This window comes from Bufo bufo, chromosome 2 (assembly GCF_905171765.1).
Source record: "Bufo bufo chromosome 2, aBufBuf1.1, whole genome shotgun sequence".
Lineage (NCBI taxonomy): Eukaryota > Metazoa > Chordata > Amphibia > Anura > Bufonidae > Bufo > Bufo bufo.
In genome coordinates this window covers 590,678,881-590,750,969 of record NC_053390.1, presented here as the reverse complement: position 1 = coordinate 590,750,969, position 72,089 = coordinate 590,678,881, and the positions used below count along the sequence as shown (strand labels likewise).

General features: G+C 45.4%; 1 protein-coding gene across 2 annotated transcripts; it reads left to right on the top strand.

Annotated features, from left to right (window-relative positions):
- The first annotated feature begins 18,763 nt into the window (after window positions 1-18,763).
- Window positions 18,764-49,076, top strand: METTL14 (methyltransferase like 14). 2 transcript variants are annotated; one of them, XM_040418277.1, is made up of 11 exons: window positions 18,764-18,914; window positions 20,249-20,337; window positions 22,545-22,632; window positions 26,105-26,185; window positions 36,695-36,782; window positions 37,176-37,266; window positions 38,968-39,109; window positions 43,186-43,278; window positions 46,282-46,398; window positions 46,892-47,102; window positions 48,612-49,076. In XM_040418277.1, the coding sequence occupies exons 1-11, from the start codon at window positions 18,849-18,851 to the stop codon at window positions 48,914-48,916; spliced, it is 1,371 nt and encodes a 456-aa protein (XP_040274211.1). In that variant the 5' UTR covers window positions 18,764-18,848; the 3' UTR covers window positions 48,917-49,076. The 2 variants fall into 2 exon arrangements, with proteins under 2 accessions (XP_040274211.1, XP_040274212.1); XM_040418278.1 differs by having other exon boundaries at window positions 18,825-18,927.
- The last annotated feature ends 23,013 nt before the right edge of the window (window positions 49,077-72,089 follow it).

Below are 72,089 nucleotides of genomic sequence, written 5' to 3'. Positions count from 1 at the left end.
ACAGCAGGAGGAGGGGGGAGGGAGGAGAGCGAGAGGAGGCACAGAGTATTAGGAGGCAGCGCAGAAGTCCGGAAAGGCAGCGCTGGGCACGAACGGCGATGGGTGCGGCGGGCATCTTGCACCCATTAACATCCCCTTGGGCACCTTATTTGTTTGACTGACAGGTTAGTAATAGCAGTTTTTTTTAGCTAAATAAGCCCACAGATGACATTTATAAGCCACATTAGGAATCGTGAAGACGCCCTGAACATCAGCATATGTTTAGGCTGACAGGGGTCAAACCTGGTGACAGAATCCCTTTAAGGGGGTGAGGTGTTGTGAAAAATCACTGTTAACCACCTCAGCCCCCCAGTGCTTAAACACCCTGAAAGACCAGGCCACTTTTTACACTTCTGACCTACACTACTTTCCACCATTTATTGCTCGGCTCATGGCAACTTACCACCCAAATGAATTTTACCTCCTTTTCTTCTCACCTAATAGAGCTTTCATTTGGGTGGTATTTCATTGCTGCTGACATTTTTACTTTTTTTGTTTATTAATCGAAATTTAACGATTTTTTTTGCAAAAAAATGAAATTTTCACTTTCAGTTGTAAAATTTTGCAAAAAAATGACATCCTTATATTAAATTTTGCTCTAAATTTTATTGTTCTACATGTCTTTGATAAAAAAAAAATGTTTGGGTAAAAAAAAAATGGTTTGGGTAAAAGTTATAGCGTTTACAAACTATGGTACAAATAATGTGAATTTTCTGCTTTTTGAAGCAGCTCTGACTTTCTGAGCACCTGTCATGTTTCCTGAGGTTCTACAATGCCCAGGACAGTACAAACACCACCACAAATGACCCCATTTCGGAAAGTACACACCCTAAGGTATTCGCTGATGGGCCATAGTGAGTTCATAGAACTTTTTATTTTTTGTCACAAGTTAGCGGAAAATGATGATTTTTTTTTTTTTTTTTTTTCTTACAAAGTCTCATATTCCACTAACTTGTGACAAAAAATAAAAACTTCCATGAACTCACTATGCCCATCACGAAATACCTTGGGGTCTCTTCTTTCCAAAATGGGGTCACTTGTGGGGTAGTTATACTGCCCTGGCATTCTAGGGGCCCAAATGTGTGGTATGGAGTTTTGAAATCAAATTCTGTAAAAACTGACCTGTGAAATCCGAAGGTGCTCTTTGGAATGTGGGCCCCTTTGCCCACCTAGGCTGCAAAAAAGTGTCACACATCTGGTATCTCCGTATTCAGTAGAAGTTGGGGAATGTGTTTTGGGGTGTCATTTTACATATACCCATGCTGGGTGAGATAAATATCTTGGTCAAATGCCAAAGTTGTCTTTTGCCAAGATATTTCTCTCACCCAGCATGGGTATATGTAAAAAGACACCCCAAAACACATTCCCCAACTTCTCCTGAATACGGAGATACCAGATGTGTGACACTTTTTTGCAGCCTAGGTGGGCAAAGGGGCCCATATTCCAAAGAGCACCTTTCGGATTTCACTCGTCATTTTTTACAGAATTTGATTTCAAACTCCTTACCACACATTTGGGCCCCTAGAATGCCAGGCAGTATAACTACCCCACAAGTGACCCCATTTTGGAAAGAAGAGACCCCAAGGTAATCGCTGATGGGCATAGTGAGTTCATGGAAGTTTTTATTTTTTGTCACAAGTTAGTGGAATATGAGACTTTGTATGAAAAAAAAAAAATATAAAAAAAATCATCATTTTCCACTAACTTGTGACAAAAAATAAAAAATTCTAGGAACTCGCCATGCCCCTCACGGAATACCTTGGGGTGTCTTCTTTCCAAAATGGGGTCACTTGTGGGGGTAGTTATACTGCCCTGGCATTTTCCAGGGGCCCTAATGTGTGTAAGTAGGTAAATGACCAGTGAAATCCAAAAGGTGCTCTTTGGAATATGGGCCCCTTTGCCCACCTAGGCTGCAAAAAAGTGCCACACATGTGGTATCTCCGTACTCAGGAGAAGTTGGGAAATGTGTTTTGGGGTGTCTTTTTACATATACCCATGCTGGGTGAGAGAAATATCTTGGCAAAAGACAACTTTTCCCATTTTTTTATACAAAGTTGGCATTTGACCAAGATATTTATCTCACCCAGCATGGGTATATGTAAAATGACACCCCAAAACACATTCCCCACCTTCTCCTGAGTACGGAGATACCAGATGTGTGACACTTTTTTGCAGCCTAGGTGGGCAAAGGGGCCCATATTCCAAAGAGCACCTTTCGGATTTCACTCGTCATTTTTTACAGAATTTGATTTCAAACTCCTTACCACACATTTGGGCCCCCTAAAATACCAGGGCATTATACCTACCCCACAAGTGACCCCATTTTGGAAAGAATAGACCCCAAGGTATTCGCTGATGGGCATAGTGAGTTCATGGAAGTTTTTATTTTTTGTCACAAGTTAGTGGAATATGAGACTTTGTATGAAAAAAAAAAAAAAAAAATCATCATTTTCCACTAACTTGTGACAAAAAATAAAAAATTCTAGGAACTCGCCATGCCCCTCACGGAATACCTTGGGGTGTCTTCTTTCCAAAATGGGGTCACTTGTGGGGTAGTTTACTGCCCTGGCATTTTCCAGGGGCCCCTAATGTGTGGTAAGTAGGTAAATGACCAGTGAAATCCGAAAGGTGCTCTATGGAATATGGGCCCCTTTGCCCACCTAGGCTGCAAAAAAGTGTCACACATCTGGTATCTCCGTATTCAGGAGAAGTTGGGGAATGTGTTTTTGGGGTGTCTTTTTACATATACCCATGCTGGGTGAGAGAAATATCTTGGCAAAAGACAACTTTTCCCATTTTTTTATACAAAGTTGGCATTTGACCAAGATATTTATCTCACCCAGCATGGTATATGTAAAATGACACCCCAAAACACATTCCCCAACTTCTCCTGAGTACGGCGATACCAGATGTGTGACACTTTTTTGCAGCCTAGATGCGCAAAGGGGCCCAAATTCCTTTTAGGAGGGCATTTTTAGACATTTGGATACCAGACTTCTTCTCACGCTTTGGGGCCCCCTAGAATGCCAGGGCAGTATAAATACCCCACATGTGACCCCATTTTGGAAAGAAGACACCCCAAGGTATTCAATGAGGGGCATGGCGAGTTCATAGAAATTTTTTTTTTTTGGCACAAGTTAGCGGAAATTGATATTTTTTATTTTTTTCTCACAAAGTCTCCCGTTCCGCTAACTTGGAAAAAAATTTCAATCTTTCATGGACTCAATATGCCCCTCACGGAATACCTGGGGGTGTCTTCTTTCCGAAATGGGGTCACATGTGGGGTATTTATACTGCCCTGGCATTCTAGGGGCCCTAAAGCGTGAGAAGAAGTCTGGAATATAAATGTCTAAAAAATTTTACGCATTTGGATTCCGTGAGGGGTATGGTGAGTTCATGTAGATTTAATTTTTTGTCACAAGTTAGTGAATATGAGACTTTGTAAGAAAAAAAAATAATAATTCCGCTAACTTGGGCCAAAAAAATGTCTGAATGGAGCCTTACAGAGGGGGTGATCAATGACAGGGGGGTGATCAATGACAGGGGGGTGATCAATGACAGGGGGGTTGATCAATGACAGGGGGTTGATCAATGACAGGGGGGTGATCAATGACAGGGGGGTGATCAATGACTGGGGGGTGATCAATGACAGGGGGGTGATCAATGACAGGGGGGGGTGATCAATGACAGGGGGGGTGATCAATGACAGGGGTGGTGATCAATGACAGGGTGGTGATCAATGACAGGGGGGTGATCAGGGAGTCTATATGGGGTGATAACCACAGTCATTTATCACGCCCGTGTAAGGCTTCATTCAGACGTCCGGATGCGTTTTGCGGATCCGATCCATCTATCAGTGGATCCGTAAAAATCATGCGGAAGTCTGAATGGAGCTTTACAGGGGGGTAATCAATGACAGGGGGGTGATCAGGGAGTCTATATGGGGTGATAACCACAGTCATTGATCATGCCCCTGTAAGGCTTCATTCAGACGTCCGGATGCGTTTTGCGGATCCGATCCATCTATCAGTGGATCCGTAAAAAATCATGCGGACGTCTGAATGGAGCTTTACAGGGGGTGATCAATGACAGGGGGGTAATCAATGACAGGGGGGGGTGATCAGGGAGTCTATATGGGGTGATCACCACAGTCATTGATCATGCCCCTGTAAGGCTTCATTCAGACGTCCGGATGCGTTTTGCGGATCCGATCCATCTATCAGTGGATCCGTAAAAATCATGCGGACGTCTGAATGGAGCTTTACAGGGGGGTAATCAATGACAGGGGGGTGATCAATGACAGGGGGGTGATCAGGGAGTCTATATGGGGTGATAACCACAGTCATTGATCATGCCCTGTAAGGCTTCATTCAGACGTCCGGATGCGTTTTGCGGATCCGATCCATCTATCAGTGGATCCGTAAAAATCATGCGGACATCTGAATGGAGCTTTACAGGGGGGTGATCAGGGAGTCTATATGGGGTGATCACCACAGTCATTGATCATGCCCCTGTAAGGCTTCATTCAGACGTCCGGATGCGTTTTGCGGATCCGATCCATCTATCAGTGGATCCGTAAAAATCATGCGGACGTCTGAATGGAGCTTTACAGGGGGGGTAATCAATGACAGGGGGGTGATCAATGACAGGGGGGTGATCAGGGAGTCTATATGGGGTGATAACCACAGTCATTGATCATGCCCCTGTAAGGCTTCATTCAGACGTCCGGATGCGTTTTGGCGGATCCGATCCATCTATCAGTGGATCCGTAAAAATCATGCGGACATCTGAATGGAGCTTACAGGGGGTTGATCAATGACAGGGGGGTAATCAATGACAGGGGGGTGATCAGGAGTCTATATGGGGTGATCAGGGGTGATTAGGGGTGATCAGGGGCTAATAAGGGGTTAATAAGTGACGGGGGGGGGTGTAGTGTAGTGTAGTGGTGCTTGGTGGGACTTTACTGAGCTACCTGTGTCCTCTGGTGGTCGATCCAAACAAATGGGACCACCAGAGGACCAGGGTAGCAGGTATATTAGACGCTGTTATCAAAACAGCGTCTAATATACCTGTTAGGGGTTAAAAAAAAACACATCTCCAGCCTGCCAGCGAACGATCGCCGCTGCAGGCTGGAGATCAACTCTCTTACCTTCCGTTCCTGTGAGCGCGCGCTGCCTGTGTGCGCGCGTTCACAGGAAATCTCGCGTCTCGCGAGAGGGGACGCGCCGGCGCGTCCAGGAGGAATGAATCCAACCACCTCCTGACGCGTCTGTGCGTACAGCGGTCCGGAGGTGGTTAAAGGGCTTCTGTCACCCACTAAAGTCATATTTTTTTTTGGGCTAGTTAAATTACTTATACTGCGATATATGAAAATATAATGGTCTTACTTACTTTCCTTCAGCAGTTTCTTATAAAAACGAACTTTTATAATATATAAATTAGGTCTCTACCAGCAAGTAGGGCGTCTACTTGCTGGTAGCCGCTGCAAAAAACCGCCCCCTCGTCGTGTTGATTGACAGGGCCAGCCGCGATCTCCTCCTCCGGCCGGCCCTGTCAGCATTTCAAAAATCGCGCGCCTGTGTTTATTCGGCGCATGCGCTCTGAGATGAGGAGGCTCGTCTCCTCAGAACTCCCTCAGTGCGCCTGCGCCGATGACATCACCGAAAGAGAAGACGTCATCTGCGCAGGCGCACTGAGGGAGTGCTGAGGAGGCAAGCCTCCTCATCTCAGAGCGCCTGCGCCGAATGAACACAGGCGCGCGATTTTTGAAATGCTGACAGGGCCGGCCGGAGGAGGAGATCGCGGCTGGCCCTGTCAATCAACACGACGAGGGGGCGGTTTTTTGCGGCGGCTACCAGCAAGTAGACGCCCTACTTAGAAACATAGAAACATAGAATGTGTCGGCAGATAAGAACCATTTGGCCCATCTTGCTGGTAGAGACCGAATTTACATATTATAAAAGTTCGTTTTTATAAGAAACTGCTGAAGGAAAGTAAGTAAGACCATTATATTTTCATATATCGCAGTATAAGGAATTTAACTAGCCCAAAAAAAATAAAATGACTTTAGTGGGGTGACAGAAGCCCTTTAAGGAGATAGGGTATTGTAAAGGTCACTAATAAAGGGGTGGCCACTGTGGAGGTCACTGTTAAGGGGGCGAGATGCTGTGGAGGTCTCTGTTAAGGGGGCAGGGAACGGTGGAGGTCACAGTTAAGGGGACGGTCCGCTATGGAGGTCAGTGTTAAGGCGCGGGGTGCTGTAGAGGTCACTATTAAGGGGGCGGGTGTTGTGGACAGTGGCGTCGCAATTGCTCCCCCAGGTCATTCCTTGCTTTCCCGGGTGCCCACCCCGCTGATTCGCTAATCGCTGCTGCCTGCGCCCGGCCGGCCGCCCGCACTACTGACTCAGTGATTCAAGTTAAAGTACAATACTACACACACTACAGAACACAGATACATACACAGTCTCAGACATGAGAGTCACATGACAGATGGGGGTGGGGGCGGCGTTCGGACCCAGCGGAGGCAGAGCGTGCAGGGCGGGTGCAGGCTGAGAGTGTGGCAGCCGCAGAGACGAGTTGACGTCACGGTTGTCACCACGTGAAGCTACAAGCCTGCCCGCCCGCGCGAACGTTTGCTGCCTTCATCTTCTGCTCCTGCGTCACTCTGCTGCTAGTCTAGTGAGAGCCTGTCTCTGTCTGTGCCCACTGCCTAGGGCTAGGCCCCAGCTTCGGACTGTCAGGAGAGGAGGACAGGACTACTGACTGTGACTGCTGCTGTGGCAACTTCCCAACTCTGCCTGGCCGGCCCCGGCCCTGGCCCTAGAGAAAAGAAAACAAAGTAAGAATAAAAAGTTTTTAAAAAAGTATGTACCCCTACCCCCACTACCTCGCCTCATGGCCTGCCCTGCCTGCTTGGCTTGCGCCCAGCACATCCTCAACCCTGATACCCCTATAACTTAGGGGTATCAGGGTACATTATACAGGGGTAATATAACTAATGACCCCTGTATAATGTCCCCTGATAGCACTGAGTCCTCCTCAGTTATATTACCCTTGTATAATGTACCCTGATACCCCTTAGTTATAATATTACCCCTAATGTCCCCTGACTGATACCCCTCAGTTATATAACTGAGAGTAATCAGGGTACATTATACAGGGGGTAATATAACCAGGGGGTATCAGGGTACATTATACAGGGGTAATATAACTTATATTACCACCGTATAAAGCCTGATAGGCCTCCTGAGTTATATTACCCTTGTATAATTATGTACCCGGATACCCCTTAGTTATATGATCCCGGCAGGGTCATATAACTAAGGGGTATCAGGGTGCATTATTATACAGGGGTAATATAACTCAGGAGGCCCATCAGGCATTATACGGTGGTAATATAGCTTACATTACCCCTGTATAATGTCCCATGATAGCCCTCCTCAGTTATATTACCCTTGTATAATGTACCCTGATACCCCTTAGTTATAATATTACCCCTGTGTAATGTACTCTGATATCCCTTAGTTATATAATATAACTAAGGGGTATCAGGATGCATTATACAGGGGTAACATAACTGAGGAGTGCTATCCTATCAGGGACGTAATACAGGGGTAATGTAAGCTATATTACCCCTTTATAATGTTTGATAGCCCTCCTCAGTTATATTACACCCAATGTACCACTTAATTATATTACCCCGGCGCCAGGGGCGTAGCTGCAGGGGAAGCAGCTGCTTTAGTATTTTTCAGTAGTATGATTAGCTGGTGAAAATTATTAGTGCCCCCCCCCCCATTTTTGACTGTGTATCTTCTGTGCCCCCCCTATATATTGATCCTAGAGTCGCCACTGGTTGTGGAGGTCAAATTTTAAGGGAACAAAGCTCTGTGGAAATCACTGTTAAAGGGGAGGGAGCTGTGGATGTTACTGTTAAGGGGGCAGACCACTGTGGAGTTCACTGTTAAAGGGACGGACACTGTGGAGGTCACTGTTAAGGAAGGAGTATACTGTGGAGGCCACTATTAAAGGGGCAGCGGGGTACTGTGAGGTCACTGTTAAGGCAGTGGGGTACTGTGAGGTCACTGTTAAGGCAGTGGGGTACTGTGAGGTCACTGTTAAGGCAGTGGGGTACTGTGAGGTCACTGTTAAGGCAGTGGGGTACTGTGAGGTCACTGTTAAGGCAGTGGGGTACAGTGAAGGTCACTGTTAAGGGAGTGGGGTACTGTGGCAGTCACTGTTAAAGGGACAGTCGCTGTGGAGGTCACTGTTAAGGGGGCCGGGAATGGTGGAGGTCAGTTAAGGGGACTGTAACCTATGGTCAGTGAAAAGGGTGGGTGCTGTAGAGGTCACTGTTAAGGGGGTGGGCCCCTGTGAAGGTCACTGTCAAGGGGGTGGGGTGCTGTGGAACTCACTGGTAAAGGAGCAGGCTGCTGTGAAGGTCAAAGTTAAGGGGGTGGGCTGCTGTGGAGGCCCCATTTTAAGGAGACGGGGCAGTATGGGGGGGTCACTGTTAAGGGGTAGGGGGCTTTGGAGGTCAATGTTAAGGGGGCAGAGTCTGTAGAGGTCACTGTAAGGGTCCATTCACACGTCCGCAAATGGGTCCGCATCCGTTCTGCTATTTTGCGGAACGGGTGCGGACCCATTCATTTTCTATGGGGACGGAATGGATGCGGACAGCACACAGTGTGCTGTCAGCATCCGCATTTGCGTAGCGCGGCCCCGATCTTCAGGTCCGCAGCTCCACAAAAGATAGAACATGTCCTATTCTTGTCCGCAATTGCGGACAAGATTAGGCATTTTCTATTAGGCTCCATTCACACGTCCGCAAATGGGTCTGCATCCGTTCCGCAATTTTGCGGAACGGGTGCGGACCCATTCATTTTTTATGGGGACGGAATGGATACGGACAGCACACAGTGTGCTGTCAGCATCCGCATTTGCGGAGCGCGGCCCCGATCTTCAGGTCCGTAGCTCCGCAAAAGATAGAACATGTCCTATTCTTGTACGCAGCTTGCGGACAAGAATAGGCATTTCTATACGGGTGCCGGGCGGGTGTGTTGCGGATCCGCAACACACCACGGACGTGTGAATGGAGCCTCATAGTGCTGGCGATGTGCGGTCTGCAAAATGCAGAATGCACATTGCCGGTGCTCGTGTTTTGCGGACGTGTGAATGGACCCTTATAGTGGATACTGTCGATATCTTTAAACGACACACACAAACATTAAATAAAATAGATGAAATATACCTGTGTGAAGCCGGGTCCTTCTGCTAGTAACATACATATAATTAACATATAATTTCTTGCCATCATTATCCTTTTTATTATATATTAGTCTGTACATTCTACTTTAACATTAATTTGTAGTATATGCATATAATATTTTGTGATATTTCAAGGGGTTGGCCAGGATTTTTTGTTTTTCTCAAGGAATCAAAAAAATGAAAATACCTAAATATTACTTTATCATAAATATATTCCCAAATGCCTTTCATCAATTATAATGGCTCGTTTTGTCTGGGGAAGAATCATCAGGAGAAATAAAATGGCCGCCGTCCTGTTAATACACACAAAACCTGTCCTAATCACACAGGACAAGTTACTTTAGAACTCTGAGCAAAAGAGCTGCCTCAGAGATTGTCAGGGATTATAATGCTGAATGCAGCTAATAAAATCTTCTGCTGAATCGCTGAGGGAATGGAGGTCATGAGGAGACATGAAGTACAGAAAGCAGGTGGGGACATGGCTAATGAGCAGCAGCTCTTGTATGCAGTCTCCATTACCACAGTCCCACATTACCAGTCTGTCCTGTCCATACTCCCTGAACTTCATGTCTCCTCATGAACTAAATTCCTACAGAGATTTAGCTGAAGATCTTATCAGCTGTATTCAGGACCATAATCCCTGACAAGTAGAGCAGAGAGGAGGATGAGGCAGCTTTTAGTTCAGTGTTCTGAAGTAACTTGTCCTGCTGTGTGATTAGGACAGGTTTTGCGTGCACGAGATCTCTAAGCCAAAGGAGGAGGATGAATTAGGAGAGGAGGGCAGGCCAGAGGACTGCAAGGGGAGCCGGCACTTCAGAGAGGGGCCTAGGCACTTGCGGCCATGATGCCTCCCCTAGGCACTTGTGGGACCTAATATGTATATCTTTATAAAGTGTTTTTTTTCAGCTTCTGGACGTGGGACAGACACAATAAAGGTATTATTTCTATGTTGGGTAACTGTGCTATAACGTGATATGGGTGGTCTAAAACGCTCAAAGTAGGTGACAGACTCCCTTTAAAATTGTAGGTTGTCAAGTTCAGTACTGACAGAAAGTAGTACAGACAGCAGATACAGCTGCTTCTAGGGACTAACTGTAGTGCCTGTGTAAAGAAGGGAACACAGTAGATGAAACTGATGGTCTATCCTAGGAACTGACCATAAATGTTCAACAGCTAAACCCAATGCCATCCTCAGTATCACTCATGAATCTGTGTTCAAGAATATATATGTAATGCTAAGTAGAAAATAAAATACCGCCATAAACAAAACATACGGATGTGTTATGTGCCCCACTGACTAACACCATGCTCTGCGTTATGAAATAGAGCAATTAGTGCAGCAAATATGGGCGATTGCATGAGGCCTTCAAGGGGTTGTCTGAGATCAATAAAACTGGGACAAACCCCCAAATGGTCTAAAATAAAGAAGCATGCATTATTTACTCTTTTCCACTTTTACCACTGTTCTCTGTGCCACTGATCTTTAACCAAACTGTAGGGGGGATGTGCTTGTAAGCAGCATGTGACCCCTGCAGCCAATCAGTGTCCTTGGAGATCTACCCCTGAGAACAGTGATTGGCTGCGCTGTTCATGTGCCATAAATCTGCAAATCCAGAGACAGGAGGACCAGACCAGCAGCACAAAGAAAGACTGTGGTGAAAGAGGTATGTATAGCAGGGGATTGTCTGAGGAATCTGTAGCAAGTGTACATAGTAGGTATACACAGTTCCTCTGTTACTCTAGTACTGACCTAGAGCAGTGATGCCCAACCTACGGCCCGCGGGCCAAATTCGGGCCCGCAAAGCCGTGTCATGCGGCCCGCGCAGTGACCGGACTTTATCAGGGCAGGGCGCGCTGCGAACGGCACAGGCAGCAAAGCGATGCTGCCTGTGCCTGCACTCTCCCCGCCTCCTAGCTAATTTATTCACTGCACTTGCCTCTGTGAAATTGAAGAGAAGCGCCGTAATCTCTCACAGGCGCACTGGCAGAGGCATCGAAGTGCGCATGCTCCGTCTTCCTGGCCTCTGCCAGTGCGCCTGTGCCAGGGCTGGGACAAGGCCATTTGGTGCCCAGGGCGAAGATGGCAAACTGCGCCCCCCCCCCCCCCCCCTTTTTAAGAAAAAAATTAGTTTGTTATTTGTATTACATTATTTTCTTACTTTTTACAGTCTGTGTGTGAGTAGCAGCTAGTGAAGGCAGGCTCCTCGTGGCTTGTTCTTCACGCGCCGACACAGCTCCCTGTAGGCTGCGCGAGTCCTCCCTCTCTCACCTCACACCTCGCCTCCGGCGTGAGCCGCCTGACGTCACACGGCGCACGCCGGTGGTATCAACCAAATGAATCCTCCATGGGGGGGGGGGGGGGGGAGGAAACGCAGAGGAGGAAAGGGAGCCCGAGCCAGGAGCGCAGTCGGCACAAAATTCATAGGGGGAGAGAAGGAGCAGCGCTGACATGGCTGGTGTGGACGGTGTAGGCGGGTGCAGGAGCGCACTCAGCACAGCAAGCACAGCAAGTGGCGCTTGGCTAATGTGGTACAGTGAAGCTGTACACTGCTGGCACTTCACCTGCGCCCCCCTCCTGTCCGCAAATGGTAGCGCCCAGGGCACCCGCTCCTTCGGCCCCTGCCTTGTACCGGCCCTGGCCTGTGCGATATTACGGCGCTTCTCTTCAATTTCACAGAGGCAAGTGCAGTGAATAAATTAGCTAGGAAGCGGCTCTGGGTGGGGGGATATCTGTGGAGGACACTGAAGGGGGGGGGGGGGGATCTGTGGAGGACACTGAAGGGGGGGGGATCTGTGGAGGACACTGAAGGGGGGGGATCCGTGGAGGACACTGAAGGGGGGGGGGGGGATCTGTGGAGGTGTAACATCCCAGAGTATGTCACTAAAACTCTGTCACCCTGCCATATGATGTTAAAGTGTAAATGTGTTAACATCCTGCGTAATCTGACACTGCATTTGTATTATATGGATTTCTATGCCTGTATTCTATATATTTGCTGTAATTCTCTATGTACACCAGCAGGTGGCAGCAATATGTAGGCAGACCATAGCTAGTTAATAGACCTAGACTGGAATAGTTCATTCCAGGCTAGCTCCCCCCTTTCTGAGGAGGAGTGGAATGTTCCCACATCCTACTTCAGGGGGAGGAAAGAAAGTTCTAGGCACTGTAACCAGCCCCCCTGCTGGGGTAGGCTGTGTTAGTATGAGCTCCCAGAAACAGGGATCCCAACCAAGGATTCAAGCCTCTGCTGAGGCCCAAGATCAATCTTCCCAGCCTGAGTCCCTTACCTCAGCTGGTGGACAGAGAAAGCAGCCATCTACAGAACTATCAGATCTCCAGGAAGCCACCACCATACCCTGTAAGTAAAGATCCCAAGACAAGGAGAAGATAAGTACCTCCACAGCTAGTCAGACCCACATAAGCAGACCTCAGACAGAGCAGAAGATAGATACCTGCCAGATCAATAGGTGTATGTACCAGATGCAGAATACATATAAATTCCTGCCACATATTGCCAAAACCTGCTGGGACTCTAGACTATTGCTGTACATTGTATGGATCAAAAGCTGCATATCATACCACCAAGTAAAGACAAGTTGGACCCTATTATCTGTGTGGAATTCCATCCTTCCTTCATTACTCCTATTAACAGCACTCATTTTGTTGCATGTGAGCCAGGATACAGGAGTCCAGCCGTACCAAGGTAGGAGACACCGTTGACACTACCAAATCTGCTATACAGCGACATTATCCCCCTCTGGCATTCCTTACCTAGTACGTGAGCTCATAACATCTTAAAGGGCCCTGCTACAGTACCTGCGCAAGCTGCAACTGGCGTCACGAACTTATACACATATATACTGACCCACTGCATGGCATGCCCACTGAACCAGGAGGACACTGAAGGGGGGATCTGTGGAGGACACGAAAGGGGGGGATCTGTGGAGGACACAAGGGGGGATCTGTGGAGGACACTGAAGGGGGGATCTGTGGAGGACACTGAAGGGGGGATCTGTGGAGGACACTGAAGGGGGGGATCTGTGGAGGACACTGAAGGGGGGATCTGTGGAGGACACTGAAGGGGGGATCTGTGGAGGACACTGAAGGGGGGATCTGTGGAGGACACAGAAGGGGGGGATCTGTGGAGGACACTGAAGAGGGGGATCTGTGGAGGACACTGAAGGGGGGGATCTGTGGAGGACACTGAAGGGGGGATCTGTGGAGGACACGGAAGGGGGGGTCTGTGGAGGACACTGAAGGGGGGGATCTGTGGAGGACACTGAAGGGGGGATCTATGGAGGACACTGAAGGGGGGATCTGTGGAGGACACTGAAGGTGGGGATCTGCGGAGGACACTGAAGGGGGGGATCTGTGGAGGACACTGAAGGGGGGATCTGTGGACGACACTGAAGGGGGGGATCTGTGGACGACACTTAGGGGGATGTTGGGGTGGGAGGTCCTGGAGGGGTGTTTGGGTGGGAGCTCTGGAAGGGGTGGGAGGTCCGATAGGTATGTGGGGGTGGGAGATCCGGGAGGAAGGGGCCCATAATTTTTTTTGCTATGGGGCCCAGTCATTTCTAGCTACGCCCCTGATTGTTAAGATTGGGCGGGCACTGGAGCGATAGAGTGCCCTGCTGTAGGAGAAGCCGGCGGGAGATGAAAGGAGGAGGGGCCAGCTCCTGGTGGTGTCGGGCACACGGTGCAAATATGGCGGTGGAGGATCTGACTGAAGCCTAAAGACCAGACATCAAGGTAGACCTGCAGAAGAAGGTGACAGCGCAGTATGTGATGTATACATGTGTGTAATGTATGTAGTGCAGTGTGTGATCATCACATACTGCAACTACATACATTACACACATGTATACATCACATGCCCCCTCACAGTAATAATGCCAAGATATGTGCCCTCTTCACAGACTTAATGCTCACACATGCCCCTCCACAGTAGTTATGCCCAGATATGTGCCCCCTCACAGTAATAATGCCAAGATATGTGCCCTTTTCACAGATGTAATGCTCAAACATGCCCCCTCACAGTAGTTATGCCCAGATATGTGCCCCCTTACAGTAGTTATGCCCAGATATGTGCCCTCCTCACAGTAGTTATGCCCTGATATGTGCCCTCCTCACAGTAGTTATGCCCTGATATGTGCCCTCCTCACAGTAGTTATGCCCTGATATGTGCCCTCCTCACAGTAGTTATGCCCAGATATGTGCCCCCTCACAGTAGTTATGCCAGATATGTGCCCTCTTCACAGTAGTAATGCTCACTCGTGCCCCCTCACAGTAGTTATGCCCTGATATGTACCCTCCTCACAGCTCACAGTAGTTATACCCTGATATGTGCCCTCCTCACAGTAGTTATACCCTGATATGTGCCCTACTCACAGTAGTTATGCCCAGATATGTGCCCCCTCACAGTAGTTATGCCAGATATGTGCCCTCTTCACAGTAGTAATGCTCACACGTGCCCCCTCACAGCGTTTGCATTTCTTTCTGGCAAAGCTACCTGGTTCCAGCCCGCGAAATTTATACCAAGTCTAGAGCGGCCCTCAGACGAAAAATGGTTGGGCACCACTGACCTAGAGCATTATTACTTTAAAGGGAGACTATCAGCAGTTTGGACCATGCTACGGAAGTACGAACATACATTTGGTGAAGGTTTTCTAATCAGGAGTAGTGTGAATATTGAACTTTTACTGTGTCAAAGTACAGCGCTCAGCTATCTCCGGAACTCCCATAGAAATGAATGGATGGGCATGTGCAACTGGCCGCTTCGGTCATTTGAGGGGAGCAGCAAAGGTCCTGAAGGGAGTACGGGGGCACAGTTCTCGTGATCGTTGGGGTCCCAGCGGTAGAATCCTCACAGATCTGATAGTTATCCCGTATCCTGTGGATAGGGGATAACTTGTACCTACCGGAATACCCCTTTAATGCAGAGAGCACTTCATAGTGAAGCTCTGCCCCATGCAAACTTAAAGCAGAATAAAAGTTCATATTCACACTGCATCACAAAAGTATGTTTGTGGCACACAGACAGCACACATACTGCATTCTGAGAACCTAGGGCAGGAATCAGCAACCTTCGGCACTACAACTGTTCTTGTAACTCCCACAGAAGTGAAAGAAGGATTCTGGGTGTTGTAGTTCAGAACATCAGTAATGTCGGAGGTTGTTGTTCCTTGACCTAGGGGCTCCGGCAAGGGTAAAACTACAATAAAACCACAAAAAGGAGGGCTGTAACAAAAGCATTTTGAATGTGATTTTACAATGTAACATCTAGGGGGAGAAACAAGCTGTATATATCTGATGTATGTACCTAATCTATGTGGCAGTTTCATGTTTATACTCTGGAATCAACACTGAGGTGGGAGGAGAGTCTCCAACTTTTTATACTGCAGCTTTCCTGTCGTGGATCCAATTACCTGTAAGAGTAATTATAATTATTTATTTTTTTTATGTATTTTTTAAAATTTAATTTTAAAGGGGTTTAACCCCTTAAGGACCCCTGGTGGGCGTGACTTAAAGGGCTTCTGTCACCCCACTAAACTCTTTTTTTTGGGGGGGTACTTATAATCCCTATACTGCGATATACACTCACCTAAAGAATTATTAGGAACACCTGTTCTATTTCTCATTAATGCAATTATCTAGTCAACCAATCACATGGCAGTTGCTTCAATGCATTTACGGGGGTGGTCCTGGTCAAGACAATCTCCTGAACTCCAAACTGAATGTCAGAATGGGAAAGAAAGGTGATTTAAGCAATTTTGAGCGTGGCATGGTTGTTAGTGCCAGACGGGCCGGTCTGAGTATTTCACAATCTGCTCAGTTACTGGGATTTTCACGCACAACCATTTCTAGGGTTTACAAAGATTGGTGTGAAAAGGGAAAAACATCCAGTATGCGGCAGTCCTGTGGGCAAAAATGCCTTGTGGATGCTAGAGGTCAGAGGAGAATGGCCGACTGATTCAAGCTGATAGAAGAGCAACGTTGACTAAAATAACCACTCGTTACAACCAAGGTATGCAGCAAAGCATTTGTGAAGCCACAACACGCACAACCTTGAGGCGGATGGGCTACAACAGCAGAAGACCCCACCAGGTACCACTCACCTCCACTACAAATAGGAAAAAGAAGCTACAATTTGCACGAGCTCACCATAATTGGACTGTTGAAGACTGGAAAAATGTTGCCTGGTCTGATGAGTCTCGATTTCTGTTGAGACATTCAAATGGTAGAGTCCGAATTTGGCGTAAACAGAATGAGAACATGTATCCATCCTCTGATGGCTACTTCCAGCAGGATAATGCACCATGTCACAAAGCTCGAATCATTTCAAATTGGTTTCTTGAACATGACAATGAGTTCACTGTACTAAAATGGCCCCCACAGTCACCAGATCTCAACCCAATAGAGCATCTTTGGGATGTGGTGGAACGGGAGCTTCGTGCCCTGGATGTGCATCCCTCAAATCTCCATCAACTGCAAGATGCTATCCTATCAATATGGGCCAACATTTCTAAAGAATGCTATCAGCACCTTGTGAAATCAATGCCACGTAGAATTAAGGCAGTTCTGAAGGCAAAAAGGGGTCCAACACCGTATTAGTATGGTGTTCCTAATAATTCTTTAGGTAAGTGTATATATACATTATGTTATTAATCATTTTCGTTCTGTAGATAAGGCAAAAAACGTACTTTTATAATATGCAAATTACCTGTCTACCAGCAAGTAGGGCGTCTACTTGCTGGTAGCAGCCGCAAAAAACCGCCCCCTCCTCCTGTGGATTGACAGGGCCAGCAGCGATCTCCTCCTCCGGTGGCCCTGTCTGCACTTCAAAAATCACGCGCCTGTCTTGATTCGGCGCAGGCGCTCTGAGAGATGGAGGCTCGCCTCCTCAGCACTCCCTCAGTGCGCCTGCGCCGATGACATCACCGAAAGAGAAGACGTCATTGGCGCAGGCGCACTGAGGGAGTTCTGAGGAGGCAAGCCTCCATCTCTCAGAGCGCCTGTGCCGAATCAACACAGGCGCGTGATTTTTGAAATGCTGATAGGGCTGGCCGGAGGAGGAGATCCCGGCTGGCCCTGTCAATCAACAAGAGGAGGGGGCGGTTTTCTGCGGCTGCTACCAGCAAGTAGACGCCCTACTTGCTGGTAGACAGGTAATTTGCATATTATAAAAGTAAGTTTTTTGCCTTATCTACTAAACGAAAATGATTAATAACATAATGTATAGATATATCGCAGGATAGGGATTATAAGTACCCCAAAAAAAAAAAAAAAAGAGTTTAGTGGGGTGACAGAAGCCCTTTAAAGACCAGCTGCATATGCCGGCATCGGTCAAGACACTGATGCCGGCATATTAACCCTTTGTATGCCGCAGTCAAAGCAGAGGGTTTGCGGAGGGTACGCGTGCCCTCCGCATCTCCATTGGGTCCCTGCGCTGCAGTGGCGGGGACCCGATAGCAGAGAAGGCAGTCCGATGCCTTCCATAGGCATCGGAGCTTGCCTTCTACGGAAGCCTGTGAGATCCAGCCCTTAGGCAGGGTCTCACAGGCAGGCTGTCAGCATAAAAGCTGACATCCAATGCATTACAATACAGGTTATATTGCAATGCACTGCAGAGGGGATCAGACCCCAGAAGTTGAAGTCCCAGAGTAGGACAAAAATAAAAAGTAAAAAACAAAGTTAAAAAAAAAGTGTTTCAAGTAAAAAAAAAAATAAAAAAAAATCCCCTTTCCCAAAATAAGCTACTACTTGGAACCGAACTTGAGTTCGGGAAATGTTTTTTTACAGTACAAATTAATTTACATCGTTATTGCGCAAAGTCTCGCGAGACTTCACGAAGCAATAACTTCGGCTCATCGTAGCCAATACATTCTAATACTGCATAGAGCTCCTTCTCCGTACAGTATTAGAACAAAGTTTTATGCGAATCGACTTCGGATGTTTCATCCAAAGTCGATTTCGCTCATCCCTAAAAGTGACAAATGTCAGATTTGCGAAAAACGGCCTGGTCCTTAAGGTGAAAAATAGCAGGGTCCTGGAGGGGTTAATTTAAAGGGGTTTCATCCAGGAAGAGTGCCACTCTTGTTGATTGGCTGTCCCTGGTATGACAACCAAGTGAATAACAGCAGATTTTACAGAGGAGGGAGGGGAGCTGATGTTTTTTTCCTAATGCAGGATCAGAGACAACCATGTGCTGTTATAATTGTATCATACTGTGCTGTCTTTTCCGGCCATGTTCTCTAAGAGCAGCACTGTCCCTGGGCACCAGCCTCATCCAGCCCTATAATTGCCACTCAGTTATTGCCAGTAAACGTCAGTGACGCAATAAAATTCCCTTATGTCGCGACTCGCTTTCATGACAAAAGATATAAACAGGAAGGGAAACCTAGGCGGCCAACTACAAAACAAGTAACCGTGCCCGAATCCAACATGGCGGCTCTGCGCCACGCCTGTTCGGGAGATGACGTCATCACACTGCGACCCGAGTAGCAGCTTATTGTAGCGGGCGATCCTGAAAGCGAGAGGCGATGAACAGCCGCCTGCAGGAGATCCGAGCCCGGCAGAAGCTGCGCAGGAAGCTGCTGGCCCAGCAAGTAATGGTTATAGGTGGGGACTGGGGCTGCTCATTCCCGGTGTGTGCAGCCTCAGGCACGCTGGGGGTTGTAGTTCTACCCATCTGCTGACATACACACTGGCAGAGGATGAGCGCACTGACCTGGAATATATAAGCATTTTCAGGATCTCACCCTCCATGTACCACAGACAGCACCAGAGTGCCCAATACCATAGAGGAGAGATCCTGTAGCTCCCCGACCACCACTGATCAGCCCCTGTGTCATGGCAGACTGGTATTCCCTCCTGGCACTATACATACCTACTTTCCACCGCTGCCTCACTCAGGCTCCCCACTGTAAACATCTGCTTTGACACCGCTGCAGCGGGGACCTGACCCCCTTGCGTCATTTATATCGGGCACGTGATGTAAGGGGGCAGATCACCACTGCAGCCAGTCATAGGCTGCAGCAGCGTCAAAGAGGATGGTTACAGTGAGGCCAGCGAGCGAAGGAGCCAGGATCTAGTGGCAGAAAGAAGTTAAAGGGGTTATCCCATCTTAGACAATGGGGGCATATCGCTAGGATATGCCCCCATTGTCTGATAGGTGCGGGTCCCAGAGGTGGGACCCGCACCTACAAGGAGAGCGGAGCCGGAGGACCCCGGGGTCCGTCCACCACCAGGCGCAGCTCCCCGCCTCTCCCATTGAAGTGAATGGGAGCGCACCGCGCATGCACGACCACCGCTCCCATTCTTTTCTATGGGGCCGACGGAAATAGCTGAGCCAGCACTCTGCTATTTTCGGCGGCTCCATAGAAATATATTGAGGGCTGCTGCGCATGCTCAGTGCGCCCTCCTCGAATTTCTCCGCTCTGTTCTCCTTGTAGGTGTAGGTCCCAGCGGTGGGACCCGCACCTATCAGACAATGGGGGGCATATCCTAGCAATATGCCCCCATTGTCTATCATGGGAATACCCCTTTAAAGGGGTTGCTTCACTAAGTTCAGCAAATGGCATTTATTATGTAGAGAAAGATAATACAAGGCCACTTACTAATACATTGTGATTGTCCATATTGCTTCCTTTGCTGACTGGATTAATTTTTCCTTCACGTTATACACTTCTCGTATCCATTGCAAACTGCAGAGAATATCATCAAAGGCTATATTAGTAAGTGTCATATAGTCGTCTTACATACACATTGGTCACAAGTAGCCAGAAAGTGGCCAACCCCTTTAAGGGACTTCCCACTCGTACAAGTAAGGGCATTTTGGTTGACGGGTGGGGATCTGACTGGCACGGCCCCAGTGAAGGGGCTGCAGCGGCGGTTTTGTGATGAGGCATCAGTAGATAACAGCGCGCGCTCTTCTCTACAGCTGGGAGCGGAAAGTGCTGACAATATCGGCGCCGTACTAAACAGCAAAGATGAGCAAAGGGAGATCGCCGAAGCCAGAGAAATGTGTCGGTAAGTAAATGAGCCTTTTACCGTCCTCTAGAGCAGTGTTTCCCAACCAGTGTGCCTCCAGCTGTTGCAAAACTACAACTCCCAGCATGCCCGCACAGCCAAAGGCTGTCCGGGCATGCTGGGAGTTGTAGTTTTGCAACAGCTGGAGGCACACTGGTTGGGAAACACTGCTCTAGGTTATAGACAGAGGCCGTGCTGTGGTACCGGACAGGCAGCAAGAGGAAATGTTCTTTCTGGAAAGATTTCCAAATTTGGCAGGACTTGGACAGGACCGCTTCTTTCTTGCTTCTGAAAAATCAATGTCCAGATGTGACCCTTTTATTTTACCAGTGGAGTGTGTTCTAGCAGTATGTAAAACATATGGCAGAAATGTGGTATGACCCTTTCTTCCATCCTGTCATATGGTCTAGGGGTTTTCCGAGATGTCATCAGTATCTGATCAGTGGGGGTCCGACACCCAGGACCCACACAGCTGTTTGAGAAGGCAGTAGCACTGCGACCTTCTCTCTGATTTTCCTAGGCCAGTGACCACACGTTCATCGAATACACAGTGAATGGGGCTGAGCACGATGCCAAGCACAGGCGCTATACAATGTACGGCGCTGTGCTTGGTGAGCACAGAAGCATCGGTGCCTCCGCAGACAGCTGATCGGCGGGGGTCCCGGGTGTCAGACCCCCACCGATCAGATACTGATGACCCTTCTGAGGATAGTCCATCAGTTGTAAAATCTCGGAAAGCCCTCTTAATTTTGTGGACTATGAAGGCTGTATGTGGCTATGAGTCCACTGTAGAGATGAGCAAATCAATTGTAAACTAATCGGATTCAACCCTAATTTTGTAAAATTTGAGATAAAACTGAATTCTTGGTGATTTGGATTCAGGCGAATTTTGGAGAGAGAGAGAGAGGTAGAGCGTTAGAAGAAGAAAAAAAAAAAAAAAAAAAAAGTGAGAGCAATATTAGTCCTAGAAGACCTTAAGGGTGAATGCACATGATCAGGATTGCGTGCGGAAAATCCGCACCGTAGGTCAGCATGTCAATTTATTTTGTTTTTCCTATCTGGATTTTCTCCAATCACGTCAATGGGGACAGTAAAATCCACATGCGGAAATCTGCACCAATTGATACGGATTGACCGCACAAATTTCCCTGCGAACACCTGCGGATTTCAGTGCAGATTGTCCACACATAAATCCTGAACGTGTGCATTTACCCTCACAGTGTCCTACACAAATTTTAAGGCCCGATTTTTGATCTGAAATATCAAAGCTAGCGTGAAAGTCTAAAAATACCCATCTACGTGATATAATAAAGGTAAGGCTACAGGTGTGCCCAGATTAAAAACGTATTGCTGTATAGCTAGAACAAAAAACTCCCACAAAAAGAAAAAAAAGGGGGGGGGGAGATAAATATTATATATAAACAAATAATATATACATATGTAATAGGGCAGTCAGGGGGATGGAATATGGTGAGCTGTCCCTGTGTCACCCTAAATACTCCTTAGCCCAGGGTTGCCCCCTGATGGTGGAGGTTCCCTGTCCCCGTTCCTAAAACTGATACATCCCTATTACAACCCTACAAGGATAAGTTCAAAAAGAGTAGAAAGATAATAACCCATAAATGTGATGGAGCGGTATAGGCTCCTGGATATATAGATAAAGCTACTAAGTCAACAAAATTATGGTATAATAACCCCCATAATTTTGTTGACTTAGTAGCTTTATCTATATATCCAGGAGCCTATACCGCTCCATCACATTTATGGGTTATTATCTTTCTACTCTTTTGAACTTATCCTTGTAGGGTTGTAATAGGGATGTATCAGTTTTAGGAACGGGGACAGGGAACCTCCACCATCAGGGCGCCAAATGTTGTCTTAGGTCACGCCCCTTCCCTGCTGAGCGACACAGCCTTTCAGCTAAACCACGCCCCCTTGGTGAACTAGGCGCAGTGGATTGTTCTAAAACTAGCTTCATATTTCCGACAAGGTCTAGGTGCACACATGTTATCTCCTGTTTATCTATGTCTTGTGTATAGGTAGACATGAAACCAGCTAGTCTCCACCTACCAGGTCAGAAGAAAATTTGAATTAGGAAAAACATCTAAAACTGGTGTTACTGCTCAAGCAAACCATTCTTTTTTGCATAGATTTTTTTTTTTTTATCATGTAAAGTAAAATTTAGCAAGTATTGTTTTTCTTTAAAGAGCTTCATATGATACATCATCACCTACTCTGAAGCGGAAACCTCCAGAGGAAGGGGAGGCCAGCGAAGAAGTGATTGAAGAATGCAAGGTAATGCCAGTGTACTTAAAGGGAGTCTGTCATCATATACGTGTGACCAGTTGTTACCAGTTTCTCTTGCCATTTGTTGCTTACTTGCTTCTCAATATGTGCTCCCAATTTAGAGAAATAAGTGTCTTAATGTTATGTAAATTAGTCTCTTGGTGCAATCAAGGCCAGGTCCGGAAGTCTCATGGCAGCACGTTTGGCGCACGCACAGTACATGGCTGGAGATCACTAGGCAGATGGCTAAAGACATGTGGAGGGACAAAACAGACTCGGCTCACTGAGAGATCATGCTATATGCTGCCCATAGAATTCAATGGGGAGGGGAAGAGTGACCTGCTTGAGTGAAACAAACACAAAGACACTTCTGGTTCCATTTCGTGGTTAAGGGCAGCCAACAGATTTCTCCTCCGACTCGCCCCGTCGCCACCATACACATGCACATTCAGCTTTGCAGAAAGTTTGTATATTCAGTGGGGAAAGCGGAGAAAGCTGCTGCCAGACTCTAGTGGTTGCAGGGGTTTCTGGGAGAACATAAGAATCGGGTGAAAATATTCTGTTTGTCCAATCCTCCTCTCCCACGACTTCATCTATCGGGGGAGAGTAGGGATCTCCCCAAACACATTAGACTGTTGGCTGAACCCGCGGTTCTTGGCAGGTTTGGCCGACAATACAGTAATGTGAATGGGGAGCTTTAGCATCTCGCCCCAGTGCTGGTTTAACAGCTACACTGCCCAGTTATGCTGTATAATATCCTCCATGCTGCTGCTTCTGGGGCTGTGCTACAGAGAAATCAAGATACGAATCATATATAGTGTATGAGGAATCTTATTCTGAGAAGTAACCTGCAACGACAGGTACACTTTAAAGTGGTTGTGCAAGTTTGAGGGGTTTTGGTGGTAACCCCCCCCCCCCCTCTTTCTCCTGGGCAGACCCTGCGAGGAGAAGCATATTTACCTGCTTCCTGATGCTGCCTCCCGACTCCTGTGCTCTTCAGCCTCGCCTGTTCCTCATGGGTCCCTGGATGTAAACTTCCACTTTGAGGCTGCTGCAGTCAATCGCTGTCCACAGCACTGAGCTGCTCCATTGTGTTATGACAAATGGTCATGTGATGCAAGGGTAGCAGGTTGCCGCTGCAGCCTGCGATTGGCTGCAGTGGCATCAAACCAGACGTTTGATCCAGAAACCGGAGCAGAGGCCGGAGAGTGCAGTAGCTGGATGCCAGCGACTGAATGCAGGGTAAGTATACTTCTCTTTGGACGTCCGCCCAGGAGGAAGGGGGTGGTGGCTTGTAATGCAGTGATAAAACTCCTATATAGATAGGTAATCTATTGTTTGTTTACTGCTGCTATAAGAGAAAGATGTTATCTGCAAGGTAATTCTCATCATAATAGTAGGTGTAGAAATAGGATAACAGTCTGACAGCTCTATTCTCTTGATTCACCTAGATAAAGATTGAGAACAGCACTGCACTTATCGGTGTAATGTCTGTGTGATACTGTAATTGAGCCACTCGTCCCCTTCCATCTTTGGTTGCAGTGATGACCGGATACTGAGTTACTAGAGACTGTTTGCCATGCTAAATGTTCAAACAAAGAAGGACATTACAGAGCCAGGACAGGAAGTAGAATAAATGGAGTGACTTAAAAAAAATTATAACCAGAAAACCATCCACCCATTTTTTGTAATGAATAAAATAAAAAATTACATAAAACATTCACATATAGGCTGTTAATATGTTCTAAAAAGTGTCTTTTTAAATGTGTAGCCTCAGGACCAAGATGGGCAGCTAATAGTGGGTATAGAGGCTGATCTCCACTCTGCCTGTTAGAGGATAGCCCATCTATAACATCCATATGACCTATTAGGGCAGGAGATGTGGCACAAAAATAAAATCTGGCTTTTTTTTTTTTTTTTTTTTTTGCTAAACTTAAAAATACCTAGAATGAATCCTTTTCCATAGGGAAATGACATGCAAAGCTATTAAGTAATCTAATCGTGTTTATTGGGCTTGTCCCATAGCTTCTATGTGTGATCACTGCACTTGTAAAATATATTAGAGACACAATAGACAAGATGTAGCAGAGCAGAGTTTGCTATTTAGTAGAGTCCATTGTTATTCACACTGTTATTAGTAATTGCAGCTCTCTTATGTCCAAACAAGTTCCATGTGTTTTCAGTATCCAGGTTCTCACAATAACTGTGGTGGACATGCTGCAACTACGGAGATCCTAGCCCCTCGAGGGGAAAAAATCTGACTAGATCAAACAGTGTAATAACTGCACAGTGACCTCACATCCTGACCAGAACCTGCTAGTGGGGCCCAAAATTATAAACTGGACGGCTTCCCCTTAAAGCCTACAGGATCCAGTTTGTGCATGTCCCATTTCTTCATTCTCTCCTTCTCACCCCAGTACATGGGTGCTGTGTGGGGAAGTAGCCTGGTGGGTGTGCAGTGGGAGGTACGCTAGGGAAGCCTATGCTGGACAGTCCAAAGATTAGATGAGTGTAGAGAACCTTCTAAACTTGATGCTCTCCCTATACGGTGAGGTCAGCAGCTCTCCACAGTGTCACTCTCACTTCTTTAGGTGACCTTGGTATCCAATAGCTTCTGCCTGTAGCACCCTCATGGATGATGAGAGCTGCTGCTAGGGGGGCATGGGCTAAAATCAGTTTTACAGTTTTGACCAAAATCAGATTCCTGGTTTGAGGGAAAGGAATATTGACGACCTAACCTAGGTCATCAGTATGAGATTGGTGGGATTCCGACTCCTGTTACTTTCAACAGTCAACTGTTGGAGGTGGCCATGGCACTTGGGCGAGTTCTGCAGCTTTCTCCTTGGCCTGTGATGTCACCTGCATTGGTCACATAGTCCTTATGCACAGTCAGGTGAAGAGGGTTGAGTTGTAATACCAAGTACTACCACTATACAATGTACGGCACTGTGCGCGCAGGTGAGCATTGTGGCCTCTTCAACCAGCTGATCGAAGGGGTGCCAGGACTCGGACTTCCACCGATCAGATGTGGTTGACTTATCTTGAAGAGTCCCGGAAAACCCCTTTTAATCAATTTAGTTCAATTAATTGACCTGTTATGATAGGAATATCTTTGTAATTCAGTTTACAAAATGAAAACTGAACTACGGTGGGTGTGACATGGATTAAACATGGAAATAACGTAATCTCCACCTTCTTATTAGTGACAGCTGATGTGTTGAACTGTACGTGAGAGAGAAGACATAGGTTTTATCTTTAGAGAATATGGTGGAGCGAATTCAAGCTTCATTTGAGATGGTATTAAACACATGTAGACCAGAAGCCTAGTCATATGCAGGTAGTCCTGGATGGGCGAGGTTCCTCCGGTGGCGGTAAATCAACCCAGGATTCTGGGTTTTTTCGAACTTTAGTTTTTTTTTATAGTGCATGTACGATGTTCCTAAATCTAATCATTAAGCACACTGATGTGTTATTTTTCCAGGATACAGTTGAACCACAGAAGGAAGAAGAGAACTTGCCCTATAAAGAAGAAGTTTACAAAGATTCTAGCACTTTCTTAAAGGTATTTGCAAAGTGCCATTGGCTTCCTGTAGATTTATTTCCCTGTGACTTATTATTTTTGTAGTTTTGCATTCCTTATTGTATGGGTACCATTGGTCTAATGATGAATTGTCCTCATGGACCATACCCTGTCCTTTTCTCCAGCATCCTTTACATCTGCACATGTACTGACACAGTAATACGTATCAACAGTTTGTTGTGTTTGCTCGTACATCAGCGTCAGCGATCATAATTACTGCTGTCGATGAGGATGTAGGTGCTGTATTGTGGATCATGATTTGGATCCACACAATGTCCCTATGAAGGTCTCGCCATGGGGACATTCGACTAGAGGAGCACTTCAAGCCTTCAGTTTTCCATATTGATCTCTACACTTTGGAGTAAGGTAGTAGGAACTAATTTTGATGTTTTTTTTTTTTTTTGTAGGACTTTATGTGTAAACTATCTATGCAGTATTTTTTGCATATTTCATATGGGCTGCACAATAGGGTCCAGTCCGCACTGTAAACCACGGATATGAAATCCCTTTTATATGGGCTGGCTGACAAGCAATTATTGGGAATGAACCCTGATAGGTGAGCAGAGATGGTGGCTGTGATCATCCATGCCCACACATATTCATTGTTTGCCGGGAGCAGATCTTTTTTTTATATAGGAATGCGTGAAAGATGCGCTCACCCAATGAATCAGCGTTTACTGGTTTTTCAGGTGATTGCCGGTACAGTTGCTTGAGGCAATCATTACGAACAAGCAGATTCCCAATAATTGCCTCGATCATCAGCCGATATAAAAGGGATTTTTCGTCCTTTTACATGGGTAGAGGATCTGGGAAATGATCTTACATAAGCTCATCCATGATTATTGCCACGATCACCCGACAAACAAGTGAAACATTTGTCTGTGATCACGTCTTTTAGGTTTCAAATAAAATCATCATGTTTCACCCGCACATGAACAGGCATCTGCTGCCGGCAAACAATGAATGTCTGGAGGTGGATGATTGCAGTAGTGATTGTTCGTCCCCATACATAGGGAATGATCGCTGCGTGTAAATACATCTCTCCGCTTTGCTCAATGATCAGGATTGAAGAGTTTGTTCCCGATTGCGGTAAATGGGTCTTTACATGTCACTCGAGTACTTTCTTTTTGTAATGGTTCTGTGTCCCATCTATTGTCTCCGCCACTTTCCTAGGCATAAGAGCAGCTTCCTCAGTAGGTCTCCCCTGCCCAGAGCAGATGAAATTACTAGAAATTCTGTCTGTTCAATCCTCTGCTTTTCCTTTTTATAGCGCATCTCTGGTCTGGTAAGAAGCGGAGTAAAGGGGCTAGCCTAATATCCAATCGCTTTCTCAAGCTCCCAGGTTCATAACCTATTGTGAGAGCACAGTATCCGTGCCGCTCCCCACATCCTCTGCCTCCTGGGGTCCCGAATTGCACCCCTTGGCTCTATGCAGAGTGCGATCTGCTGCCCTGAAACGATGATTGAGGTGTCCGCACCAACAATCATTTCACCCACTGAGCGTTTCTTTTGTACATTGGCTGCTCTGCGGCACCTTCGCATTGGGTCGTGTAAACCGACCTTTATTATTACTTGGGCGAGATGTCTGAATGGGTTGTCCTGCAGCTGGAGTCACGTGGTGTGTCTTTTCGGGCACACTCTGCTCTCTCATATGTATCCTGTGCAGCGAGAATACACATGCACATTCTCCCTGTGCGGGGAAGATCTGGGCACGCTAGTCCGCTGTGCCAGAGAGCTATTGTATGACGTTCTATGGGCAACCAAACAGATGAGAATGGTATATTTGTGGGGGTGAGAACTTGTTACTCCTACAGTTTTGAAAAATTGATGCATTTGCAAATAGTCTAGATTTCTCATACTTGGAGCAATGGAGCGTGAATCGAACATTGGGACAGCTCCTTTTAATAATGTCAGACTGTGCTAATTAAGGGGGTTCTATATTTCTGGCCTATCCTCAGGATAGGTCCTCAATATCTGATCAGTGGAGGTGTGACATCCGGCACCCCTGACGATGCGCTGTTTGAAGAGGCCGCGGCACTTTCTTAGTTCAGTGACGTCCCGTTTATCAGTCACATGGCCTATTTGCAGCTCCGAGTAAAAGGTCCTGAGCTGCAATATCAAGCACTGCCACTATACAATGGCCGGGCTGTGCCTGGTATGCTGTGAGGAGGCCTCACTGCTCATGGGAGCGCCACAGCATCTTCGAACAGCTGATCGGCAGGGGTGCCAGGTGTCAGACCACCACCGATCACATACTTATGACCTGTCCTAAGGATAGGTCATCATTATCGAAAACCCCCTTTTAGACTCTGGGTTATTCACTAGGATGGCTGCTCTGCCCAAGATTCGGCTTCCCTGAAAGAGATCTTATATAGGTTTATAATCAAAGCCACATGAAAGGAATGCACAACGCACTGCGCAAGATTTACTTGGGAAAATGTGCTGGCCAGAGATTTCTCAGGGCGCCCGGGGAAATGGCTGTCACATGAAATGACAAAGGGGCAGTCGAGTGAACGGCATAAAATCAAAGGTTGGTGCTAATGTAGAGAGGTTACTAATATATTCCGTTGAATGGTTTCACGTTTCACAAATGGAAAAGTCAATTAGCCTACTGACTTGTCTCGAGCCATTACTTTACTTTGGACATGTAATCAGCAACAAAACCAACGCAAGATATTTCCTAAGACCGAGTCTTCCAATTCTTCCTGGTAATTCATCTTGTGACGCTTGGTTTTGCTACAGCGTTTTAAAGCATTCCACATCTGTTCTACTTTCTTTTTTTATTATTACCATCATTTTATCCTGAGTAAAGAAACTGTGACCCCTTCTTCAGAAGTCCTGAAATGCAGTACGAAGACTGGCAGTTTAACCCTTTAATAACCAGGACTGAAGAGGCTCTAATGACCAGACGCTTTTTTATTTATCGCACGTGGTGGTTTTAACAGTTGGCTGTTTTTAACCAAAATAATTTTTTATTTTATTATTCTTATTTTATTTATTTTTTTCAAACTATAGCGCAGACACTAGGGATCGACCGATATTGATTTTTTAGGGCCGATAACGATACCGATAATTTGTGAACTTTCAGGCCGATAGCCGATAATTTATACCGATATTCTGGGTATTTTTATTTTTGAGAAAAAAAATATTTTCCTACACAAATCTGCTGAAAATTAATATGTTTATTGTTAACGTGTATTTTTTATTTTTTTTTGTAAATCTTTTTCATTTATACTTAATATTTTTGTTGTTTTTTTTGTTGTTTTTTTTACTATCTTTTAGCCCCCTTAGGGACTAGAACCCTTGTCCTATTCACCCTGATAGATCTCTATCATGGTGAATAGGAGCTCACACTGTCCCTGCTGCTCTGTGCTTTGTGCACACAGCAGCATGGAGCTGAACATGGCAGCCAGGGCTTCAGTAGCGTCCTGGCTGCCATGGTAACCGATCGGAGCCCCAGGATTACACTGCTGGGGCTCCGATCGGAGGAGCAGGGGAGAGGGGATCCTGTGGCCACTGCCACCAATGATTAATACTGGGTGGGGGGGGCGCACTGCGCCACCAATGTTTTTACTATTGGGATTGGGCTGGGGGTGGGGGGCGCACTGTGCCACCAATGATTAATACTGGGTGGCTTGGGGGGGGGGGGGGCGCACTGCGCCACCAATGTTTTTACTATTGGGATGGGGGTGAGGGGCGCACTGCGCCACCAATCTTTAATACTGGGGGGCTTGGGGGGGGTGGCGCACTGCGCCACCAATGAAGATAAGTCTCTCAATCAGTCATATACAGGAGGCGGGAGCTGGCTGCAGAATCACATAGCCGGCTCCCGACCTCTTTGAGCGGTAGCTGCGATCTGCGGCACCTAAGGGGTTAACTACCGCGGACCGCAGCTATTGCTCATAGAGGTCGGGAGCCGGCTATGTGATTCTGCAGCCAGCTCCCGCCTCCTGTATATGAATTAATGAAAGACTTATCTTCATTGGTGGAGCGGTGGCCACAGCCCCGCCCCTCCTCTTGTCTTCTCTCCTCTAATTGGCGGCAGCAATAGCAGCATCACAGGGGGAGGGAGACACTGCTTCCTTCTCCCCTGTGCTGCGGAGGGAACACAGAGAGCGCTGAGAGCAGCGCGTTCTGTGTTCCCAATACGTTATCGGTATATCGGCAAAATAGATGCCGATAACGGTCAAAATCCTCAATATCGGCCGATAATATTGGTAAAACCGATAATCGGTCGATCCCTAGCAGACACCAAAACAAATTATTAAAATGGCTTACCTCTCTTGTGTGGATTTTAAATTTCTTTTTTTAGCGATGATTTTGGTTGGAATAGGCCTTTTTTATTTTTTCTTGTATTTTATTACATTTTTAACTTTTTTCCATTTATGTTTGACACATAGTGGGAGGAATTTATCATCCCACCCACAGCAGATTTCTTTCGAAAAAGTTTTAAACCTCCTGTTTGCGACTTTTTAAACGTCATTGCGCCTAAAAGTAGGCGCAAGTGGAGTTTTATGCTGCCCTCTCCACTTTCCCAAAAAGGGGGCATAAGCGGTGCTAGTGGGCCCGGCAAATTCATCTTTCTGGCATAAAAGAAAGCAGAAATGTAAAATCTACTGTAGCTCGGAGCTGCTATAGCTTTCATTTTTTTTTGTTAGTTTTTTTTTTGTACTATTTCCACTGTACTAGATCATTCAAAGGAGCCACAGTTACCAGGGAATACAGCTCCCTGTGGAGGCATTGGCTTGTATGGCTTGTAATGGGGTTAGCCTCTTAAAAACTGGGACAATTTTAGTGTTTTTGCCTTCATGTTTTTCTCCTCGACTTCTTCTAAGAGCCATACCATTTTTTTTTTTCATTGTCCTTTCAGATAGCTATATAAGGGATTGTATTTTTTTTTAATGGCACCTTGTAATTTACCATATATCATGTACTGAAAACAGGGAAAAATTCTTTGTTGGGTGAATTGAAAAAAACTAAAACTAAATTCCACCATGTTTTTCACATCACAGCATTCACTGTGCACAATAAATATTTTTCTATTTTATTAGTAAGGCAGTGTGTACATACAGTATTTATGGCAACTATATAACTTGTGTCTGGCATTTTTTGGAAGTTTTCCCCTGTGCATGCTGAATGTCTAGTTTGCATTTCTCCCAGATCTGGTGGGTAGAGGCTAGCTGCCATCCACTGCACATAGAAAGTAGAGGAAAATCTGCTTCCTAACCGTCTCTTACTCAGAAGCAGTCACAGGATCGTGGAAGACATTATAAGGAAGTACTGACCCGCATGGTTGTAAATAAAGCACAGTCTTGTCTTACTCAGCTCCTGCTCACTTCTCCCTCTTCCCCCCTCCATGAACTTGTATTGGCATGTGTAACTTGTATATACATGTGGAGCTGTTCCTTCCTTGATGGATTCACAGCATATTTCAAAGAGAAAAGCAAATAGCGTGGGATGGGTGCACAGCTGATAACATGAGAACCAGACATTTGTCACTGATAAGAAATATTACAAACTTTCTTATGGTTGTTTGTACTATTGATTTATGCAAAGTTGCGTGAAAAGTTATTCCGGCGATGGAACTGCTTGCCGGATCACTCTGCCTCAAGTGTGAAAGTAGCCGATCTTCCATTACACATGCATTGCTACACTCCTGCCGGATCCGGCAAAACGTATGTCTGATAGAATGCCTGATCAGTCAGAAAAATGCATTTAAATGCGGATCCGGCATTCCAGTATTTTGAATACGGCACTAATACATTCCTATGGAAAAAAATGCCGGCTCCGGCATTCAGGCAAGTCTTCAGTTTTTTTGTCTGGAGATATCTTTTTTGCCTGATCAGTCAAAATGACTAAGGGCTCTTTCACACCTGCGTTATTGTCTTCCGGCATAGAGTTCCGTCGTCGGGGCTCTATGCCGGAAGAATCCTGATCAGGATTATCCTAATGCATTCTGAATGGAGAGTAATCCGTTCAGGATGCATCAGGATGTCTTCAGTTCCGGTACGGAACGTTTGTTGGCCGGAGAAAATACCGCAGCATGCTGCGCTTTTTGCTCCGGCCAAAAATCCGGAACACTTGCCGCAAGGCCGGATCCGGAATTAATGCCCATTGGAAGGCATTGATCCGGATCCGGCCTTAAGCTAAACGTCGTTTCGGCGCATTGCCGGAGCCGACATTTAGCTTTTTCAGAGTGGTTACCATGGCTGCCGGGACGCTAAAGTCCTGACAGCCATGGTAAAGTGTAGTGGGGAGCAGGGGAGCAGTATACTTACCGTCCGTGCGGCTCCCCGGGCGCTCCAGAGTGACGTCAGGGCGCCCCAAGCGCATGGATCACGTGATCGCATGGATCACGTCATCCATGCGCATGGGGCGCTCTGACGTCATTCTGGAGCGCCCCGGGAGCCGCACGGACTGTAAGTATACCGCTCCCCCGCTCCCCGCTCCTACTATGGCAACCAGGACTTTAATAGCGTCCTGGGTGCCATAGTAACACTGAAAGCATTTGGAAGACGGTTCCGTCTTCAAATGCTTTCAGTACACTTGCGTTTTTCCGGATCCGGAGTGTAATTCCGGCAAGTGGAGTACACGCCGGATCCGGACAACGCAAGTGTGAAAGAGGCCTAAGGCTACTTTCACACTTGCGGCAGAGAGATCCGGCAGGCAGTTCCGTCGCCGGAACTGCCTGCCGGATCAGGCAAAATGTATGCTAACTGATGGCATTAGTAAGACTGATCAGGATCCTGATCAGTCTTAAAAATGCCTGATCAGTCGAAAAAATGCATTGAAATGCCGGATCCGTCTTTCCGGTGTCATCCGGCAAAAACGGATCCGGCATTTATTTTTTCACCTTTTATTCAGTCTGCGCATGCGCATACCGGAACGACGGATCCGGCATTCCGGTATTCTGAATGCCGGATCCGGCATTAATACATTCCTATGGGAAAAAATGCCTGATCCGGCGTTCAGGCAAGTCTTCAGTTTTTTTAGCCGGAGATAAAACCGTAGCATGCTACGGTTTTCTCTTTTGCCTGATCAGTCAAAACGACTGAACTGAAGACATCCTGATGCAAACTGAACGGATTAGGGCTCTTTCACACCTGCGTTATTGTCTTCCGGCATAGAGTTCCGTCGTCGGGGCTCTATGCCGGAAGAATCCTGATCAGGATTATCCTAATGCATTCTGAATGGAGAGTAATCCGTTCAGGATGCATCAGGATGTCTTCAGTTCCGGTACGGAACGTTTGTTGGCCGGAGAAAATACCGCAGCATGCTGCGCTTTTTGCTCCGGCCAAAAATCCGGAACACTTGCCGCAAGGCCGGATCCGGAATTAATGCCCATTGGAAGGCATTGATCCGGATCCGGCCTTAAGCTAAACGTCGTTTCGGCGCATTGCCGGAGCCGACATTTAGCTTTTTCAGAGTGGTTACCATGGCTGCCGGGACGCTAAAGTCCTGACAGCCATGGTAAGTGTAGCGGGGAGCGGGGGAGCAGTGTACTTACCGTCCGTGCGGCTCCCCGGGCGCTCCAGAGTGACGTCAGGGCGCCCCAAGCGCATGGATCACGTGATCGCATGGATCACGTCATCCATGCGCATGGGGCGCTCTGACGTCATTCTGGAGCGCCCGGGGAGCCGCACGGACTGTAAGTATACCGCTCCCCCGCTCCCCACTACTACTATGGCAACCAGGACTTTAATAGCGTCCTGGGTGCCATAGTAACACTGAAAGCATTTGGAAGACGGTTCCGTCTTCAAATGCTTTCAGTACACTTGCGTTTTTCCGGATCCGGAGTGTAATTCCGGCAAGTGGAGTACACGCCGGATCCGGACAACGCAAGTGTGAAAGAGGCCTTACTCTCCATTCAGAATGCATGGGGACATACCTGATCAGTTCTTTTCCGGTATAGAGCCCCTGTGACGGAACTCTATGCCGGAAAAGAACAACGCAAGTGTGAAAGTAGCCTAAACTGAAGACATCCTGATGCATCCTGAACGGATTGCTCTCCATTCAGAATGCTTTGGGATATACCTGATCAGTTCTTTTCCGGCATTGAGCCCTTTTGATGGAACTCAGTGCCAGAAAAAAAAATCGCTAGTGTTAAAGTACCCTAAGGCTTCATTCAGACGTCCATAGTGCATTGCGGATCTGCAATACACCCGGCCGGCACCCCCATAGAAATGCCTTTTCTTGTCCGCAATTGCGGACAAGAATAGGACATGCTCTATTTTCTTGCAGAGCTGCGGACCGGAAGATCTCGGCCGCGCTCTGCAAGTGTGAATGCGGAGAGCAAATAGTGTGCTCTCCGCATCTCTTCCGGCCCCATAGAGAACGGATAATTGCGGAACGGATGCGGACCCATTCTACGGATGTCTGAATGGAGCCTTAGAGAATTCTATCCAGCACTCAGAATCCATTATTTAAAGAGTTGTGTCATCATTAAACATTAGGTTAATTTAATTCAGCATGAAAATCTAGTTCTTTTCAGAAATTTACTTTGTTACAAAAATACTTCAGTTGTGAGATGTTCCCATGACTCCATTAAAATGGCATCCCAGGACGGACAGAAAAACGTTGCAGGCAGTATTTTGATATCCGCCTCCAGAGCGGAATGGAGACTGATCGGAGGCAAACTGATGCATTCTGAGCGGATCCTTTTCCATTCAAAATGCATTAGGGCCAAACTGATCCGTTTTGGACCGCTTGTGAGAGCACATGACGGATCTCAGAAACGGAAAGCCAAAACGCTAGTGTGACAGTAGCCTTAGCTACACCTATGTCAGCCTTGTGCCCCAAAAGCGTAGTCCTGCTGAACTCCCACAATGCACTGGTAACAGGAAACGCTTTCTTTAGCTTTCGATGTGGTTAGAGAAGAAAACCTAATGTAAGCAGCCAAGCGGTATATTTACTCACGTTCTCAGTATTGCATGTGCATGTTAGGGTGTGTTCACATCTGTGAAGCCTTTGTCATAGATTTTGCTTAAAATAGCACAGTCTGCTGCACCCTATCTTGTCTGGTAAAATGGCAGCCACCCAAGGGACCCCATTTTAGTAAGTGACTTCCATCAGGCATTGTTGCTGTCCGTCACCAGACAGATCTGGCACTTCTGTCAATTTTAGCGTCCTAATTAGCGTTGTAAATGAGCCCTTCAAATGGTTTTCCAGTTTGAGTTGGAAACCGGACAACCCTCAGTTCCATCTGAAATAAAGAACAGGTAAGTAATTGCCTCCCAGATCCCCCGTCGCCATTTCCTTTCTCACGGCTGGGCTCTATTTATGTGGCTGCAGTGGTGATGTCAAGTCGACAACATGTGACCGCTGCAGCCAATCACTAGCCACAACGGTGCACACCCGACGAGACCAATGATTGGCTGCAGTGGTCATGTGGTGTTGAAATGACATCACCACTGCAGCTGGGTAAATAGAGCCTGGCGGGAAGAACTAGGGATCTGTAACTACTTAGTCTACTTTCACACTGGCGTTTTGGCTTTCCGTTTGTGAGATCCGTGAGGGCTCTCACAAGCAGTCCAAAACGGATTAGTTTGCATTCTATTGCATTCTGAATGGAAAAGGGTCCGCTCAGAATCCATCAGTTTGCCTCCGTTCCGTCTCCATTCCGCTTTGGAGACTAACACCAAAACGCTGCTTGCAGCGTCCGTCTGATGAAACTGAGACAATATGACACAATAGAAAACGGATCCGCCCCCCATTGACTTTCAATGGTGTTCAAGACGAATCAGTTTTGTCTATGTTAAAGATAATACAAACGGATCCGTTCTGAACGGATGCAGACGGTTGTATTATCTGAACGGATCCGTCCATGATGGATCTGCACAAAACGCGAGTGTGAAAGTAGATCTGTCCTTTATTTCAGGTGGATCCCAGGGGTTGTCTTGTTTCCTCCTGAAACTGGACAACTACTTTAACTGTGAAATATAAACTTTTTTTCCCCAAAGATTTAATATCGAAATTTCAATATACATCAACGTACACAAACCAATTGCTGTTTTTCTAGTCTGTGTAGACATAGAGGGGGTCATTTACAATGGCTCTTACGCCAAAAACGGGCGTGAAAAACGGCACAGGCTACAACTTTTTAAATGCAGTTGTGACTAAATTTAGTCCCAATTGGTGTTTCTGCTCCATTCTCCCCACTGTCTTATAAGGGGCTGGGGGCCATCGCCTCCACCAATTTATCATCATTTATACATGAGGTGTGTACCTCATCATAAATTAAGCTCATCCTCCGGCGGCGCAGGGGTTAGCAAACACCTTTCACTTGTATGGGAGCAGCGATTGGTGGTGGACCGCGCCTGGGAAATCCGGGTCCTCCAGCCATAGCTCTCCCCGCTCTGTTCTCGTTGTAGTTGCGGGTCTCGGAGGTGGGACCCGCACCTATCAGACAATGGGGGCATATCCTAGCGATATGCCCCCATTGTATGTGATGGGAATACCCCTAAGTTCCCTTTAACCATTTCTTTTTTGCAGGGCACCCAGAGCTTGAATCCTCACAACGACTATTGCCAGCATTTTGTTGACACGGGCCACAGACCTCAGAACTTTATCAGAGACGTTGGTATGATGTTTTCTGATGTATTAGCATGCCATCAATTTTTTATGTATTACTTTTATGTGTCTGTTTTTAGCTGCAGGCAAAAGCTTTATATCCCCAGGCGTTAAAACAGGCAATGTCATTCATGTATTTCTCTGCATGATTTTCTAAGGTTTACAGTATTCATATACTTTTATCCCAGGTCTATAACCTGACCCTGGAAAATACATAATGTGTATGTATCGGTGAGGAGTTAAGGGATTAGGCCTTTAATAATTTCCTGTCTAGAGGCAGCCAGACACACAAGGGACTGCTTCATGTTCTCGTACTATCGGAGATGGAAGGCATGATTGTCCGCACATGTATTCCAAGGTTTCTTTTCAGGACCTGTTAACACCGTTTCCATTTCCTGTTTAGGATTAGCGGACCGATTTGAGGAATATCCAAAACTCAGAGAGCTGATCAGACTGAAGGATGACTTAATATCAAAATCCAATACTCCTCCAATGTAAGTGACTATGTACGTTTGGAAAAGGCCCATTTCCAATCCAGCATGACTGTGCTCCAGCCCAAAAAGCCATGGTCAGAAAGGCATGGTTGGGTGAGTTTGGTCTGGAAGAACTTGACTGACTTCAACCCTAATCAACAATTTTGGGATGAACCAGAACAGAGACCGTGAGTCACTCGGTTCCCCTCATCTAACATCAATGTCTGACCTCACAAATACTTTTCTGGATGAATGGATAAACATTTCCACAGATACACTCCAAAATCTTGTAGAAAGCCTTCACAGAAGAGTGGAAGATGTTTTAGTTACCAAAGGGGGACCAACTCCATATTAATGCCTATGGATTTAAAATGGTGTGTCTTAAAAACTCCTGTAGGTGTAATGGTTTAGGTGTCCCAGTTCTTTTTCCCATATACTGTACATTTATTTTATAGATGTTTGTGACTGCTCCCTCTGAAGATCTACCTTCACCCTGGCAGTCACTATGGTGGGGCACAGGAACCCTCATTTTAATAGGATGGTTTTATATACTGCTTCATCTACATTCATTCTGTCCTAAGCCGTTAGGCAGCTCCTGATCCCTACCTAGTGGCGGTACAATGTTGTTGCAGCAGAGTGAAATCATCGAGGACCATACAAGATCCTGTCCACTGATGGTTCTGATTTGTAGACTTTGTCTCTGTTGCAGTCTACACTTCTATATGTTTCAGGGGCAATAAAACCCAGAAAGAGAAGACACAACTGTCCCACAACTTGTTACAGATTGTAATCACTGCAATCAGTCCTTGTCCTTACTAGGTTCACATTTAATCTCTGGACACCCACACAAAGATTGGTAGATGGTCACCTCGTCAAACTGTAATTCAGGACCCTGACACCACTGTGCTGCCCACACAATGTTACTAGGCAGAAGGAAAGATCAAACGATAGATTTTCACCTAAAAAACATAAACTGTTTTGTATTTTATACAAAACCAGGGAATTTATATTTCTAGAGAGAATTTCCAACTAAATGTGAAAGCAATCACTAATAATTCCGTGCCTTAGTTGTCCTTCTCTATCCAGTCAGTAAAGATGCCACCTGGACATTTCTTTATCAGTTTCTTTTCCCGAAAATGATAAACTATAATGGGAACGTCACGTCTTCTAAAGGCAGTGACCAGGGGTGAAACAAATGTAATATGACCGACGATGTCCATGTGTGTACAGCATTGATCTCACTGCCCTTGCCAAGACCAGAATCCTGGAGCACTCTGCAATTATTCTGTGTTCTTAAAAAGACCCACACCCCTTTTAATTCGCATTTGTCAATCCTGGCTAGACAAACAGTATTTTTTTAATTATTTTTTTATTTGCAAAGTCCTTTATGTTAATTTTAGAGATAAACATACATGACTTTTTAAGTACTTGAAATCAGATCAACTGCAAATCCTATACAGTGGAATTGCAGTGAGCCAGTTGTCAGGTCCCTTATGTCTCCGGGAGCTGAAGGCAGATTCTGGATTACTGTAGAAATGTCCATAAAACTCTTTTTGTTTTGTCTTTTAATCGGAGGCATTTTCCTTTTTTGTTTCTTTTGTCTGCTCCGTCTTCTGGCCTTGTGAAATTCCACATTATATGGAAGATCTCCATTGATATAACTGCCAGATTATCAAGTACCAGACGAAAGGAGTTTCACCATATGGCTTTTTTCTGACGCAGGTACTTACAAGCGGACCTTGAGACATTTGATCTGAGAGAGCTGAAGAGTGAGTTTGATGTAATCCTCCTTGAACCGCCACTGGAAGAATATTTCAGGGAAACTGGCATTGCCGCCCATGAAAAGTGGTGGACCTGGGAAGATGTGAGTATCCCCAAGTGAAATCTGTTAGAGCAGGCATGCTCAACCTGCGGCCCTCCAGCTGTAGCATAGACTACAACTCCCATCATTCCCTGACAGCCTACAGCTATCATCCTACGGAAGGCCATGGTGGGAGTTGTAGTTTTACAACAGCTGGAGGGCCGCAGGTTGAGCATGCCTGTGTTAGAGGTATAACTATATGTGTGATCAGCCAGAGAAGACTAATTTCAGACGAGCCTGTCCCATGCGGAAGTCACACTCTGTTTGTGAGTGTTATTTCCCGTTATGGGCAATTCTCGTTTGCATATCTGTTTAGTAGATGATTACTCACATGACTTGCTCCCCAGATACATAATATTCCATGTATCCAGATGTTTTGGGCCATGTAGGCAACAATCCGATCTGGATGAGTGAACTGTACAGACTACAGTGTCCATGGCCTCCGGCAGTCACCTTTTCTTGTTTGCTCAATGAGCCACAAGCAGGACAACCACGACACAAGAACAGATTGTCTATTTTCCCCTGAGATTTCAGCTTTGACCAAAGGTTAATCCTGTCACCAACCTGTCAGAGGAAGGAGATTGATCTCAAGCTGTACTGTGTGTGAGCAGTACTAAAGAAATCCATTTCATGGAAAGAATTGAATTCTGCCACAGCGTGCCATGTTTTAATTAGCCGCTCGTTTCCTCCAGTTGATGTGTGTCACAGCTTTAACAATTTATAAAATCTAGGGTTTTCTGTCATCCATTCTGCAGCTTAATATTTCGGCTGCTTACCTTGCCTTAGCATAGCTGCACGGTGCCATACTTATACTGTACTCCTAGCATGCTCTGAATTTTCCCCATATAGGAAGAATGATAAAACTAAGTCTTTAAAGGGGGTTGTCCCATAAAAACAACTTCTGCCCTGTCCATTGGATAGGGGATAAGTGTCTAATTGGCTGTCCCCTGGGGCCCCCCACTGATCACGAGAATGGATGCCTATGCTCCTCGTTTAAATGGAGCGGCACACACTCATACATGTCCCTCGCTCCTGCTGAAGATAGCCAAGTACAAGTGTTCTGCTATCGTCAGCAGTCCCATAGAGCTCAATGGAGTGGCAGCGTGCATGCGTGATCACCGCTTTATTCAAATGTGGAAGAATGGACCACTGTTCTTGTGATCAGCAGGGGCCCTGGCGTTCGGTCCCCCCAACGATCAAACCCTGTTCCCAGTTGTTTTCACGTGACAACCATTTGTTTTATTGTTCTTAAAGGGGACCTGTCAGGAGAGTCATGCTGCCCAAAGTTAAAACAGCACAGTGTGTATTTCAGTGCAGCTTTGAGTGCTGACAGTCTGGACAATAAAAAATAATAATGTGGACTCCTTATCTGCAGTTCTTGTCATATATTATTATAGATAATAGTCCAAAATAGGGGTGACAGATTCCCTTTAAGCTAGCTGAAGCTATCAATGTGACTGGGTGGGATCGAACATGTAGGATTTCATTTTAAACTATCCTTTGTTCCTGTGGGAAATAGCCGCTGCAAGAGTTAATCCAAGCCACAAGTGCATGTACATGGCGGAGTGAGGAGGAATAGCTGTCAGCTAAACAGCATCAGAAATCCATTTCCCTGCCCACAGTGCCACATAAAGAGGAAGGTTTGCCATCCAGTAGTTTGTGAACAGTGGGTGCCAATCCTCTTTGGAAGGTGGCATTGGTTATCATTAGTGTTGAGCGAATCGAAGTTCAGGGAAAATTTGATTCGCCGCAAAGCCAAATTTCCTCGTGCTTCTTGGTAACGAATCGATTTTCCCTGAATGGTGGTAAGAAATGTTAAAAAATCACACTCGCCGCCATATTGATTGAAAATCCTGTGCGTCGTTGATGCGCAAGATTTCGTGTTGGATCTTCATTAAGATGGCGGTGACCGGATAAGGGTATGTGTGATTTTATTTTATTAATTTTACACTGTATTATTCATGTCAGATGCCACGATCAGTTATGACTGCAGCATCTGAGAGGTGCAATGACGGGGAGCGATGCAATCGCAGTTCCCTGTAATTGCACCCTCTACTTTCAAAGAAATGCGCTTCGTAAGTAATTCGTCACAAAGCTATTTTTTTGCAAAATTCAGAGAATCGGCCGAATCGAATTTTCCAGTACTTCGCTTATCTCTAGTTATCATAACAGCTAGATGTCCCACTGGTCTTGGACGTCTGAATGGCTGCCACAATAATTTTCCTGATTTTGGATCATACAGAAGAATTAGACACTCTATGGGCATGTGAAATGGGGCTTCCTGCCAGATTCATTTTTTACCTCTTCCCTGAGTAGGAGTGACCTGTTTGATTGCAGGTGGCCTGACCTTTAAAACCCCCCTACGGTTGTCTCTCTGCCACCCCGTTTAAACACCGTACTAATGTCGCACGACTGAGGAAGAAGGGAGTAGGGATCGACCGATATTGATTTTTTTTTTTTAGAGCCGATACCAATAATCTGTGAACTTTCAGGCCAATAGCCGATAATTTATACCGATATTTTATATCTCATAATATATATTATATTAGTTGGTAGTCACTGAGGTGGTGGAAATTTGCATTTGGCACTAGTATATTATAAATGTAAATTATAAATTAAGAAAAGCCGTTAGTTGGTAGTCAATTTATCATTTACATTTATAATATACTAGTGCCAAATGCCAATTTCCACACCATCCCCCCTCAGATCAGACCTTTATTAACCCCTATCAGACCTCAGATCAGACCTTTATTAACCCCTATCAGACCTCAGATCAGACCTTTATTAACCCCTATCAGACCCCAGATGAATAAAATAAAAAAACTCCTCACCTCTCCTGCGCCGCAGCTCCTCTTCATCTCTGGGTCTGGTGTCTCGCTCACCTGACAGCGTGCAGCATCAAGTCATAGTGCGCGCACTAGGTCCTGATGCTGTACGGGGTCAGGACAATGCAGCGTGGGCCCCATCAAAGAAGACCAGGGAGGGTGAGTATCTGAAGCTCTTGCTGCGCTTCTTCCCCGCTCCTGGCACCTGATGCATACTAGTGCGCGCTTCCATAATGGAAGCGCTCACTAGTATTCGCTTTATTTGCATTATCGGTATATCGGCAAGGTTAGATGCCGATCCCGATAATGTACAAAATCTTGAATATCGGCCGATAATATCGGTACTTCCGATAATCGGTCAATCCCTAGAAGGGAGCGATCAGATATTAATTATCTATCCCTTGTGAAGGGGATAATGTGTTTTGTGGGGAAACACCTGCAAGAAACAGCACTGCATTTAAACTGATTATGTGCACAGTCCAGGGGGTCCCACTGAATTCTAGCAATGAGTGGAGTTCATTATGTTCTGTAGCAGGACTGATGTACATTAGGACAACAGGGGGGTTCAGTGTTTTCAGCACATTACAGGCTGTTGTTTTATGGTATGTATTCCGCTTCCTATGCACAGACTATGGGAGTGGTACCAGCGGGCAGGCTGTAACAATACATTAGTAATCTGTCCTCATTGATTTTTTGATATGTAATGACTGTCTGTCTTAGTTACTCGTTTCCAGCCATTTTCAGCAATAACTGGGTACCTGTCCCTACTGCACAAGCACAGCAGAAATGAACACCCTTCTTGATGTCCATAAGCTGTTAGTGGAATCAATGCAAATGTTTGGTCCTCCAGAGGGAGAGACCTCATAGCTGATGTTCCTGAAGGGCGCCCACTATTAATTCCCTTAATCCACACAGCCCCATTAACAACCTGACGACACCAATCAGTGTGTTGTATTTACAGGTGAGGGAGGCAAATAAACTTCAAGGACCTCCACCTGGTCATGGAAGCCTTTTCATCCACATTTTGGCCCCGTTATCTTATTTAGAGGTGATGACTATTTGCGGACACCGCTGGGAATGTTGCCCGGTATAATTTCCATTACACAATCTCTCACATCTGCTGCACATTAGAGCCCCTGGTTCTGACTTGGTGCTATCAGAATGTGAGCTTGGAGAATTGATGAGCTGTCAAAACGTCTGCACCAATTTAGCAAAGTCCTTTCTTTCATAGTCTCCTCTTTTTTTCCGTTGTAGATCATGAAATTAGATATTGAAGGCATTGCAGGCTCCAGAGCCTTTGTGTTCCTGTGGTGCGGCTCTGGAGAAGGTCTGGACTTTGGTAGAATGGTAAGTGGGATAATCCCTGTTACGGAGCCGCAGTTGACAGCTGCTTCCTGCTTCGCTTGTGTCTGTGATGCCGGTGGGTAAAGTAATATGTGAGAAGATGCTAGAGATTCCTGATGGTGGAAGCGGCCACGTGTGCTGTATTCACTTGGTGTATCATTATACGGTCTGCATTTACTGGTCACACGGACATGTTTCCTGGCATGCTGGTGAAATGGATTACTATTGACATTAAGTGACTAGTTTATTGTGGTCTAAATGATAACAGAGAAGCAGCTCTCCTGTGCCGTCACTGATAAATTAAAGAGATGGTTTCGGAACTTAAAACATTGATTTTAAAGTGTGTTTTTCAACGCCACACCACCCCACAGTCACATTAAAATTGGAAAAAACACAAAAATCCTGAAAATGTACCGTAATATTTTTTTTTTTATTGTAGATTTTGAAATTTTGTCTCATATGTACACCTTAGTGGAATAACATAATTTTATCCTTAAGGAGTAACTAAACCTTTGCTTCAAATTCTTATATGATGTCCCTAATGCCCTAAAAATCTTTTTCCAATATACTTTATTTATTAATTTAGTATTTGTCCGCTCACAGAGCATGTAGATTTTGGTAACCTGGCACCTGTCTGCAGTGTACAGTACAATTACCACGTTTCTGGGTGACACTCAGGCACTCAAGCTCGCGTTGACATATTCTCTTGTGGTATATCTTGCTATATTGTTTTTTCATTGTTTGTGTGCCAACTTCCGCTTAGATTTGAGCTTTAGGTGCAAATATTTGTGTTGATGCAATTTTTCAAATCTTTCATGTTTGTCACACAGTTACAGGAAAGTAAAATTTTACATATGGTTGTCAATAGTCCATCAAGGAAACTGCAATCATCGGGTTGTCCGTTTTCAGGAAATATGTAGGTTTTTGAGGTACACTTACTTTTCAAGGAGTGTAATCCCTGCATTTTATAGGTTGCATTGCATTCCCCCTGTAATAACAATTCTAGAGCATTTATTCTTATTCATTCTTCAATAATGTCTTACTAGACAGTTTTATTTGTAAATGTGAAACCTGCAAAAATTATCCTGGCTACTGCAGGTGCAAACTGTCTACTCATCTACACACACCCCTGGCAGTGGTTTGTCTATTTATTTAAGGCCCCGATTCACACGTCCGTAGCGTGTTTTGCGGATCCGCAAAACACGGACACGGCGATGTGCGTTCCGCATTTTGCGGACCGCACATCGCCGGCTTGAATAGAATATGCCTATTCTTGTCCGCAATTGCGGACAAGAATAGGACATGTTCTATTTTTTACAGGAACGGAAATGCGGACCCGGAAGTGCGGGTCCGCATTTATGGAGCCGGGCCGCACATCGTGCGGCCCCATAGAAATGGATGGGTCCGCAATTCCGTTCCACAAAATGCGGAATGAAATTGCGGACGTGTGAATGGGGCCTAATCCATCTAATCTAGTAATATAGTTTATAAGGCCGAAAAAAGACATCTGTCCATCCAGTTCGACCTGTTATCCTGCAAGTTGATCCAGAGGAAGGCAAAATAACCCTATTCTCCTATTAAGGGAATTCTCCAATCAGGCAATCAGAATATCTCCCTGGATCAACGACCCCTCTCTAGTAGCTATAGCCTGTAATATTATTACGCTCCAGAAATACATCCAGGCCCCTCTTGAATTCCTTTATTGTACTCACCATCACCACCTCCTCAGGCAGAGAGTTCCATAGTCTCACTGCTCTTACCGTAAAGAACCCTTTTCTATGTTTGTGTACAAACCTTCTTTCCTCCAGACGCAGAGGATGTCCCCTCGTCACAATCACAGTCCTGGGAATAAATAGATGATGGGATAGATCTCTATACTGACCCCTGATATATTTATACATAGTAATTAGATCTCCTCTCAGTTCCCCCCCCCCCCATTCCAGTTATTACTATAGTTGCCCTCCTCTGGACCTTCTCCAGCTCTGCTATGTCTGCCTTGTTCACAGGAGCCCAGAACTGTACACAGTACTCCATGTGTGGTCTGACTAATGATTTGTAAAGTGGTAGGACTATGTTCTTATCACGGGCATCTATGCCCCTTCTGATGCAACCCATTATCTTATTGGCCTTGGCAGCAGCTGCCTGACACTGTTTTTTGCAGCTTAGTTTGCTGTTTATTAAAATTCCTAGATCCTTTTCCATGTCAGTGTTACCAAGTGTTTTACCATTTTAGTATGTACGGGTGACTTGCATTATTCCTTCCCATGTGCATAACCTTACATTTGTCAGTGTTAAACCTCATCTGCCACTTATCTGCCCAAGCCTCCAATCTATCCAGATCCCTCTGTAGTAGTATACTGTCCTCTTCAGTGTTAATTACTTTACACAGTTTAGTGTCATTTGCAAAAATTAATATTTTACTGTGCAACCCTAACCTATCTATTTATGTTATCTAATTAAAGGGTCTGTCCGAGTTATATAAAAACTCGGGTAAATGGCCTAAAATAACGAATGGATACTCATCTTTTTCTTCCCTGTTTCTTTGAGCGATGTGCTACGGTCCTCCCGCTGTAGATGTCATCTTCTTGGCTGCACCAGTGACGTTCTATGCACAGGTCACTGCTGCAGCCAGTCGCTGGCCTCAGTCATGCACAGGATGTCTCTGCTGAGGCCAGTGATAGGCTGCAGCGGGGACCTGTGTGCATCAGCCAGAAGATCAAAGAGCAGTGGTGAGGACTGGAGCTCATCACAGAAAGTAGAGGAGAAAATGGGGATTATACATTTGTTTGTTATTTTAGACCATTTACAAGGGTTGCCTTTATATAACTCAGACAACCACTTGAATCTGTCTATTATCTATCCATCTACCGATTTCAAATTTATCTATCCCTCCCTTTAGTAGAAAACTTTGGTGTATTGCATGTAGTTTGGGTCTCTCGGGAGGGCACAGGAACCTCTTGGATAATTAAGTTTTGGTTTACAGTACTTTTTATGGTTAATCTGCAGTGCTTGCGGAAGTGGGGTTTTAGACGATCTGAAGATATTTGTTGGATAAAAACTAATAAAGACAATCCTGGCAAGACCAAGACCTTGGACCCTAAGGCAATCTTCCAGAGGACAAAGGTACAGCGTTCCCATCTGTCACTAGAATGAGACATTTGTAGGATAAACAAGATTGTGTCTAAATTCGAGCAGCACAATCGGAGCTGTGTCTTTTAAATCATCACGTCTTCTGTGGGATGTGTGCTGTGAAATATATAGCATGGCACAGTGCGGCAGTATTAAAATAAAGTACCAGCTAGGCAAATATCCTATCCTGCTACTGGAGGTGATGGATGTTTTCATTTTTTAATGTGATGATGAAAAAATTATGGAAGTGGTGCATCATCCTGACAGATATCTGTCTGCTCATTATAGCAGGTGACCATAAATCTTGATAAGAAGCTGTAAGAGAAGCAATTTGTATACAAGCGATACTGTTACAAACTCCTCTTCAGTAGCGTCGACCCTTTACTGTTAGATTTACAGCAGCCCACCCTATGTAAACCTTCATAAAATGCACTTGTCATATGTCCGCCTTCGCGTTATCATTTCCGCACAATGGTTATTTCCATAGGAGCACTGCCTTATGGGTATTAGAGGAACTGTGCACCGCAGCACTGATGGCGACTTCATCCATGCCAATGTTGATATTGACCTCATCATCACAGAGGAGCCAGAAATAGGAAACATTGAAAAGCCTGTAGAGATCTTTCACATTATTGAACACTTCTGTCTGGGACGGAGGCGACTCCACCTCTTTGGCAGAGATTGCACAATTCGACCTGGTAAGAGCAATGCTGTCCTTTGTGAATATATAGCTGAACCGAACACCACAGTTACGGATCACCATGGGTAAAGTTAAGTTATTTTTTTTCAGAAGTTTAATATTGATGGCTTATTCTCAGAATAGGTTATCAATATCTGATCGGTAGAGGACCAAAACCCAGCACACCCACCGATTAGCTGTTTGAAAAGATTCTCCAGCTGATGCAGAACTACAACTCCCATCATGCATTGACTGCATGTGGCCATCAGGGCATGATGGGAGTTTTAGTTTTGCAGCAGCTAAAGAGCCACGGGTTGGTAAACATAAGTCTACAGTATTGTAAGAAGTGCTGAAGTCAGGGGCAGACTGGCCATAAACTCTACAGGTAAATTTCCTGGTGGTCCAATGCCCAGGTGGCCAAATGAGCCCTTCACATGGCCACCGGCCACAGGTGTCCTCCTGAATTCAACTGTATCGCCATCCTCAGGACAATGGTACAGTTGAATACTGAGACGCGGGTGGCAGTATATGCTGCACTGTGGTATTTGGTTCTGCTGAGGCAGCATTTTGTGCTGCACTGTGGTACTACTGGGCCCCACCTACTTCTATAGCCTTGATTTGCCCCACCTTCTGTCAATATGAAACCGCCTACAACATGGGGCCACTTTTAGTTTTTTTTCCCACTTTAAGTTCCCAGTCCGCTCTTGGCTGTAGTAAAAATGTGCTGTGATTTGTTGATATGGGCAAACATAAAGGCTTTTCTGTGATTGGTTGCTATGGGCAACAAAGTCTGTCAGCCGTTGTAGGGAGATGAGAGGTAATCTGAAATACAGGGGAGATGAGAGACAGAGTGAGAAGCATTGCCTCAGCAGCTACAGTTACATTAGTGTATAAAATGCACGCTTTGGTTGCTATGGGCAACAAACCGTTTGTCTTCTTGACAGCACATGTAGGGAGATGAGAGGCAGGTGAGAAGCCGTGCCTCAGCAGTTACAATTACTTTAGTGCAACAATGCATCAAAAACTAATTTCCAGAATTACGTCGGCTGGTCTTGACAACCCTCCAGTATTTTAGTTTGGATCACCAAGATTATATGTACCAATTTTGGTTGAGAACCATCAATGCACATAGGAGCCTATAAAGAACAAACAAACAGACCGACAGACAGACATAGATAATTTAGAGGTTGCTGTGGGGGATGTGGCTTTTATTCTGCTAGATCAGGGATCAGAAACCTTCGGCACTCCAGCTGCTGTAAAACTACACCCCTCAGAATGCACAGTTACTTGGCTGTTCTTGTAACTCCCATAAAAGTGAAAGGTGGATTCTGGGAGTTGTAGTTTCAGAACAGCTGAAGTTCTGGAGGTTGCTGATCCCTGCGCTAGATTATAAGGGTTCCTCCATCAGTCAGAATATTTGATGATTATCTTTTTCTTCTGATAGAAGTGTAGGCATTATGCTGGAGATCCTTTATTTATTCAGTAGAAGAACCTCTTGATTAATCTTTTTCAATCTTTGATTTCCTAGGGTGGCTTACTGTGGGACCTACATTGACAAACAGCAACTTCAACTCTGAGACGTATGCATCAAATTTTAATGCTCCTAATTCAACTCTTACTGGCTGCTCTGAAGAAATCGAGAGGCTCCGACCCAAAACGCCGCCACCAAAATCAGACCGTGGCTTTGGTACATCTAGAGGTGGTGTTCGTGGGGGGTCCAATGTGGGTAGAGGAGAACGAGGTAGAGAGAGGAACAGAGGAAGCTTCAGAGGAGACAGAGGAAACTTTCGAGGACGGGGAGGTCCACACAGAGGTGGATTTGCCCCTCGTTAATCCATTCCTAGGGTTGGCTTGTAACCTTTCTTTTTATTTTCATGTAACAAATGTGATACTGTTAAAGGAAAAACGTTTTCCTAATGTGTAAGCTTTAAACTTGACTTAGGACGCTGGCACATCTTTGTTGATATTTTTATAATAAAAAATGTAAAATGTCTTCATCTTCTTGGCATGTTTAGAATACTGGTCATGGAATCCCTGTGATGACCAGGTTGAATATTGTCTCACATTGATGCTACCAGGGCTGTGGAGTCGGAGTCGAGGAGTCGGAGTCGGGGGAAATTTTGGGTACCTGGAGTCGGAGTCGGCAAACAATGCACTGACTCCGACTCCTACTAAATTTAGATTGGAATAAAAAAAAAAGTTTAAATGTCCCAATTCACAAAAAGTTATAATTAATGACTTCTCTACTGTAAGAATAAAGACCAATGCATGCAGTGCCTCACGTAACCGCAAAACGAACACGTTAAGTGACCGTGAAGAAGCATGCTTTTCATGTGCTTCACTATATGGCACGCAACGCACAGTTAAGGAGCGGCAATACTTATACTTTCCATTGTGTTGTGTTCTGCTTTTACAGGGAACGCAGCGTCCATGTGTAACCTAGCCTCTCACTGATAAGGGATTAAATAAATATGTTTTTTGCAGGACTAGAGAGTGAGACACTTGTATAAGTGAAGGGAATGGAGGATCAGTAGTTCAAGACTGAAGCTGTAAACCATTGGAAAAACTGTTGTCATTTAGCTAAGGCTATAAAAACTTGTAAACTCAGACTGTTAGCTTAAACTTTAAACATGACTATGGGATTCTCCTAGGAAAATCATGTTTTAGAATAAATGCCCCGTCCTGGATCCTCCCACTGCCCTATCTTCAGCAGAAGATCAGCACACAAAGGAGAAGGCAGCAGCCCAACTACCTCTCTGCTAGAAAAGCTTAGAAGAACTTGTGTTTGTCTTTTGCTTAAACTGTGCAATACAGTAGACTGTTGGCTTCCCAGCCAGTAGTCCTGTTGTAGGTTGCGTTTCTTTCCCTCAAGGAATGTATAAAATACATTCGCATATTAATACAGAGGAGTCGGAGTCGGGGAGTCGGAAGTACATAAAACTGAGGAGTCGGAACATTTATCTACCGACTCCACAGCCCTGGATGCTACCGAATCAAAAGGACTTATTTTTTTTATCCTTAAAGTGAAAGTGTCCGCCACTTTGTGTTGAATCTGTTCAAACGTGCAGGAGCAGGGAAACATAACATTAATATATCTTCATCACAAAATATGTAGTCTTTTTTTTTTTTTTTTCTGAAATGCACACCTACTGGTAAAGGAAAACCTTCCCCCTGCTCTCGTCCAGGATGGTGTGTGAGCTACAGGGGCACGTGATGGGACTTGGGACTCTTCAATGATCTTATGGCAGAGGTCGAGTCGAGGGGGAACGCGTGGGAACGGCGTTCCTGCACTTTTTTCACTTTTTTTAGGGCAAAAGGACCAGGAGGGGAAGCGGTGAAATCAGATTCACAGGGGGCGGAGCGGAGGCCCTGCGTGACTCGCACTGTGCAGGGCAGGCTAAGTGAGGAGGGAAGGGGAGCGGCTTCAGTTGAGGACGGAAGACTCACTGACTGACCCCCCCCCCCCCCCCCCCCTGGCTGAGAGCTCCCCTCCTCCTATCCTGAGACTGCCTGACTGCAGTGGAGTACCTACCATATAGGCAGACCACGCAGCTGCTATGGGGCCCGTGAGGAAGGGGGGGCCCTGCAGTGGAGGAGAGTCCCCGCCCCTGTCTATCTTCCTAACTGTCTCCCGTCTGCTAGCTCCGCCTCCTGCCTGTTAGCCCCGCCCCCGCCTGATTCCTCTGGATTGCCACAACCAGTAATTAAGTAAGTGACGACTTGTAGGTGAGGACAGTGCAGAGGTGTATGTGTGTGGAAGGGGGCAAGGTCACTCAGCTTTCCCAGGCTATTCCTCTGCACATATGCCATTCAGAACAGGAGAGAAGCTGGGTGTCACTACATTATGTAATGTGACTCAGCTTTCCTGATGTCCTGCATGGCACAAGTGCAGAGGCATGAGAAGATATGAGGGTTGTGTTACTCAGCTTTCTCATGTCTCTCCACATGTGCCATGCAGGAGAGCAGAAAAGCTGGGTGCTATTACATCATGTAATGTCACTCAGATATCCTGCAAGGCATAAAAGCTATGGGGCCCAATGATTTCTGTGTACGCCCCTGCCTGACTGTCTGCTGAGGTGAGCGTGGCTGGACCATCCGACCGGACCGGGGTCCTGGTGGTCCGGTCCAGACCAGTCTAAGTGTCTGTGATTGTCCCTGAGTGAGTCCGGGGGCCCTAACCCGCCTGGTGGGAGCGCCGGTGGCCAGCAGCCCCAGACCAGACCAGTCAATACCCCCTCTTTTATCTCAGTCAGTACTCTCATCAGATGTGACTGCAGGCAGCACAGCAGCAGGCCAGAAGAGATCGATCAGCCAGGATTAATGTGCACAGCCTGGGTGGGAGGCCCCCCTTACCCTGGCCTTAGGCAAGTGACAAACTGCCCCCCCCCCCTCCTCAATCTTAGGCAAGTGACAAACCCAGCTCTGCTACATCTACAATGAGCAACTACAACAAATGTAATGCCAAACTGCAGTTCCTCTATGCGATTGTGATGCCTCAGATAGCTTCCACTGGACCCACAGCCTGTGGGTCCAGTGGAAGCTATCCAAGGCATCACATAGAGGAACTGCAGTTTGGCATTACATTTGTTGTAGTTGCTCATTGTAGATGTAGCAGAGCTGAGTTTGTCACTTGCCTAAGAATGAGGGGGGCAGTTTGTCACTTGCCTAAGCGTGGCCTCCCACTGTGCACATTAATCCTGGCTGATCGATCGCTGCTGCTCTCACATCTGATGAGAGATTTCCTAAGGGGGTATTGACTGGCATTAGGGACGGGCTGGTGGATGAGGGCAGCCACCCGGTCCTGCCTATGGATCACCCAGTTTGCACTTAGCTATGCCCACGCCCCATGCCAGGGGGTCCCTGATGTATTAACTGACCAATAACATGGAGATCCCAGTGCCAGCTGCCTTGCTGGTGGACGATTGGCATATACTTATGCTGTGGGCCACAGCAGAAGTATATGCCAATCGTCCACCAGCAAGGCAGCTGGCACTGGAATCTCCATGTTTATTTCATGTTAATTTTGCAGTTGTTTGTGTAAACTGGCAATTTACAATAAATTTTGCACTGAATTTTCAGCGAAATATATATATATTTTTTTTTGGGGGGGGGGGGGGGGGGGTAATTGCAGTGGATCTTGGGTGAGTTCCCACACTTTTTTCCCCAGGACTTGACCCCTGTGTAGATGAATGTATTATGTTTTACAGCAGTCATATAAACTGCCCAAATCCTTTAATGCTGAACATAAACCAATCAGCCATAACATGAAAAGGAAATGGGTAAATTAATCACGTGAACAATGAGTTCTTGCATTTGTGTTGGAAGCAGAAAAATGTCTGTCTAAAAGGCTCCCCTGCGGTGGTAAACCTCTTTAATGTTGTGCAGCCTCAGGTTGCCATGCCATGTGGCCATAGATTAATGTACCCTGTCACACTGCAAAATTCCTCACAGTTAGGCTCCATTCACACGTCCGCAATTTCGTTCCACATTTTGCGGACCCGGAATTGCAGACCCGCACTTCCGTTCCTAAAAAAAAATAAACCATTGCGGACAAGAACAAGCATATTCTATTAGTGCCAGCAAAATGCGGAACACACATTGCCGCTGTCCGTGTTTTGTGGATCCGTGTGAATGGACCCTTTGAGGAAAATGACAAAGCGTACAAAGTGTTGACTCCACCTCAAAATTCCTCAGATTTCAATCAATCATCTATGGGATGTGCTAGAAGAACAAGTTCAATCCATGGAGGCTCTACTTTGCAGTTTACAGGACATAACCCCTTTGTGATGTCCATTGTCAGAAGGGAGTTCCCGCAATCTGCTGTACACGTACCATGCATCTGCAGCAGGAGACAGCTGTAATAAACAGCTGGGATCGGATAGGACTCCAACTGTTTAACTCCATAGATGCCATAGTCAATGAGATGACTACAGTATCTAAATGGTTTCAGAAGGTGGATCACAGGGTGCCTATGGGTTGCTATAGCAGTGGCACCCAGATTAGACATCAGTACACCTACCATAATAAAGCTATTGCACGTTTAAAGGTGTTTTCTGGTTTCATCAATTAAGAAAGTAGCTGTAATTTTTTAATGTATTTCTTTAAGGTTTATAGCTACTGTCTTCCGTTCCTATCTTCCATGTCCATGCAGCCCCTTCTTATTTCCTGTCATGTCCATGGGTGTGTCAAACAGGAGACGTGATAGAGGAGTGTCCGTGTAACTACATGGGATGAAAGGAGTTATAAACTAGCTGGTCAATGTTAGAGGCGGTGCTGGAGCTGTGGTAGACAAAGGAGAAGTGCATCATGGGTTTGGTTGGATACAGGACCACGTACAGGATGGAAACAAACCAGAGAGATCTGTTTGTGTGGCAAAAACTGGTCAGGAGAGTCCAAATTAGAATAAAAAGAGACGCCGAACATGATGTAAGCAACAAAACAAAAAATGAACTGCCTCAGTAAAGAACGCTGTCCTCCAAGGGAAGAAAGGTTGTGCCTGCTATTCACTGCTGCACTCCCATCAGTGCCACAACCGCCACTCCCAGGGGCATAGCTAGAAATGCATGGCCCCATAGCAAAAAAATGTATGGGCCCCTCCAGTGCCATCCACAGATCCCCCCTCCCCTAAACAGTGCCATCCACAGATCCCCCCTCCCCTAAACAGTGCCATCCACAGAGCACCCCCTTAAACAGTGCCATCCACAGATCCCCCCCCTAAACAGTGCCATCCACAGATCCCCGCTCCCCTAAACAGTGCCATCCACAGATCCCCCCCCTCCCCTAAACAGTGCCATCCACAGATCCCCCCCCTAAACAGTGCCATCCACAGATCCCCCCCCCTAAACAGTGCCATCCACAGATCCCCCTCCCCGATGCTCACAGCAGTATATTTATAAACTAATCAGTAACTAATTTAACTTTAATCATTGCTCATTGCTGAGCTCTTTACTTGGATTATTTGGATATCTTACTCTGTCTTAGCTCCGGTAACAGCAGGCAGTGTGGGGAGCGGCGCTCACTCACTGACGTCACGCGCCTGCGCCGCCTAGTGGGAGGAGCAGGCGCGTGTCGTCAGTGAGTGAGCGCCGCCCCCCGCACTGCCTGCTGTTACCGGAGCTAAGACAGAGTAAGATATCCAAATAATCCAAGTAAAGAGCTCAGCAATGAGAAATGATTAAAGTTAAAGTAGTTAATGATTAGTTTATAAATATACTGCTGTGAGCGGCGTGGCCCTGTATATTCTAACCCCCAGGCAAGCGTCCCTGTCACCATGGGAACGCCTGGGGGTTAGAATATACTATCGGATCTTCTGAGTCTCAGTGGCCTGGCTGGAGCCTCCGCAGCCACTGTGTCGGCCCGGCCCTGCGTGCGCCCTGCTCCAGGCCTGGTTGCCTGTGTATGTGGTGTGTGTAAATAAAAAAATAAAAAATCAACAGAAGGCGGCTTGGACGGGCCCCCAGTGGCGTAGGGCCCCATAGCCACTGCTATGGTTGCTATGGCGATCCCTACGCCACTGGCCACTCCTATCCTCTTCACAGCACTCTCCCATGCGGCAGTTATTTTGACGTCACAAACAGGATCCTATCCTCTGTGTCCTACAGATTGGCCAAAGTTGTTGCTCTGAATTGTAAACCCTAAAAAGACTTTATTGTGCTAAAGGCAGTTGTAGTGCAGATTCTCCTGCTACATGGTGCTGCATTGTTACTGCGGGTACTGTCACTCACCATGATTCATCTTTTAGGCCCCCTTTACACGGGCGTCGCGGGTGAGGGCCGGATGCGTTCAGGGTGCATTGTGGGAAATCCGCACGAGTAGGCACACAATTGCAGTCAGTTTTTTACGGGCGAGTGCAATGCGTTTTGCACGCGCGTGAGAAAAAACTGAATGTGGTACCCAGACCTGAACCCAGACTTCTTCACTGAAGTTCGGGTTTGGGTTCGGTGTTCTGTATATTTTATTATTTTCCATTATAACATGGTTATAATGGAAAATAATAGCATTCTTTAATACAGAATGCAAAGTGAAATGTCACTTGAGGGTTAAAAAATAATAAAAACATTACTCACCTCATCCACTTGATTGCGCAGCCGGGATCCTCTTCTTTGTTGTTCCTGAAGGACCTGCAAAAGGACCTTTGCTGACGTCATTACGCTCACCACGTGGTGAGCGCGGTGACGTCACCGCAGGTCCTGCTGAATGAAGATAGAAGAATGCTATTTTTTTCCATTATAACCATGTTATAATGGAAAATAATAAAGTAAATCGGGAACAGGGTCGCTCATCCCTCGTCTCCTTAGCAACCATGCGTGAAAGTCGCATCGCATCCACACTTGCTTGCGGATGCCATGCGATTTTCACGCACCCCTAATTATTTCTATGGGGCCTGCGTAGCGTGAAAAATGCAGAATATAGAACATGCTGGGATTTTCACGCAACGCACAAGTGATGCGTGAAAAACATCGCTCATGTACACAGCCCCATTGAAATTAATGGGTCAGGATTCAGTGCATGGAATTATCGCCCGCGTAAAAGGGGCCTTAGGCCGACTGCCGATCTCCAAGGGGTTGACTGCCTGAAGAGAAGCTGCGCACTGCCCTGTCAGGAGCGGGAAGATTGCTGAGTCCACCCAACTTGGAATGCTAAAGGGATCAGGCCACCTACTCTGTGGATCTACTCTCTCCCTGGGGATAGAGGATGCACAGCACCACTAGATGAGCCCCATAACAAACAGAAAAGACACGCAGGGTTGAGAACCCATTTGTTAAGAACAATTTCCAGATGGCCTGTTTGTTGGTCTGTCAGACTACACGAGAGAGTGAATGACAAGAAGGCGGAAGCACGTTGCCAACCCTACTGGTCAGGAATGATGTGAGGAGACAAGCTGGAGCTCTTTGCCAAAATAGAGGAACTCTGAGAGGCCTTAGAAGAGATCTGGCTACCAGTACACTCCTCATGACCTTGACCAGCTAGCTTCTGGATGAAAAAACCTTGTGGTAGCTAATCATCATCGGCATCCTGGACCACCTCCATGCTTGAAAGAACTCCATTCTCTGTTCACTTCCATTCAAGTGAACAGAGCTTAGCCGCGCCCAGGCAAGTGATACCAGTCGTGATGTCACTGGGCCTGCGGTAAACAGTGAGAAGGCTGCCGCGCTACTGCCAGCTCCGCTGCCTTCTCAAACAGCTGATCGTCAGGGGTCCCGGGTGTCGGACCCCCTGCCGATCAGATGCTGATGATCTATCCAAACTCTATGGAGTTTGCCACTCAGATGTCTTCAGCTTCCCTTTACCAACACATCTGCACCCTATATACTAAGACAAACTTCTCTTAGTGCCATATGCTATGCCCTCAATATAATAGCAACATACACTGTGCCTCTGAATACAGTAATGTTACATACTGACCCCTGAAAAAAAAAATGCACACACTGCTTCAAATGGTAGTGCCCCCTATAGATAGTGTCACTAGTGATGAGCGGGAGGTGCCATATTCGGTTTCGCGATATTTCGCGAATATTCGCATGAATATTCGTGTTATATTCGTCAAAATCGAATATTCGCAATTATTCCAATTATCGCGAAATTATTTTTCGCATATTGCGAAAATTTATCTTGATAGTATAAGGCAACGTTCCTATGCTAATGACTATGGCTAGGCTAATATGTGTATATTACGAAATTTCGTAATATTGCTCTAACTTCGTCTCTTATAATATTACGAATATTCTAAAAGACGAAGTTAGAGCAATATTAAGAACATTTGCAAAAGTCGAAATTGCGATGCGAGTAATATAACACGAAATAGTCGCATGAAGATTTAAACTTAGCACTGCTATATTCCATATTCTAGCCTAATATGGAATATAGCTGTGTTAAGTTAGCACTGCTATATTCCATATTAGGCTAGAATATGGAATATAGCTGTGCTAAGTTGAAATCTTCATGCGACTATTTCGTGTTATATTACTCGCATCGCAATTTCGACTTTTGCAAATGTTCTTAATATTGCTCTAACTTCGTCTTTTAGAATATTCGTAATATTCTAAAAGATGAAGTTAGAGCAATATTACGAAATTTCGTAAAATACACATAGATTGTATTTAAGCTAATATACTGCTATAGTAATAATTTTTAATAGTGTACATATTTTACAAAACTTAAGTTCAGAAGAGGCAAAAAAAATTACAGGAAAAAAAAGGGATTATAGCACTATATTAGCTAAATTACAATCTATATGTGTATTTTACGAAATTTCGTAATATTGCTCTAACTTCGTCTTTTAGAATATTCGTAATATTCTAAGAGACGAAGTTAGAGCAATATTACGAAATTTCTAAAAGACGAAGTTAGAGCAATATTAAGAACATTTGAAAAAGTCGAAATTGCGATGCGACTAATATAACACGAAATATTCGCATGAAGATTTCAACTTAGCACAGCTATACTCCATATTCTAGCCTAATATGGAATATAGCAGTGCTAACTTAGCACAGCTATATTCCATATTAGGCTAGAATATGGAGTATAGCAGTGCTAAGTTGAAATCTTCATGCGAATATTTCGTGTTATATTACTCGCATCGCAATTGCGACTATTGCGAAATTTCGTAAAATACACATATAGATTAGATTGTAATTTAGCTAATATGAAATATAGCAGTAAGTTGAAAACACCACTGACTGGAGCAGCCAGGAAGCCAGGAATCCAAAGGACAGGTAAGAACAACTTTAGGGAAGTGGGAAAGAAAAAAATATAATAAAAAAAAAAAAGAAAAAAAACGAATATTCTATTTCGCGAATATATAGAACGATATTCTAAATATTCGCGAAATCTCGAAATTGCGATATTCGAGAAAAAAATTCGCAATTCGAATATTCGCGCTCAACACTAAGTGTCACACACTCTGTGCCCTAGATACAGTATATAGTGCTTAATGCTCTGTGCCTCCTTATATAGTGCCACACACTCTGTGCCCCATGTATATATAGCTCCATGCTCTGTGCCCCCTGTATGTAGTGCCACACGCATTGTGCCTATTGTATATAGTGCCAGGTTCTCTGCCCCCTTTATATGTGCCAGGATCTGTGACCCCTATATATAATGCCAGGATCTATGCCCGCTTTATCTTGTGCCCCTTCCTCTGTGCTCCCTATAGTGCCTCGAGCTCTGTAAGAATACCCTGTTAGTGCCCCCAGTTATGCCTCATCATTTCCCTTACACAGTAGTTATGTCCCCTGTAACTACACTATAACGGCTTAAGAGTTAAACCTTTTGGCCTAAATGTAAAATGCTTTGTGGTGAAAAACTATAAGGCTACTTTCACACCTGCGTTAGGTGCGGATCCGTCTGGTATCTGCACAGACGGATCCGCACCTATAATGTAAACGATTGTATCCGTTCAGAACGGATCCGTCTGCATTACCATTTTGCATTTTGTTCATGATAATGCAAACGGATCCGTTTTGACTTACACTGAAAGTCAATGGGAGGCGGATCCGTTTTCAATTGCACCATATTGTGTCAGTGAAAACGGATCCGTCCCCATTGACTTACATTGTAAGTCAGGACGGATCCGTTTGGCTCCGCATCGCCAGGCGGACACCAAAACGCTGCAAGCAGCGTTTTGGTGTCCGCCTCCAGAGTGGAATGGAGGCTGAACGGAGGCAAACTGATGCATTCTGAACGGATCCTTATCCATTCAGAATGCATTGGGGCTAAACTGATCCATTATGGGCCGCTTGTGAGAGCCCTGAAACTGATCTCACAAGCGGACCCAGAAACGCAAGTGTGAAAGTAGCCTAACACTGCACATCACCCTGAACACGCCATCCCCACCGTGAAACATGGTGGTGGCAGCATCATACTGAGGGGATGCTTTTCTTCAGCAGGGACAGGGAAGCTGGTCAGAGTTGATGGGGAAATCACGATACTGTCCTTGCGGGACATCCTGGTGGCAAGTCCACCATTGATCTGATTTCCCGGAGGTTCTGGTGGCCTGGGTTACGTAAGAGTGTTGAGGATTACGTAGCAGCTTGTGAGACCTGTGCACGGGCAAAGGTTGCTCCCACTCGACCTTCTGGTTCACTTCTTCCTTTGTCTATTCCATCTCGTCCTTGGACGCACTTGTCTATGGACTTTATTACTGATCTGCCGAGTTCCTCTGGGAAAACTGTGATTTTGGTGGTTGACCGTTTCAGTAAAATGGCTCACTTTGTATCGTTAGCTAGTCTGCCCAATGCTAAGACTCTTGCTCAGGTTTTTGTGGATAACATCGTGAAATTACATGGCATTCCCTCGGATGTGGTTTCTGATAGGGGCACGCAGTTTGTTTCCAGATTTTGGAGGGTGTTCTGCTCTCGTCTTGGTATCCAACTTTCGTTCTCTTCGGCTTTTCATCTGCAGTCGAATGGACAGACAGAGCGTACGTATCAAAACCTGGAGACCTACTAGAGGAGCTTTGTGGCTGAAAACCAGGAGGACTGGTCCTTATTCTTATGACTAGCAGAGTTTGCTTTGAATAACCGTAGGCAGGAGTCCACGGGTAAGTCGCCATTTTTTGCCGCATACGGTTTTCACCCTCAGTTTGGTACCTTTTCTGAGACTAGTTCCTCTGGGATGCCAGAGGAGGAGAGATTTTCTTCTGCCTTGTCCTCTATCTGGCGGAAGATTCAAGTGAATTTGGAGAGGCTGGGTGAGAGGTACAAGCGAATGGCTGACAAGAGACGTATGACTGGTCCGGACCTGTGTGTGGGTGATCTGGTGTGGTTATCTACTAAAAATATTAAACTGAAAGTACCATTTTGGAAACTGGGTCCAAGATTTATTGGACCTTACAAAATATCTGCGGTGATCAATCCAGTAGCGTTTCGTCTGGATCTTCCGCAGATCTGGAGGATCCACGATGTGTTCCACAGGTCTTTACTTAAGAAATATGTGAAACCGGTGGAACCATCGCAATTGCCTCCTCCCCCTGTTCTGGTTGATGGAAATTTAGAGTTCGAGATCTCTAGGGTTCTCGACTCACAGGTTCTTCGGGGTTCCCTTCAGTACCTGGTACACTGGAGGGGATACGGCCCTGAGGAGAGGATGTGGGTTCCGGCTGTGGATGTTCGTGCTAGCCGACTGGTGAGGGCTTTTCACAGATCCCACCCGGATAAAGTTGGGCCGGGGTGTCCGGAGGTCACTGTCATGCCCTGCACAGGTTATGTGCGGAGGTCTGCCAGGTTAGCAGCACGTGTGTAGTTTTTTGTTTTTGTTTTGGAGTTGAACTGTATCCGCCTCCCTTCAGGTGCACTGGGTGGGGTCGTTTGTATGAGTTTAAATTATGTCCCTTCCCAGTGTCCTGTGCGGGTTATAGCTTCTATCTTGCTCAATGGAAGGAAGGAAGGAAAGAAGGATTTGCTGTATCTGCTCTGTGACAAGATAAGTTGGTTTTGTTTTCTTGTGTGTGTTCTGTCTAGGCTGTTAGAGAGATGCCTGTCTCCTCCAGGTCTGAGGAAGCAAGCTGTCTCTTTCCCCCTGTCACCATATTAGGGATTTTAGGGAATCTTCAGCCTTAGTCACGGGGGCATGTTTATTCCCACCTCTAGGGTCTGAACGTGGGTACAGAAGTCTAGGGAGAGCTGGTAGGGATTTTCTAGGTGGTGACCTTTATCCCCAGCTTCTGGCCTAGACACTTGTTTGCGGATTTCTGTTGTATCTTGTATCCTGTCCAGCGTGACAGCTGTGCTCTTGCAGTCATCTTTACAGGATGGCCACTCCTAGGGAGAGTAGCAGCAGTGCTGAACTTTCTCCATTTATAGACAATTTGTCCTACCATGGACTGATGAACAGCAAGGCTTTTGGAGATACTTTTATAACCCTTTCCAGCTTTATGCAAGTCAACAATTCTTAATGGTAGGTCTTCTGAGAGCTCTTTTGTGCGAGGCATCATTCACATCAGGCAATGCTTCTTGTGAAAAGCAAACCCAGAACTGGTGTGTGTTTTTTATAGGGCAGGGCAGCTGTAACCAACACCTCCAATCTCATCTCATTGATTGGACTCCAGTTGGCTGACACCTCACTCCAATTAGCTCTTGGAGATGTCATTAGTCTAGGGGTTCACATACTTTTTCCACCTGCACTGTGAATGTTTACATGGTGTGTTCAATAAAAACATGGTAACATTTAATTCTTTGTGTGTTATTAGTTTTAGCAGACTGTGATTGTCTAGTGTTGTGATTTAGACGAAGATCAGATCGCATTTTATGACCAATTTGTGCAGAAATCCATATCATTTCAAAGGGTTCACATACTTTTTCTTGCAACTGTATATATATATATATATATATATATATATATATAAAAAATGGAAAAAAGGGCAGCAATCCACTGGATAAAAATAAAATAAACTTTATTTACCCATAGGCAACAGCGACGTTTCGGCTCATACACAGGAGCCTTCCTCAAGCAGTGTGCATACATCAAAAACTCTGGGTACATATAGTGTTTCAACCAATTAAGAGCAATTACATGTTAAGTGTACATAATTAATAAAAAAATCAAACTACATGATGCCATATAAATATAAAGAGCAATGAAGCCAAACATGTGTGAATATTAAATCGTGATACGTACAATAGCAAGATAATATGATAGATATAAATAGTACAATACATTTATATTACACAAATCACATAACAAGTGCCAGCTGTGAATGATTACATAAAGTGCAAAGTGCTTACTGTTTACAGGTGATAACCATAATGGAAGCGGGAGGGAGAGCGGCTGTTGTCCATGTAGACATGTGCGATCCGGCGTGCCTGGACCGCAACTGCGCATGCCCCTATGACGCATAAACTGTGCTTCCGTCTAGCATTAGCCTCGTCACGCAACGCATGCGCTCTTGGGCTACAATGCTAATGCGGCCATTTTGGATAAGGGAAAAACGCCCACTGAGTTACGCTGCTATTGAAAACAACTAATTGTCCCGGTATATCGCAGGCTCGGGGTGAAAGAGGACATATATACATGTCCGAGTGTCTCAGCGGCTAAGAGGACTAAGGAGAAGGCCAACACCTACAAATTGAAGTGGGCACCCCACCAAGACTATAGAGCGGTAGCGCATCCGCATGTAAATGCCGAGTCGCACCGCTACTTCAGTCAAAGTCCATCCATCGCCACCTCACTCTGAGGGTTCTCCTCATCACACCCCGCCATACTAATAACGGAATCTGGGTTAAAGATACAGAAGTAGTTATTTAAAGAAATGCACAAGTCTAAAGATCATGTAGTGCATGGGCAGACGCGTCCAGACATCGTGACCACACAGCCCCCATGGGCATAATGCCACCTCCCCAAACTCCAAATCCAATGAAAATTTATCTGAAAAAATAAAAAAGGAAAAAGAAAAAAGAGAGAAAAGAAAAATACATTAAAATTTTTTACAAAGATCAAAAAACTTGTTCTTGACCAGAAAAGACTTGCAGAATAAACCTTAGGATATATGTTTTGTATACACAAATCACATATTACACAGAAAGACAGTCGACATTCAGAATGCAACGAGAGAGGGCAAACCACGCAGTTAGCTCACTCCAACCCTATAGTCCACATTAAGACCACATGGCTGTAGAGAATTAAGCGTAAAGATCCACTTGAGCTCTCTCCTTTTTAGGAGTCCAATCCTGTTGCCACCTCTCCTTGGCATTGGTATATGGTCAATGATGTAACACCTCAGATCTTTCTCAGTGTGTTTATGATTGGTAAAGTGTTTAGAGACTGGTAAATCCAGCCGTTTCTTCCTCACACTAAGTCGATGATTATTAAATCTTGTCTTGAAGTCAGTTGATGTTTCTCCAACGTATAGCAAATTACATGGACAAACAATCACGTAAACAACGTGATTGGAGTCACAAGTCAGATAATGTCTTATCTGATATGAGACCCCAGTTTGTGGGTGTATAAAGGACCTACCCTTGATCATGTATTTGCAATTTACGCAGGACAAACATGGAAAGCAACCAACACTGGCACCAGTCAGTGTGAGTTGTCTAGACATTTTTGAGGTTCCTACGTCTGCCCTAACCAACTGGTCCCTAAGACTCTTAGATCTGCGGTAGGACATGATAGGGGGGGAAAGAAATTCCTTAACCATATTATGACAACCACCCAATATGCCCCAGTGACGTCGAATAATGTTGTTAATGTCAACGCTCTGTTCACAATGGGTGGAAATAAAAGGAATCCTATTCTTTTTCACTTGTTGTACTTTCCTTTTAAGGATGTCATCCCTGTTGAGTTGACCGACCAGTTTCTTTTTCTCATGTAGCAATTTGGTTGGATAACCTCGTTGCTCAAATTTATGCAGTACTATATCTAGCGTGTTATTCGAACAAATACATGATCAAGGGTAGGTCCTTTATACACCCACAAACTGGGGTCTCATATCAGATAAGACATTATCTGACTTGTGACTCCAATCACGTTGTTTACGTGATTGTTTGTCCATGTAATTTGCTATACGTTGGAGAAACATCAACTGACTTCAAGACAAGATTTAATAATCATCGACTTAGTGTGAGGAAGAAACGGCTGGATTTACCAGTCTCTAAACACTTTACCAATCATAAACACACTGAGAAAGATCTGAGGTGTTACATCATTGACCATATACCAATGCCAAGGAGAGGTGGCAACAGGATTGGACTCCTAAAAAGGAGAGAGCTCAAGTGGATCTTTACGCTTAATTCTCTACAGCCATGTGGTCTTAATGTGGACTATAGGGTTGGAGTGAGCTAACTGCGTGGTTTGCCCTCTCTCGTTGCATTCTGAATGTCGACTGTCTTTCTGTGTAATATGTGATTTGTGTATACAAAACATATATCCTAAGGTTTATTCTGCAAGTCTTTTCTGGTCAAGAACAAGTTTTTTGATCTTTGTAAAAAATTTTAATGTATTTTTCTTTTCTCTCTTTTTTCTTTTTCCTTTTTTATTTTTTCAGATAAATTTTCATTGGATTTGGAGTTTGGGGAGGTGGCATTATGCCCATGGGGGCTGTGTGGTCACGATGTCTGGACGCGTCTGCCCATGCACTACATGATCTTTAGACTTGTGCATTTCTTTAAATAACTACTTCTGTATCTTTAACCCAGATTCCGTTATTAGTATGGCGGGGTGTGATGAGGAGAACCCTCAGAGTGAGGTGGCGATGGATGGACTTTGACTGAAGTAGCGGTGCGACTCGGCATTTACATGCGGATGCGCTACCGCTCTATAGTCTTGGTGGGGTGCCCACTTCAATTTGTAGGTGTTGGCCTTCTCCTTAGTCCTCTTAGCCGCTGAGACACTCGGACATGTATATATGTCCTCTTTCACCCCGAGCCTGCGATATACCGGGACAATTAGTTGTTTTCAATAGCAGCGTAACTCAGTGGGCGTTTTTCCCTTATCCAAAATGGCCGCATTAGCATTGTAGCCCAAGAGCGCATGCGTTGCGTGACGAGGCTAATGCTAGACGGAAGCACAGTTTATGCGTCATAGGGGCATGCGCAGTTGCGGTCCAGGCACGCCGGATCGCACATGTCTACATGGACAACAGCCGCTCTCCCTCCCGCTTCCATTATGGTTATCACCTGTAAACAGTAAGCACTTTGCACTTTATGTAATCATTCACAGCTGGCACTTGTTATGTGATTTGTGTAATATAAATGTATTGTACTATTTATATCTATCATATTATCTTGCTATTGTACGTATCACAATTTAATATTCACACATGTTTGGCTTCATTGCTCTTTATATTTATATGGCATCATGTAGTTTGATTTTTTTATTAATTATGTACACTTAACATGTAATTGCTCTTAATTGGTTGAAACACTATATGTACCCAGAGTTTTTGATGTATGCACACTGCTTGAGGAAGGCTCCTGTGTATGAGCCGAAACGTCGCTGTTGCCTATGGGTAAATAAAGTTTATTTTATTTTTATCCAGTGGAGTGCTGCCCTTTTTTCCATTTTTTGTGTTTGTTGGATTGGCTTATATCCACATCTGGGCCTGTGCACCCTTTCCTTCCAACTTCATTGTGACGGTGCTGCCATTCCCTTTTTTTTTTTTTTTCTTTTTTTTTCTTTTATATATATATATATATATATATATATATATATACACTGCTCAAAAAAATAAAGGGAACACTTAAACAACACAATGTAACTCCAAGTCAATCACACTTCTGTAAAAATCAAACTGTCCACTTAGGAAGCAACACTGAGTGACAATCAATTTCACATGCTGTTGTGCAAATGGGATAGACAACAGGTGGAAATTATAGGCAATTAGCAAGACACCCCCAATAAAGGAGTGGTTCTGCAGGTGGTGACCACAGACCACTAATCAGTTCCTATGCTTCCTGGCTGATGTTTTGGTCACTTTTGAATGCTGGCGGTGCTTTCACTCTAGTGGTACCATGAGACGGAGTGGCTCAGGTAGTGCAGCTTATCCAGGATGGCACATCAATGCGAGCTGTGGCAAGAAGGTTTGCTGTGTCTGTCAGCGTAGTGTCCAGAGCATGCAGGCGCTACCAGGAGACAGGCCAGTACATCAGGAGACGTGGAGGAGGCTGTAGAAGTGCAACAACCCAGCAGCAGGACCGCTACCTCCGCCTTTGTGCAAGGAGGAACAGGAGGAACACTGCCAGAGCCCTGCAAAATGACCACAGCAGGCCACAAATGTGCATGTGTCTGCTCAAATGGTCAGAAACAGACTCCATGAGGGTGATATGAGGGCCAGACGTCCACAGGTGGGGGTTGTGTTTACAGCCCAACACCGTGCAGGACGTTTGGCATTTGCCAGAGAACACCAAGATTGGCAAATTCGCCACTGGTGCCCTGTGCTCTTCACAGATGAAAGCAGGTTCACACTGAGCACATGTGACAGACGTGACAGAGTCTGGAGACGCCGTAGAGAACGTTCTGCTGCCTGCAACATCCTCCAGCATGACCGGTTTGGCATTGGTTCAGTAATGGTGTGGGGTGGCATTTCTTTGGAGGGCCGCACAGCCCTCCATGTGCTCACCAGAGGTAGCCTGACTGCCATTAGGTACCGAGATGAGATCCTCAGACCCCTTGTGAGACCATATGCTGGTGCGGTTGGCCCTGGGTTCCTCCTAATGCAAGACAATGCTAGACCTCATGTGGCTGGAGTGTGTCAGCAGTTCCTGCAAGACGAAGGCATTGATGCTATGGACTGGCCCGCCCGTTCCCCAGACCTGAATCCAATTGAGCACATCTGGGACATCATGTCTCACTCTATCCACCAACGTCACGTTGCACCACAGACTGTCCAGGAGTTGGCAGATGCTTTAGTCCAGGTCTGGGAGGAGATCCCTCAGGAGACCATCCGCCACCTCATCAGGAGCATGCACAGGCGTTGTAGGGAGGTCATACAGGCACGTGGAGGCCACACACACTACTGAGCCTCATTTTGACTTGTTTTAAGGACATTACATCAAAGTTCGATCAGCCTGTAGAGGGTTTTTCCACTTTAATTTTGAGTGTGACTCCAAATCCAGACCTCCATGGGTTGAAAAATTTGATTTCCATTTTTTTATTTTTGTGTGATTTTGTTGTCAGCACATTCAACTATGTAAAGAACAAAGTATTTCAGAAGAATAGTTAATTAACTCAGATCTAGGATGTGTTATTTTTGTGTTCCCTTTATTTTTTTGAGCAGTGTATATATATATATATATATATATATATATATATGTCAGTCCCTGATAGTTGTACATGGGGGAGTTATCAGTATTGATAGCATTCTCTGTGTGTGTATACAGACATAGCTGTCAGTCACTGATAGTTGTACATGGGGGAGGTGTTATCAGTGATTTATAGCATTCCCTGTGTGTGTATAGAGAGATACCTGTCAATCACTGATAGTTGTACACGGGGAGCTGTTATCAGTGATTGAAAGCATTCTCTGTCTAAGGCCTCATGCACACGACCGTTGTTTTGGTCCGCATCCGAGCCGCAGTTTTTGCGGCTTGGATGCGGACCCATTCAATGCAATGGGGCCGCAAAAGATGCGGACGTGTGCTGTCCGCATCGGCCGCATCCGTTGCTTCGTTCCGTGGTCTGAAAAAAATATATAACCTGTCCTATTCTTGTCCGTTTTGCGGACAAGAATAGGCAGTTATACCAATGGCTCTCCGTGCCATTCCGCAAATTGCGGAACGCACACGAACGCCATCCGTGTTTTGCGGATCTGCAATTTGCGGACCGCAAAACACACAACGGTCATGTGCATGAGGCCTAAGTGTGTACAGTCGTGGCCAAAAGTTTTGAGAATTAGATAAATATTGGAAATTGGAAAAGTTGCTGCTTAAGTTTTTATAATAGCAATTTGCATATACTCCAGAATGTTATGAAGAGTGATCAGATGAATTTCATAGTCCTTGTTTGCCATGAAAATTAACTTAATCCCAAAAAAAACTTTCCACTGCATTTCATTGCTGTCATTAAAGGACCTGCTGAGATCATTTCAGTAATCGTCTTGTTAACTCAGGTGAGAATGTTGACGAGCACAAGGCTGGAGATCATTATGTCAGGCTGATTGGGTTAAAATGGCAGACTTGACATGTTAAAAGGAGGGTGATGCTTGAAATCATTGTTCTTCCATTGTTAACCATGGTGACCTGCAAAGAAACGCGTGCAGCCATCATTGCGTTGCATAAAAATGGCTTCACAGGCAAGGATATTGTGGCTACTAAGATTTCACCTCAATCAACAATTTATAGGATCATCAAGAACTTCAAGGAAAGAGGTTCAATTCTTGTTAAGAAGGCTTCAGGGCGTCCAAGAAACTCCAGCAAGTGCCAGGATCGTCTCCTAAAGAGGATTCAGCTGCGGGATCGGAGTGCCACCAGTGCAGAGCTTGCTCAGGAATGGCAGCAGGCAGGTGTGAGCGCATCTGCACGCACAGTGAGGCTAAGACTTTTGGAAGATGGCCTGGTGTCAAGAAGGCCAGCAAAGAAGCCACTTCTCTCCCAAAAAAAAATCAGGGACAGATTGATCTGCAGAAAGTATGGTGAATGGACTGCTGAGGACTGGGGCTAAGTCATATTCTCCGATGAAGCCTCTTTCCGATTGTTTGGGGCATCTGGAAAAAGGCTTGTCCGGAGAAGAAAAGGTGAGCGCTACCATCAGTCCTGTGTCATGCCAACAGTAAAGCATCCTGAGACCATTCATGTGTGGGGTTGCTTCTCATCCAAGAGAGTGGGCTCACTCACAATTTTGCCCAAAAACACAGCCATGAATAAAGAATGGTACCAAAACACCCTCCAACAGCAACTTCTTCCAACAATCCAACAACAGTTTGGTGAAGAACAATGTATTTTCCAGCACGATGGAGCACCGTGCCATAAGGCAAAAGTGATAACTAAGTGGCTCGGGGACCAAAACGTTGACATTTTGGGTCCATGGCCTGGAAACTCCCCAGATCTTAATCCCATTGAGAACTTGTGGTCAATCCTCAAGAGGCGGGTGGACAAACAAAAACCCACTAATTCGGACAAACTCCAAAAAGTGATTATGAAAGAATGGGTTGCTATCACACAGGAATTGGCCCAGAAGTTGATTGAGAGCATGCCCAGTCGGATTGCAGAGGTCCTGAAAAAGAAGGGCCAACACTGCAAATACTGACTCTTTGCATAAATGTCATGTAATTGTCGATAAAAGCCTTTGAAACGTATGAAGTGCGTGTAATTATATTTCACTACATCACAGAAACAACTGAAACAAAGATCTAAAAGCAGTTTAGCAGCAAACTTTGTGAAAACTAATATTTGTGTCATTCTCAAAACTTTTGGCCACGACTGTATACAGATACAGCGGTCAGTCAATGATAGTTGAATGTAGGATGTGGTGCGCATTAATTACTGAATAATTTATTAAATTTTATTCCCTGTCACCTATGCATAGCAGGTGTTTATTCACGTCTAAAATTGTATAATGTCAACCAGAGAATGTAACAGAAAAATTATTGAAATTTATTAAGCTGTCAACTAGGTAGAGGAGGGGTATATTACACCCAAAAATTGGTGAATTTCACCAGAATATATAACTGACAATTTATTTATTTTTTAACCTGTCTACTAGGTATAGCAGTGGTACTATACACCCAAAAATTCGTTTTTTTCGCCAGAAAATGTAACTGACAATTTTTTTTATCCGTTCCACTAGGTATAGCAGTGGTACTATACACACCAAAATTGGTGAATTTCACCCTAAAATGTAAATGACAATTTATTTATTTTTTAACCGGCCTACTAGGTATAGCAGTGGTACTATACACCCAAAAATTGGTTCATTTCACTCAAAAAAGTAAATGACAAATTTTTATTTTTTTGTTTAATCTGTCTACTAGGTATAGCAGTGGTACTATACACCCAAAATTTTGTTAATTTCACCATAAAATGTAACTGACAATTTTTTTTATTTTTTTTACCGGTCTACTAGGTATAGCAGTGGTACTATACATCCAAAAATGGGTGAATTTCACCCGAAAATGTAAATGACAAAGTAGTGAAAGGATATAAAATAAAACACGTACAAAAAAAAAATGGATTTATGAGGTGGAGTTTCATATGGAGTAGGAGTTTGAGGAGGCGGTGGACGTAGCGGATTAGGTGGAAGCGGTGGTGGAGGAGGACGAGATAGCCAACACAGGTTTTTGGTTTTACTTTAATTTTGTACAATTAAGGTACACTCCAAAAGAGTGTGAAATATCCAAGATACAAACATGAGCAATTGCGCTGCAGTATAACAATGGCTGCTTAGTGCCGGTCTACATGTCTATTCTGTACAAGGTACGGACAAGTCCTGAGGGATCCATGCTGTAACGGTCGCGTACACACACACACAGGGGGAAGGGAAGTGACCACTGCGCTCCACCCTTACCCCTGGCCCTGCCTACTAGCCTCGCGAGTCCTAATGACAGGGGACAACTGGACGGCAATCCCTAACTTGGAATAAGTGCAGGGATGACAGACAGACAAACAACAGGACGTGAACGGACCGAGTCAATACCAGGAAAGCTACAAAGTACAAAGGGAGCAAGCAGAGAATTGTCAGGAGAAGCCGGGGTCATAAATACCAGGAGAGCAGCAAAGTACACAAGGAGCAGGCAGAGGATCGTCAGGAATTCAGCAGGAGGTAAGTACGCCAGGAAAGACCAAATCACAGGTGGAACCTAAATTAACAGGCAACCTGTGGCCAGCAGGCTGCCTGTATTTATAGTGGGGAGTGAGGGTCATGTGACGTGGCCAGCGTCACATGACCAACAGACCAACCAGTCGAGCACCGAGTGATCAGCTCGGCGCTCAAGGCAGACTTAGGAGCAGGGAGCCACCCAGCTAGTAACGCCGCCCTGGGAATGAGGTCAAACACAGATCCTCATTCCCAAAGCTAAGCAACAGGTCTGCGGGTAATGGGGGACCGAGTGCACCTTCGGAACCCCGTTACAGTACCCCCCCCCCTTTTACGAGGGGCCACCGGACCCAAGACTTCAGGCGATGGCTTTTCAGGGTGTTCTAAATGAAATTTTCGAACAAGTCTAGGAGCATGAACCTCCCTGGCAGGTACCCAAGATCTCTCTTCAGGTCCATACCCCTTCCAGTGAATCAGGTACTGCAAGGAATTACGCACCTTCCTGACATCCACTATTTTAGACACCACATACTCGACAGCATCATTAACAAGAACTGGCGGAGGCAAGGCTTTCGATGGTACTACCGGTTCAAAATATTTTTTAAGTAGAGACTTATGGAACACATTATGAATGTGGAATGACTCGGGCAGCTCCAACCTAAAAGATACCGGGTTAATCACTTCCGTGATCTTATATGGTCCAATAAAACGAGGAGCAAACTTTTTAGAATCTACCTTAAGAGAGAGATTCTTGGAGGACAACCATACCTTATCCCCAACCTGAAAATTCACCCCCTTTGAACGTCTCCTATCGGCCTTGAGTTTCTAAGAACTTTGAGCCTTTTCTAAGTTCGATTGAACCCGGGCCCAAACTCTGCACAGTTCAGAGGAGAGCCTATCCACCTCAGGGTTAGAGGAGGAGACGGATGACCCAGAATGAAAACGGGGATGGAAACCATGGTTACAAAAGAAAGGTGAAACCCCAGCAGAAGAATTGACACGGTGATTCAAAGCAAATTCAGCCAATGGAAGAAATTTCACCCATCAACAACATACGACCTCAAGAATTGTTCGACAGACTGATTAAGGCGTTCAGTCTGCCCATTACTCTCAGGGTGGTAGGCAGAGGAAAAAGACAATGAAATTTTACATTTTTGACAGAAGGCCCTCCAGAATTTGGACACAAACTGCACACCCCTGTCAAAAACAATATTTTCCGGGATACCATGCAATCGAACAATTTCTTTCACAAAAATAGACGCCAAGGTTTTGGCATTCCGGAGTATAGACAGGGGAATGAAATGGACCATCTTGCTAAACCTATCGACCACTACCCAAACTACAGTTTTACCCTTCGCCAGCGGTAGGTCAGTTATAAAGTCCATCGAGATATGGGACCAGGGTCTACTGGGAATGGGTAGGGGTCGTAGGTTACCAGCAGGGCGAGTCCTAGGTGTCTTGGACCTGGCACAAACCTCACAGGCTGACACGTAGGACTTGACATCCCTAGTTAGAGTGGGCCACCAATAAGATCTAGAAACCAGATCCTTAGTGCCCTCAACACCCGGATGTCCACTAAAGGCAGAATCGTGACACTCACCCAACAGCTGGAGACGAAATTGTATGGGAACAAACAACTTATCTGTTGGGGTGGATACCAGTGCCAGATGTTGTTCAGACCTAATGCGAGCCGAGATATCCTGGGTAAGAGCTGCTAAGAAGATTTTTGCTGGCAGGATGGATTCAGGTGGTACCTCAGTAGGTTGAAAAGCCTGGAAGCTCTGAGATAATGCGTCCACCTTCACATTTTTACTTCCCGGCC

Excerpts from the sequence above, each read along its gene's own strand:
- METTL14 (XM_040418277.1), top strand. The coding sequence starts at position 18,849 with ATGAACAGCCGCCTGCAGGAGATCCGAGCCCGGCAGAAGCTGCGCAGG. Across the intron at positions 18,915-20,248 it reads GGAAGCTGCTGGCCCAGCAA|CTGGGAGCGGAAAGTGCTGA; the intron begins GTAATGGTTATA and ends TCTTCTCTACAG. Across the intron at positions 20,338-22,544 it reads GAAGCCAGAGAAATGTGTCG|AGCTTCATATGATACATCAT; the intron begins GTAAGTAAATGA and ends TTTTCTTTAAAG.